The 72,089-nt window shown below is 31.1% G+C and overlaps 1 protein-coding gene across 2 annotated transcripts; it reads right to left on the reverse strand.

Moving 5' to 3' along the window:
* Window positions 1-2,858: 2,858 nt before the first annotated feature.
* LOC124365030 (xanthine dehydrogenase-like) lies at window positions 2,859-37,409 on the reverse strand. Of its 2 annotated transcripts, XM_046820918.1 has the most exons (27): window positions 37,275-37,409; window positions 36,245-36,294; window positions 35,954-36,120; window positions 34,817-34,977; window positions 34,570-34,729; window positions 34,159-34,438; window positions 33,255-33,493; window positions 30,945-31,047; window positions 28,965-29,092; window positions 27,590-27,718; window positions 27,295-27,462; window positions 26,915-27,080; window positions 26,003-26,118; window positions 24,577-24,675; window positions 24,184-24,394; window positions 23,443-23,626; window positions 22,801-22,984; window positions 20,747-20,945; window positions 19,914-20,101; window positions 18,855-19,013; window positions 13,604-13,732; window positions 13,130-13,263; window positions 10,908-10,992; window positions 9,643-9,804; window positions 5,776-5,875; window positions 4,217-4,327; window positions 2,859-2,936 (listed from the first exon to the last, which is right to left on the reverse strand). In XM_046820918.1, exons 1-27 carry the CDS (start codon window positions 37,307-37,309, stop codon window positions 2,869-2,871), a joined length of 3,915 nt encoding a protein of 1,304 aa, XP_046676874.1. In that variant the 5' UTR covers window positions 37,310-37,409; the 3' UTR covers window positions 2,859-2,868. The 2 variants fall into 2 exon arrangements, 1 of the variants encoding a protein (XP_046676874.1); XR_006922691.1 differs by lacking the exons at window positions 2,859-2,936; window positions 4,217-4,327; window positions 5,776-5,875; window positions 9,643-9,804; window positions 10,908-10,992 and having other exon boundaries at window positions 13,132-13,263; window positions 13,604-13,748.
* Window positions 37,410-72,089: the final 34,680 nt, after the last annotated feature.

The raw sequence follows: 72,089 nt of genomic DNA on the forward strand, positions 1-72,089 counted from the left end.
TAACGGAGATTTATTGATTCTATGATAATTTCTGTTGGAACAAATGCTGCTACTTGATTTGAATTCTTTAAATACTAATTAGGTGAAACCATAAAAATAAAATTTCTGAAAAAATGTGTATAAAATAAAATATGTTTTAGTAAAATATTGTGGAAGGGAAATTAACTCATATTCATGCAGATAAGAGTTTAAAATTTACTATTGCAAATGTTTTGTGGTTATGAGGTTTTTTCTAACTTTTAAATTTATTGTTTCTAGCCTAGTTCTAAACTAGTTAATAGTACGAGTTCTATTTTGAAAATTTTCACGAGTAACACCAAATCATTCTATGTATTAATACTACACAGGTTAATTCAACCCATTATATACGCAATTAATCTAATAGTTTTATATTAATTGATGTACATTTTCTCAATACTATTATAGTTACGTAAAACCTACTAGAAATATTGTACTGAAACGGGCTTCTGGAGATCCCTGTTTAACGTATAGATCTATTCCTATTTAGAAAATTCCCTGCGAGCTCCGCCTCACTGGTCTCTACATTTGTGAAAAATCTTATGAATAGAATAGAAAAGAAAGAGTATGAAAAGTGTATTGCAGTTCTAACTGTTCTGAAATTGTACAAATATTTTTAAGTTTGTAAATAAACAAACACTTTAATTGTGTCATCGGAAGTGTACATTTAATTGTACATCTTAAGCAAATATTAGTTATTGGATATAAAATACAAACTTACTATCTACTGTAACTTCTACTATAAATTTGTCATAATACCCATATTACTTTTCTTTTGACAAAAGTAGTCTTCTTTGGTCTGTGACATGTATTTTATTGATCGGAAACAAGGAAAAATCAACTAAGGAACAAAGAATACTGAGAACTAATTAAATTGTAATGGACACAAATATACACTTTGTGATACACTTTCTTGATCGTGTCAATTAGGCAAGCTAAATATTGGACGTTTAAGTAATTCTAAGCAAAAGTGTTTAGAATGTCATTCAAGAAGATCATGCCCTTGGTGTTCCTGTTTCTCAAACGGGCAACTTGTTTGTAAACTTGTTTACGTTATAAATATTTTATAGAGAACCATGTTAAGAAATTGGTTTATTATAAATGAAGAATAGGAAATCCAATTTAAAAAAAAAACATCGATATTCATTATTTATTCATGCATACTAAAAAACATAAAAGCAATATTTGGGATTAAGAAGACACACAACCTACGATGAGTTTACATACGTGAACGCTGTAGTAATCCTAAGTGTAATTTACGAACAGCTAGGTATAAATGTAATAAATTTGCATTATTTTTGATTTGTGGGTGAGTGCCTGCACAGATGTTCACAAGCACCCCATTATATCATGCCAGATTATTGGCCTCAGTAGTTTCAAACGTGTGTTTTATTGGTAGCAAAATGTATACAAGTGATTCTAGTTCTTCCATAAATACTTGAACTAAGTTTAAGAATCGAAAACAATGGAGCAAACAGCGGCTTAATCCTCCTCTTGGAAGTAAGCGATATTAACTCATCTTTATTAAAAAATGTAATCGATTATTTCAACTTATTAGTTTTAGAAAAAAAATTGAATATTTACCCAAAATAAAGCGAAGTTTAAATCTAGCTGATTATTTCTCAAAGAGAACAACATCATTTATGTATTTCCGTGGTTTGTACACGTAATGAAATCCGGGCATTTCCGTAATTGATACAAAACAAAAGAGCGATACAAAGAACAAAAAGTTAAAGGACCTGTTGTATCACAATTTCCTTCTTTCAGTAAAGATGAAATTGAGGTGGTATAGTCTCATAGGGATACACTAATTACACTAAAATTTACGTTATGAATAAAAATGTATTGTAATGTATTGTAAGTGATGCTAAGCACTAATCGAGAAACCAGCAGAACCTATTAGGACAATTCTTTAAAAAAAAAACTTCATTTAAATACGAAGAAGGTTTATATAGTATGAAAAGAAGATTAGAAAAGTAACCTGAAATATATTGGAATTAAAAAAAAAAACTAAGTATTTATGTTTTCGTGATTATGACACTAAACAGTTGTTAATATTTCCAGCTAAAGTTTGAGAAATTAGTCGAAAAATGTGTTATTTAATTTTTACAAAATATTAAGCTCACAGTGCTTAATCAGTATTGACTCAGACAGCCAATGAAAAATAATGCCAAAATTTTACTCTATTTTGTTATAAAAAAGTAAAACTTAAAAACATGTAGTGTATTGTAAACTATTTAAACATTGCTACAAAAACCAACTCCAATTAACGAAGCTGTGGATATTTTCACATAAAGTACTCCAATCTTTGAGGTCTTCTTTTAAGTTTTCATATAGGATTTTATCAGTGACTTACGGAAAAGCAGAGAAATTAACACGTATATGCTTCAATTGTATGTTTCCGTTTTATACTGATAAGAAATACATTTATTTTCATTAGTTTTAGTTGTATTGAGGAATCATCCAGACAAAAATTGTTATGGAGACTGTTTTACTATTGCTCTTCTCCAAATAAGCAATAGATGATAATTAATTAATATTAAATTATAGCTAAATTTTAGTTAAAAACCTGGACATTATGGAGTGAAATCTCCACCTCGCGCAACCATTTTTGTTTTTATTTATTTTTTGGTACAAAAGCTGTGCGGTAATATTCCATTTTAGCTTGTTCACAGGCATACATAATTTATAAAGTGTCGATGTTTTGATATTTTATAGTCAAAAGCGATGATGTTACATAATAGTAACTGTTTAAAATTAATAATAATTTATACTTTAATTCAAATTGTGAAAATAAAAAAAATTACCAATACAGGATCATTTTAAATAACTTAGGCATCTTATATTGAATCATAAAGTATAATTTTCAATTTTTGACCCACATCTCAGGAAGATATTCTCAGTCGTACAAGGAGGATCTGAAATCAAACATTTTCTATAAGAACGCTAAGATATCTAAACACATCTTACTCCAACAAGTCGTACATGTAAAATAACATTTTAAATAAAAAATCTAACACTGTTTTTAACGATCTTTCCTAATTTTTGAAGGTTAAATATAAGCAAAGTTAATTATTTATAACTTGCATAATGATCTGACCAGTTAACTTTCAATACGAGCATTATGTTGATGAGGATGTTGCAGAAGCACAAAATGATTCTCATAGTTGTGCACAAAATATTGGTCTGATATTAGTTTAATATACATAAAGCCTAGTGAGCTCTTCACGTATCTACAGTCAGTTTCATATTTAAAAACGGGTTGTATTTCAAAATTGAGATAAAGAAGAAAGTAATTTATAAATTTTAGAATATCATTATATACATATTAAGAACATATACACTACTGCAGAGTGTTGTGAGTGTTTAAATAAAAATTGAACTATGAAAAAGAAGGAAAACGTTAAAAATATAGCGAAAGAGATATTCGTATTATCTATTTAAAACTAGTAAATCATTATTCTCATATTATGCAGTGTGGTCGTTAAAAATACGTATTTCCTATGAGAAGTGTGCGTGGCAGCTATGGAAAATATTACACTTGGCACTTATATTTAAACAAGTTTTATTAACACGTTGTTAGTTATTTGTACTTGATCAGAAATTATATAAGGTATCACTCTTAATCGTACATAGGCGGTAAAAAGTTTTAATGCTGATTGCTGCATAATGCAAAATCATGTCTCGTTGTCTCCAAATTCTGATGGTACGCATTACATGAAGTGAAATGGGGGTTTGCTAAACGTCATCGCGATCATGGAATCGGTAAGATGTTGGCGAGTCTACTTAAACCGGATAAAACGGAACGAGATGGGACTTTACATGAGTTGACGTTCCACCACCTTCTAGTCTGGACTTTACATTGATGGGGTATTTAACAGTAGAAGGTTTAATTTTAGAACTAAATAGAAAAATTATGCGTTTACCTTCCATTTTTTCTATCGCGCAGCGTATAAATACAAAATTATAGTAATCCCAAAAGTGGAAAGGTATATCTTAAAATAAGGATTATATGACTAGAGTTTATATTTATATTTGAACTTAGTTTACATGTATAATGTAAAAATTGTGCACTCACAATAGTGAGTCTTATTTTCAAGAAATGTTTGAAACTATCCAGTCTCTGAGTATGGCAATAGATTAAATCATAAATAAACATACAATTGTTTAAACTACGAATTACAATAAATTATTTTACCGTTATTAAAGAAGGTATCCGGCAGCCCTAAGTCTCGGTGGAGGGACTCGATGGCCCGTCGGATCGCGAACACTACAGATACCGACATCACTAGAGGAGCTTCACCTTGAGCTATAACAACAGATATACATTTCTGAATGTACAACTTTACCAGAAGATATCTTCTGTAATCTTTAAGGTGGTAAATTTTATTTTAGATGTGGATTTACAACCTATAGCCATGTAGTAGTTGTAAACCAATGCTTTGTAGTTGAGAAGAAATGTGGCGAGTTAGTATAATGTGTACACCAAATGGTAAGGTATTTCCATTATGTGTACCAAAAGATAAAGAAATTTCAGTGGGTTAAGATTGTGAGATTAATGTTTTGTTGATTATTTTTAACTTTATACGTTTCAGCTAATATGGGTTACCTAAGTATTTACACTATTTGTACAAAAATTTACTGCGGCCTGATCTCTTTTAATTTGAAACAAAGGAGGCATATATTGACACAGCACATGCAGTTAATAGCACAGTTGAGATGGGAAATAGTAAGTACCATCAAAGACCTACAATAACCAGAATTAATATTAAATTTCATCATCCAGGCATGGATAGTACACGGCCTGTGATGGAAAGAGTTACGAAAGATAGTAAAATGGGAGGGTATTCAAAGAAGTTATTCTAAGACACATCAGAAAACATCAATAACATCAAATAGATTTGGTTTTCTAACTTTAATTTTCATGTATAATACTCAAAATGTGAAAAGATCTTAAATTTTGAACTGCTTTAAACAAAAGATGCCTTCCTTGAAAAGAAGCAAATTAAACAAAAATTTATTTGTAATAGATATAGACACTGCCCTGATTACAGAAAAATTAAAAAAAAACATTTGGTTTGATTATACCACGTGAAGTTGTAGGCATTTATATTAGAAATTTCTGAAATTTTCCAATCAGGCTCAAATATTTACTGAAGATAATCAGACTACAGATAATAATTTGAAAGCATTACGGTATTTACATGTCCTGTAGCTTCAGAGATTTTGACGTTTTTATATGTATAAAAAATATTTCGTTAGGATAAAAATATTAAAAATTGTGTAATTTTCTTATATTATATTTAATACAAAATTTGATTTGTTTTTATTTTAAAGGAATGAAAAGACAACTTATTACTACAGCAGTTTAGTTTGGGGCTGATTATAATATTGAGAAATTCGTACTTTAATGTAATTGTGACATGGATTGATAAAAATTATTGTATTCCACTTTTTATGAACTAGGAAAAGTTATCTTAAAAAATATGAATTTAATAAACAAAATTTCCCATCCCTGAAATAGATTGGATCATCAGAAATCGATTTATAACTTATTAGTAAATAGAAGAAATTATGAATCTTATTTAGTAAAACTTTAGTAATTGAATAACTTTTGAATTCAACATTATAGCTAACCTAGTTTAACTTAAATTAATTAAATGCTTATTTTTAAATATAAATGTGTTATAAACAAAGCAAATTGTATTTTCAAACAGAAACTTAACACGTTCCATATATTGGAACATAAACACTCACATTTAGACCCATAAACTCCAACTGGTGGACCGTTTGGATCTTTACAGAAATGTATTCTCCAATCCTCTGGAATATCTTTTGCACCGGGCACCTTGTATTCCTAAAGAAAAGTAATATTATAAACACAGAGCACATTTTAATAGGTCTTAGGTTTTCCATTGTGTGAAAAATAGTAATTCTATGACATTATGGTTATAATTAGTGACATTAGTAGTTTTGCAAGCATTCAAACTCTGAGATAATATGTTTTATAGTTTAGTTTGCACAATTGGAAATCTTTATTGAATCATTCCATTTTCAAAATATGTTTGTTTGCTGTTATTGACATGTTTTGAGCTATGAATATTTTTAAATGAATTATTCTATACAATGTAATAATAAAATATCATCAAAACAAATTTTCTCCTCAAACTTAGCAATAAATTTAATTATAGAAAATAAAACAAATACCGAAGTTTCAGACATCACCGATCCTAACAACGTATAATACTGTTACATACATTACTGTTATTTTAATATTGCTCAATGTGAGACGGTTTTGTTTCTGTCTTCAAATTTCTGGTTCAGTGGGAAAGATGTAGATTTTACATATGGTGTAATTTGGACATGGAAAATTGAATATGTATTATTAGTTAATATTTTTAACTTTTACAGAAATTTTAATTCAATAACGTTAAAGTTTGTAAAATTTAATATAATAATTCAGACGTTTCACAATCTTGAAACCTTACAAGACAAAAATTAACAAATTTTTCACTAAATTATCACTCAAGCGTATACATTTCTTTGTAAAACAAGGATTTTATTTACCTAAGTTATTTAGCCAACTAAATCAATATGTGTGTGACTGGTAAAATGATATGTGATATGTGCAGACATTTTTATACATCTCACTCTTCAGGTATTCTATGGTCACTAGCTTCTGGATCTAGGCAGTGGACAATTCTTCTTGGTACATGGTATCTTACCACTAGACATCTTAGGTAGTTTAGTGGGGTTCCGAAATCTCAATAAAAACTATCTTGGAATCTGGAAAAACTAGTAGCCGTAATAGTAATGTATACTGGGTTGTTGCTCAAATATTTTTAGTTGCAACTAGTATCAGTTGGTATAATCTGAAAATTCGTTATTCCTTTACCACATTTTAAAGTTTTTGCAAGTTTTTTTCTATCCACATAAAAGCGGCCAAAAGCAAAGTTGTAGCACTAATATTGATTTATTTCACCTCCAACTGTAAACCTAACGTACTATAATAGTAAAACAGATTTATTAATATAAACGCAATAATTTTTTGTTAAATTAGATTAGTAGACAGGTGGAAACAGTACAAAATAATCTTAGCGTAAAACATACATATACAGTAATGAATTAATAAAAAATATATGATAATTAATAATAACACAGTAATAAGTTATAATAGCAAGTAAGTTATAACGTAAAATATAGGTTTAAAGTGTGAAATTAAAATGTAATTTTTGTATAATAAATACTCTAAATCAATATAAATAATAAATAAATTCAAATATATATATACATATCTGGGCTTGTAGTTTACTTACTGTTTTCTTATTAAACCTATTTTGTATATACAGTAACCAAACAAGAAATAATACATTTAAACTTATTGAAAACAAAGTGAACCAAAATGATGACAAACAGGAATTATACAAACAATCTGGAGTATACAAAATTAACTGTAGTGACTGTGAAAAGCTATTATATTGGGCAAACTGGAAGAAATTTTAATAAAAGGTTTAAAAAACACATACATGCTTTGAAAGCAAATAACGTGTCTACAATAAAATCAAATTTTGCTGAACACTTATTGGAGACTTACCATAACTACACAAATATTGAAAAGAACATGGAAATTTTAGATATCGAAAGGAAAGGAGAGAAATTAAACACAAAAGAAGAATTACATATTTATCTAAATTATAATAAAGATCCTCATAACATTTTAAATAGTAATCTGAAAAATAAGACAAATCCAATTTTTGAAAAAATTAAAATATTAAATACAGATTACTAATAAGAAAATTACAACAGTGTCATTTAAATTTAACATATGTTTAAAAGGTCCACATGTGTATATCTAATTGTTTATTATTTATTTGTTTATTTAGAGGTTAATGTACACTGATGATGGTTAAAAACCGAAACACGTGTATGTAATAAAAAGTTTATTTAAAAGGGTTTTAGTTACTTTCATTACATTAATATACATAGAAACCCTATAAGAGGAGTTAATAACATAAAAATACAGGAAATATAGGATATATATATATATATACATATAAAATAGGTTTAAGAAGAAAACAGTAAATAAACTAAAAGCCCAGATAACAGCAGACAACATAACAAGATTTAAAATATTTCAGGATCATATGAGGTCATAAATAAGAATATAATAATCGTTTTAAAGTAAAATCTTTTTCGTTGATTAAAGTACTCAGATTCGTGCATTGGAATTACTTAAAAATTAACGATCTGTGGTCAATAAAAGTGTAATAAACCTCAATACGGACAGATGATATTACCATACCCAGTGTAAGAGCCTGTCTTGCAAATAAATTAGGCTGTCTGCAGTTCCTTGCCTCACTAATACTAATTAGGGACTATTTATAACATTGAAACTGCATATGGAGAATGACTTGAATAGTGAGGGTAACAACAAAGCCTGACGTAAATTTTGAGACTTGGCTTGCAAGCCTTTATTCATTACTCGCCTTTAATGAGCACTACTGGTTTAATTTAGAAAATAATTAAAGTTGACATTCTATGTAACTCGTTCCCTCATTCAATGCATCGTCCCGAACGTCATCCTTATCTGAAAAGGCTCGTCCTCTCCCACGTCTTGATGAATTTGAAGATTTAGATTGCCTAAAAAGATTGCTAACGCCTGTTTGAGTGCTGATTAATGAAAATCACATCGAGAAGAGAAGAGCGCAGGGATTCGTGCTGGAGAATTTGTTTTCAGATTCTAAATCAACATATTATTAATATGGTTCCTTGTCATTCTCTTTATCTAGTAGGGCATTTTGAATTAGCATCTTAGAATAAAAATCTTCCCTTCTTCGTAGGACGGTGACTTTCAAAGTTTTTCTTAAAGAGCCCACCAACGCAACCACCTAAGACGAATGCCCAGGGACAACCGATTAGAACATTATAAAAAAGGATTATCATGTTTTTGTTTTAATTTTAATGGATATTTGAAGACATGGTTACACAGATTTGTTTTGCCAACTAATTTTAAATAAATTCTTGACGATTAGGACCGCAGATTGAGGTCAATGTGTGCTGAACGCTTTAATGTCCAGACTCTGCTTTGTAGATTGAGGGCATATTATTCTCTTATTATCCAAGTAACAGGGTTTTGAAGCGATGGAGGTATGCATAGGCAAGTTATATATAATAAAATATAGTTTTATCTACAAGAGACGCGTATACTGATATGCTCTGTGTAAAGGAAATTCTCCTGTATCTGTAACGGTTCAGCGAAGCATTCGGGTAGTTTATTAATGAACCGCCGCATACTATTTCGGCAAGTTTACGGGTTTCTCTCAAGCGTGGTTTTCTGTTTTATCTAGAATCAAGTTGCAGGTGATGTGAATCTAAAATTATATCCTAATCTCATTTGTATCTTGGATTTTATAACACTTATGGAATCCTACGTGGAAGGTAACAAGAGTTCTGTAAGATTCTCTGAGGTAAATTTTTAAGAACTAATAAGAAAACTTATTATTAAGTATCCTGTTTGATATAGTTAGTCATGAAATACACAAATTGCTGTGAAAACAAATTTTTCTGAACCTTTTGTTTTAATTATCTACCGCAAAAAGAAGTTTTTGGTCATAAACCACTCACCCAAGTTCGGTCTGTGGTCAGAAGACCTGTTGTAGGGTTGAATATGAGCTCTTCACTTGTAAAGTGTCCTAGGCCCATGAGGAAAGCTCCTTCAACCTGCCCTATGTCTATGTATGGATTTAAACTTGTACCAGTATTTTGTAAAAGATCAACTCTTACAACCTGAAAGCAAAATTTTCTTGATGGTTACAAATTACTTGCCCTTAATATAACAGGTCAGTACTAAAGTAATAATATATCTAAACGTAGTGTGCCCGACTATGATTGGCCTATTTTGATTATTATGAATATGGTTACGAAATCACACAAAAATCAAGTTTCGATAGCCATAATACAAGAATTGTGAAATGTTATATGAGATGTAATGTGTGATTTATAGCATATGATGCATAAAATAGATCCATACAAACATTTGTACATATTTTTAGGAACTTTTCAGTCAAGGTTTATATTGTTGAAAGCAGATATGTGCTTACATGAGTGTTACGTACGTATTATTCACGTTTATATATATATATATATATATATATATATATATATATATATTATTATAAATATATGAATGAATACTACTATTATATTAAATAGCAATTAACCGCAGCTTTTCACGTGATTTCCTATTTAATGATAGGTACATCGTAGGCATGTCCTTTTTAAATATTATTATAAAACAACTATACAAATAAGTGATAACCACTAAAATATCAGATAACAGATATTCCATTCTCCTGATCCATTTTAGACTAGTTACAAGTTTAAAGAGTAATGTTTGAATTTCCAAAGTATTATTCATTACAATTTTCACTGAGCTATATGTTGATCGCATATCAGGATATTTATAATATATAAATAATAAATCAAGTCTAGTTTAATAGATATTCACGCAAATTACAATTGCATTTTTTATTAAGGTGGTTAAATTTATCCATCCACCACTTATTGAGGTTAGTTAGACCTTTTAGTCAGTATCAGGGTTTTAGGAGCAATTATTTGTTCTGATAATAATATATTAGTAGACAATACGCTTGACTCATGTGTATGTGTTTATATAAACTTTAAAAAAATTCTTGTTTAGTATGTTTAAAAATAAAAAAATCCTCAACAAAGCAGAATACAGTTTTAATCAACATCTGTGAAGTATTCTAGTATTCTTAACGGATGATCAACTGAAATATTATCATCGCTATATAGTTTTTTCGAAGTAAAATCTATATCTTAAGTATAGTCAGTAAACCAATAAATAAGCTATAGATTAGTTTGGTTACCCTGTGTTCTCCAGTCAAGCAATCAATTTCGACCTCAAGAGCGCAAAGACCATACAAGTTATATTCGTCATCTTCCGGCCGAAACCTGCAATAGAAATTGACTTAGTATTACAAACAAGTAAAAAAGGTGATTACAGATTGTCCCAGAAGATATATAAAATATAGCAGTTTTAGCATAAACTGTCATCGGCATTGTTTGCAATGAAATGTCGGATTCCAACTCCTCTAATTTTAAATATTTACTATAAAATCATTTTCCTTATGATATGGAAGATTTTGAATAGCACACACGCACACGAACACACACACAGACGTATGTGTGTAAGTATGTATGTATGTATATGTGTGTGTTTTACCCAACATTTGCTTTTAAAAATTTACCCAAATATCATCTACAATAAGCGTGTAGCTTAATTTCAAATATATACTTATATGAAATTTTTTACTGCAAATGAGTTTTTTACTGTTTACACTGTAGAGTTTTATTAAGTATTATCACATACCAACAAAACCATTAAATTTGTTTTTTTTAATTATTAGCCATTTTATATAATAGTTTACACAAATAAGCCATAGGGTTTTATAAATGTTTTATTTATACGAGAATTCTTTTTTCTACTTGTACCGATTGTATTAAATTGTAATTCTGGGGTAACTGGATTACCGGTGGAAGGAGTAGGCCCAGAAGAATGATAAGGACTGGACAGTACAAAAGAGGCTGCTGTCAGCGAGGCGCGCATCGCAGATGGCAGTGTTTGATAACGAAATTGAGAGGTGGGGTGAGGTAGACGTGCCGTACCTCCCGTCTCAGTTGATCGGAAGTAGTAGTAACGAGTAGTCTTTGAAAGTGCTTAGAGTTTTTATTTGCTAATCGTCATAGAACCTGCGGGTAAGTGTACTTTTAAACTGGAGTCTAATCAATATTCATTCTTAGTATTTTGAATAATTTTAGGGAAAGAAATATTGTAAAAATTAAATTTAATGGCAATTTAGGAACTTGTCCTTTTGATCTGTGCAATATAAAACTTGTTGGTGCAGTGAGCACATGTATATAAAATTTTATGTAAAAATACTAAAAGAGTTTTGTGGTTGTTCCAGATGCTTTCAGCATTATTTATGTAATGAAAATTCTAACACTGAAAAGAAGCAATAGTTAAAGTAATGTAAAGAAAATTAGTAATAAAATTAAAATTGAATTTTGAAGATAAATTAAAGTGAAGAATTGCCAGATCAGATTAGAGTATGAAAGTTTTGATTTTTTAAAATTGAATAGAAGACAAGCTGTAAGAACTTTGTACATTTTTGGAGTGACGAATATATTACAAGTTTGAATTTAAAAGTCATCAAGAAGTTTTTATTTTTAATTTTAAATCCAGTAATTATTTTCAAGAAGAAGTTTTATTTTAGTTTGAACTTTATTTACTTCAGAAGATTTTCTTTTCCTTTTTGAACCTTCACAAAAATTTAAATTTCAAAGCTAACCCCTCATGTGACAGTAAAACGGTACATACTCATACTACATTTACCTAAATTAAGTAAAAAGAAAAAGTTAAGCTATATTACTTTGTCACTATAGAAGGAGAAGTATCAATAACATAAAATACTTTATTTTTGGTATCAGCAATTCATGAGCTTTAAGTAAAATCTCTGGATGAAAGTTTTATTCAAAATTAAATGTTCCAACACACACGGTGGATTACAACTATGATCTCAACATAATTCATAACTTTATATAAATGTATAATTATGTTTTTTAAACAACTCTAAATTCCATGATTCATATCTGTGACTGCATTAGATTTCAGATACTGTACTAAGAGGAAGGTGAATTGGAGCTAAATTCAACATTCACTGAAATCGCCCCTGTCTATTATACTGAGTTACGTGTATGGACTTATACAGTGTGATATATGTTAAACTATGTTTATGAAATATTTAGTGCCCATCTAAGTAACATTACTGTATTGGTGAAACATGGTCACATTTTTTTCTTTAATATGGCACATTGAAGATAAAATCATGTTTTCATCAACCTAAATAACTTTTACCTTTGGTTATTATCTATAAATTAATTTACTAAGTAATAATGCAGTGATTCCGAAAATAAGAGCTCTTAAAATAACAGTATGAGTTAAATTGTTCCTAATCAATGTTTATACATTGAAAAGTACAGAGTAAATTATTCATTCAATTTAATATGAATTAGGACATAGGGTACTTACATGTACGTCGTATTTAGATCGATTCTTTGCTGATAAGCTTTTTCAATCAACTCAGTCCAAGGCGTGTCAGGTCCTACAGAACGTCTCAGGGGTTCTAGTCGAGAGTTTATCTTCTGACAGCATTTTCTAACAGCCTGGAAACTAACAACGTTTATCGTCTCTTCAACGCAGAATGACTAATTTTAATGGTCTAAGTTAGAGCAATATTAAACAATAAAGCCATGTTAAACAATATCAAATATGTAAAACATCACGGAAGGCTATGCAGTATGGTACAGATTTTACAATAGTACTCAGATCCTTGTTTCGTGTACAATTATCTCTATGTTTAATATATCTAGCTAAAGATGTAGTCTTAACTGGATATTGATATTTAAGGAATTATAGTTTTGATGACGTTCCAATGACAGTATTGTGAAAATTTCGTTAATTATAAATTAAAATAAGTGCTGTAGACAACTGGCTGTTACTTACAAAACAAACTCCATCCGAGGACGTGCTTGCTCCTGTGAAGATATCGTTAGGGGCTGTAAGATTAGAACTGGCCTTGACTTGTATGTAGACTAGAGGGATGCCAAGCTCGTGGGCAGCAATCTGGGCTACCTGGCAATACCACAGGCTACAAATAGATTATTTATTTGGATATCATATAGAGTATGTTATAACCTTATACGTCTGTAAGACATACGTAATTATTAGCATAAAAATATTCATAGAATCAATGTACAGATAGTTGCTGGAAAGGAAGTCTTGTATTACAATTTGAGACAAACATCCTCCGGATGGAAGTGGATACGCACATCCGCCCAGACACCGATGATGAACAAACAGGAAATACTTGTTTAAGCAGCGGAAATGCTTATTTCTAAAACTCATGCGACGATGTAAGGGACAGACATGCTGATATGAAAAATTATACTCACCAATTATGATGGAGAGATTTGGCAGAGGCGTGGTCATGAGCTGGCGGGAGAACAACATGAAAATGAGCAACAACGAGGGAGGGAAAGGAAGTCGAGGACGGGATTCGAAAAGCGACGTTCGTGAGTGCCAGTGCTTGTGTTCGTGTGCGGGGAAATATCTTTTAGGCGTAATAAGTGTCAAGTGCAAACAAATGTAAGTTAGGAAAATGTTGTATTTAATTTTAGGAACGTAGTGTTACATTTCAGGGTCCATTAATCATTTTAATACGTCTCATTTACAATTCCAAACCTGTACCTAAAGTAATAAAAAGAAAAGATATAATGTGTAGAAATCAAATGAATAGTTTATTATTGAAATTCATATTTTCTTATTTAATATATTTTATTTAAATGTCGAAAAGTCACTCATTTGTTTTAATCATGTAAATTTATGTAAATGTTTAGATATTTTAAAAGAAAGTTTTCTCACGTTAGTCCATGAACACATATTTATTGCAACACTACAAACATTACTAGTAAATGTTACAGTTAATTAAATTAAACCTAAATTGTAATGAATAATTTTATATTAAACATGTGTTCAAACTATTAAAATTTTTGCTCAATATGTCGGTTACCGTTATCCATTGTTAATTAAAATTTTAATCAATATAAGGAAATGCTATTAAGAATAAAATATTGTGTTGGTTCATTGGAGGGTGTTGTATTGCCAATCGAATCTGTTATTTAAATCCTCTCACAACAGCCCTTGCTTATAATATATTATAATATTTCACGACCTTAATCTAAACCAACCTTACAAAAACGTATATTTTCAAATTTTTTCCAATTGTAACTTAATTGAAGTTAATATAAACAATAATGTATTCTGTATCAGTGTGGAAAACCCCGATTTCTTATACTAAAAATTACGCTTTGAAATATATTATAGGAAAAAAATCAACTAATATTCTGGAATATTTATTTAGACTTATTATAAATATTTATAAAACCTAATTTCCATATAAAAATAATTTATTTTTGGGTATACTGTGCCTGTAGTACGCTAAATCAGAATCAAATCCATTTATTTCGGTAATAATGAAATTTTGTATGAAATAAGGAACATACTTTAATCAATCATAAAAAATAAATAAAGGTATCTTAATATAATTTAAATATAGGTAAGATGTGACAGGAATTATCTTACAGTATGTGGAAATATCTCCAGCAAATTGAGTTTATTTTTTTTTGAAAAGGTTTTGAGCTGGATAGGTTTTTCACGTGCCGAAGCAGCGAGGTAAGAGCCGCAGAGCTGAATGATGTATGCCCTTTTCAACAATCGGGTGAGCCATGTTACCCTTATAACGGGTTTCGTACTGATGGTTAAAGGTAGGCCTATTTTCTGCGAAAAGGGTGTTATTTTTCAAGAAGGTTAAAACTTAAGGTATGTTGATACTTTGAACAATGATGAGACTCAACTGCTGAAAAAGAGGCTTACAGTTTGCACGATGACCAGATCCTGACCATAGTACAAACAATCCTCTTTCGGATTCTAGATACTCTTGAAATTTCACTAGATGATCCCCAAAATCCAATAGCATATTTGAACCTACTGTACACGTTAAAAGGTAGTATATGTGATGGATAGTGTTTTTTGTGAAATACAGGCATTAACACTCGAAAAGAGAAACTAATTGAAGACAAGTTTGTGCATAGGGTATAATTTGTTTAGACCATTTGGGTTTACCATCCAAAATAACACCAAGATGAAGAGCAGACTATGTTGTGCTGATACCATTTACGCTGAGTCTCTCTAAATCACAGCAATGTGTTGAGAAAATGATTATCTTAGTTTTCTCTTCATTTAACTGAAAACCACCTTACTTACATTATTTATTCAAGTCACAATATGACTGATTAGTGATAAAATCTAGGTTGAGATCATCTTGACAAGAAGACAGACAGAACAGTTTTGTCATCTGCATAGCAAAATATATTTGAATTAATTTGGAAGGAAGGACATTTGTATATATAGACAATAGTAAAAGGACCAAGTATGGGGCCTTGGGGTACTCTTAAACAGACTTTCATCCAAACCCCTTGAAATTGACCTTTATTTCTTAGTGAAACTGCCTGATTCCTTTCAGAGAGGTACGAGGAAAGAAGTGAGAGAGCTGCACAGTTTAAGCCATTTTCTGCATTCTTGCAATTTGCCCAAAAGGACGGAGTGGTTGACACAATCGAAAGCCTTGGTTAAATCACAGTATATAGCACCGACACACAGCGACTCATCCAAAGCACCCTAAAGGATCTCTATGAAGTTATTGACAGCACTAGAATTTGAATATACCTTTTTAGAACCAAACAGAGATGCAGTCAAAAGTGCATTAGAGTCGAAGTATCGTTAAAGTCTTGCCAAAATGGTCATTTCGAACACAAGCAAAAAAACAAAAACAAAAAATTAAAATTAAAATAACAAATTACTCTGTTGTTTGAAATCGCAGTTATTTGCCTTTCTTATGGGTGCCCTACGTCCGCGACAGATAACTTAACATTTCCCGGGAAAAAGCACAGGTTTTATTAGATGAGCCAGATTAAAAGCCATGAAATTTGCACACTTAAAAAAATATCCGATGTAACTCCATCCCATCCACTTGACTTTGACTTTTTGAATATTAAATCCACTTTACAACCTCAGTTATAGTATTCGGCTCAAACAAATAAAGAAAAAGGTTATTTAGTTGTTGGAGTTTGGAGAGCTGGTATATTATCAACATACTCGAGAACTGCATCGAAAGAAGTCAGGTGTGATAGTTCAGTTTACAATTGAAACAAAATATTACTTAATTTCTTTTTCTCATTAGCTGGGGTTCGAATACCTTCATTGCCATCAGTAAGGACAATAGTGTTGTTAGAAGATCTTGAATTACCGAGCTCTCATAACTTACCACTTTCCAAGTTGCCCTACCCACTACCCAGATTACGGCTCTGTTTATGTAATCAACGTTGAAATTATTTTACGCATGCAAAATTACCTTACGTGAATTGAGTCATACTTTATAAAATAAGACATGCAAACTGGTGAAGAATTAGTCTTACTTAAAACATAAAGTTACCGCTTGCGTGCACAAGACGTTCTCATTCTTTTCGAAATACAAGGCTTTTTCCCATGGCCTTTTACTTTTTTGAGCATTTAGGACAGGCATGATTAAACAAACAAAGAAATGAATTTGAAAACGGCTTTAATGCCGCATTACAGTCAAGAGATTCGATGACATCAACACTATTCTTATGTTAGAGGTAGGAATTCATAGTAATAATATTTTTTATCATTTATCTCTCAACTTCATTATAACTGTTGTAGACTGGCGCGTTGAAAGGGGAGGCGTTGCTTTATCGGTTTACGATAGACTGATAAGATCGACAAAATCTACTATTTTTAGAGGAAATGGCATGTGCAGGACAGAAATATCAATGCTATCAGTATCTACGTGTATAGATTAAATAATGTCATGAATTGTTTTGAGATAGGTCCATTTGTGTATGGCAGACAACTTGGACTAATCAGTTTTTTTACCAGTTTCAGACAAAGTGGGCCACCTCCAAACTTGACTATACAGGTGGTTTTGGTGCATAGAATAGTTGGTATGTTCTTTCTATAGTCGCTACTCTTGTGATTGAAGCAAGGTAAGAGATAAAATTGTGCTTACGTTCTTCAGGAAGAATGGCGAAGACACAGAAGAAGAAATCGCTACGCACAGATTTATTATTTATTGTAGTGGCTAAGGCTATTTTTATTGAGCCAGATGTTGCTCAAGACAAACCATAGGAATTATAAAACCCCCTTCTACCAAGAAAGAAATAGAAAAACCAGAGGGTTTTTTATTGTAATAAAATTTGTTGCTTTTATACTTTTGATATTTTTTCACCAAACATAACTGTAACATATTTTTAGATGATGATTGATCTTTGGGGTCTCATGTTGACTTATCAAATAATATTTCTAAATTGTCTTTTAAGTGAAACGTATTATGAAAGAAAACCAAATATCTTAAACAAATTTAATATTAAGGTTGTAAATGTCTTTTTGAATTCAGTGGAGCATAACAGATAGAGATTACCCGTTTTTAAGTTTTTAAGTCAAGACAATAGACATGTTAGTTTATAATAACTTATAATACTGTAAATAATTTAAGTTATAGAAACTTACTTGTAGAAGACTATTCTTTTTTTAATAGTCATAATCACCCACATGTATCCCTTATAAGTATTAGAAATAAAAACAATGATATACCTTATTCATTTGCTAAAAGTTGCCTTTTTTATAACAGGTTTCCAATAAAATTGTAAAATACGATTAGGCAAGTACGGTTAGTTCCTACATGAGAATCATATGACTAATGCCTGTAAGTGCAGAGCTTACGGTTTTGGTCGAACTTCTATAAAAGTTTATAGATGAAGCTTAGCAAACATTGCCAACTAAAAAAAAAACTACATATAAGATATTACGACATTTACGAGTATTTACAGATTATTACGAATATAAACAAAATATATAAAACAATAATTGCTAACTAATTATAAAAAATATAATATAAAATTTATAGTGAAATTATTTAACTTTTAAACTGGAGTTAGGTAAATAAATAACAAATAAATATACCAATAAACACGTAAAGTTTATGTAATTTCCATCTGATTAGTTTATTATTGATACATTTTTTATTCATTATTATATTTCCACTTATAACACTCGGCGTATCTTTTATTCCATACCCTAATCGTAGAGAACTAATTAAAAATTGTTGTTTGAAACTTACCTTGGTATTTATACCATGGCCCATCTCACAGACACCGAGGGTGATGGCGACAGTTGCGTCATTCCGAAAAATAGACAACAAAGCATGATAAACCCCTCTGTAGTGTGGCTTGAACCTCATAGGGACCAAAGATATTCCTCTCTTCTTCCACTGATTTAACTGCAAATGCAATTTCAGAGATTTTTAAAACATACATAGGCATGACTTATGAAATCTCAATAACATAGATAGATTTTTAAGTATTTCGTTAGTGAAAAATGTTTTGAAAAGCGGAAAAGTTTCTTTACGAGGCTTAGGTATTTAAAATATGTATTAAAAATGATCCGTAATAAAATAATGTTTAAAGTGTAACAACATTGACCTGACAGCTTTGACAACTAGTTGAAAGCCGTGTATGCCCTACTTGGAGTGACGGCCTATTTGATATCAAGTACGCCCTATTTCAAATGATGATCGCAGTCTGGCCATCGGAATTTAGTTGGTATTAACGCCCCAGTTTAGTCCGATACCACAACTCTTACACCCACACTAATTTCACACTAAAAATACCTTCTATTTAAATTTATTTAAAATAACCTTTATATAAATAACCTTAACAAATGTTACATAGTTTAACCTTTGGTAACTAAAACGCTACACATAGACATTCCTAACAACCTAATGTAATCTAATTGTGAAACAACATCAATGAAGGTTACAATAATTAAACTAAGAAGCTATTAACTATGCCAAACCTCTCTGGGCAAAGATGTGTAGTCCTAATTCAACCTGGAATTGTCTACTTGCATGTTCTTAAATATAATTAAGTAGTTTTATCCGTATTTATATATTTTTTATTTCCATTTTCTCTGTTAATTTTGTTAAATTGATTTATTTTGTGACATAAGGTATTTTATATTAATTTTAAATTATTTTTAGTACGAAATTTATTTTGAACATACTCTAGTATTAACTGTAATACATATAATCCTGTCTGTTTTAATTGCAATTTGAACAATTATAATAATTTCCGCGATTTGTACGTAAAAAATAAATGAAATTTTATTTGATTTGACTCACCCTGTTAAATTCTCTGCAGTGCTGAACTCTGACGTCATAATCTGCATTGCCCTTGAGATCTGAAATGTAACTGGGTATGGGGCTATCTACCATCATATTGTTGAGTCTGACCGACAAAGGGTCTTTCTTCACAGTCCAAGCTATATGCTCCATGATATGTTCTATTGCTCCAATTCCCGATAATGATCCTGATAACAGATAGTTCTAGTAATATAGACTCAGGTCTACCACGTGCGTCGATGTTTATTATTAACAATGTATGTACCCACTGTATGCTAGTTCCTCATTAAGTTTTGTTTAGAAATTATAAAAGGCTTGGCATCATATCATTAGTTAAACCTATATGAACTAGTTTCTGGCATAGATAAAGACAGTTTACCCAAAAGAAATATAGGTAATTTTTGATATAATAAAAAGTTATAATCCGTTTTCTAAATAAGTTTATGTTATATCTAAAATTAGACACAATTACGTGTTTCATAAAAATCCCAAAGAGATGAGTAGTAAAAATATCCTAGTTACAATTTATTGGGTAGAAGTGTATACATAACACTAGTAAATAAGGTTATTTAGAAATATCTTAAATTTCCCCTGACAATTAAAAATATTGAAATTGTTCAAAATTTTAAATGTTCTGTTGAATATTTTGTCTTGCAACATTAAAATATTTAATAATAAATAATTAAATACTTTGAATATCATGTTTTCATCTTAAGATCGCAATGAAAACTAATGTAATACGTCATTTGTCATACATCACATTTTGTAAGTATTACATCTATCATTTTATTATAGGTGAAATTGTTGGTTTTAATGAAATAGTCTGTCATAACCTGGAGCCCTAAGGTAGGTCGTAGTCGCCTTGTCGGTCCTTACGTCGTAGAAATCAACACTCCAGGTGCTGCTGTCGTACACGTTAGGGAAGACGGGTAGAGAGATCCTAGCCGACCCAGAGTCGTTCAGAGCCACCCCTTTATCGCTGTAGAATTGTCCCTTAAGGTATTGGATCACTCCCTCGTTATCCACACCTGCCTGAAAACAAAACGAATCATTAGCTCTAAATTTAGAGAACTGAATAGAAATGTATTATTGTACTGACTTTATTAAATGGATGACTTTAAAATAGTATTATCAAGTATTAAAACAACGATAAAAGAAAAAAAAATTCAAGGTCAAACATTTTAACGGAGGCGTTACATTTTACAAACGTTTTATTTACTTAATAACATAGGTTGTATAATAAAAGAAGAATAAAGTAATTGATTTTTTTTATAATAAACATGTTTTAAAGGTAAAACTTTTCAAAACAGGCTTTAATGGTTGAGTAAGTGTGAAACAAACATGAATTTCATACTGGTGGAATAAAATATATTGTTGTAGTAATAAATTGACAAACGTAAGTTTCCCATCACAAAAGTAAACTATTTTTCATGTAGATGATACATCAAATAGCATACTCAAATTTTCATTCTTTCTCCTTTGGACTGAGCAAGAACAGACATAAAGTAGTGAGTGCAAAGTCTAAATTTTGAGTTTTAATTTAATAGCCTTCTGTCTTTAGTACCATAAATCATTCATATCTCATTGTTTACATAATATTAATCACTTACAAATATAATAATACGATAAAAAACTTTTGTATAATCTTTTGTTAGTTTTAAAATAATTTTATTGTTAACTTTGCTTATGTTAATTTAATTTTGTTTTTATCCACCTCGTCATCTCTTTCTTAGTTTTAATCATTGTAATTTGTTTGTAAATATATTGTTAATTTACAATACAATAATTATTAAATAAATTTCATTCCCTCTCCCGCAATTCTGAAATTTGTTAATATAAAATTTTTAAATTATTTTCAAAACCTTAATATCAAAATTATTTTCAACCAATATAGTGATGAATGTTAAAAATACGAGTAGACTACAAGCAAGAGGCAAATCGAAAATCTACCATTTATACTGCTTACCATCTCATCCTTCTCCTATATTTGACTGTGCTAGTGAATAGATTTAAATTTGGGTTCTGACTCGTAAAAGTTTTTATTCGCCTTAAAAAGTACTTGAACGCCAACAAATAATATTAATTAGTATTAAAAAGTCACATAGACAGTATTATAAACTATTTATAACGGTTTTAATAGTCTCTGAGATGAACCGTCTAGATTTTGGTGAGACCCAACCTTTATTATTTAATCAAAATTTCATAACCATTGTCTTCGAACTTTTCCAATTAAAATTTTAAAAGAAGACTACCAGCGTTCAATTCATATTTGAATAGATACATTCCTTACTAATTATTGTTTAATGTATTGAGTTATTTGAACATTTTCCATTTTATGAACTTCAATCATTGTATTTAATATTCAAAACTATCCGACACAATCAAACACTCTCTGAGTGAAGAGCTTGCTTTTGTACATGCGTCGTCTTGCTCGCACATTATTATTAAAATAAGAAAATAATTATATATTTATAACCTAACTTAAATCTTATATTATTAATTCCCACATTTGAATATTTTAACATAACCCCAATTGACGTGAATTTGTATGTATTAACTAAACGTATTACAACCATCGGAAATAAAATTGAAAGACATTATTTATTAACATTTGCAAAGAAAACAAAACCAGAGTATTTATTTATTTTTAAGTCTGTTATTATACTTTGAAAGCATGTGAAAAACATGCATTAGTAATTCATGAAATTTTGTGTTGTGAAACGGAAAAAAATACATCCTTAGCCCGCTAAAAGAAGTAGTAACTTCCAAAAACTGACACTTCTGAAAACATCGCTGCATAGTCGTGAACAACTTTTGAAGTACCTACTAAAATTCCTAATAAAGTCGTAAAAAGTGTATTTGTTATATTACAGACAGGTTGATTTACCTCATAGTTTATGAGGAAGAGATATCTGCCTCCAACAGCTCTCATGTTGGATTCCAGATCCATTACAATTCTGACAGGTCTCTGGAGCAGATAGGCCGCTAGCGCACACGCACAGGCAGGTAGGGTAGCTCTTGAAATCTTACCTCCAAAACCTCCACCACACCGCTTCACTGTCACGTTGATCCTATATTGCCATAATACACGGAAAACACTTATTATAAAGAATAATATAATTTTCTTTTCAAATATAAACAAAATAAAAATGTAACGTTTTAAATGTTGTAGTCTTCACATTTTTCACTTTCAATGGGATCCACTATCCATCTATATATTTTATTATGGTTTAACAAGTATTTTATAAAACATAATTATAACTCAATTAAGCAATTATTTGTAAATTACATGATTTTAATCAACGGAATGCAACATAGGGATACGCTACACCACGTGTTGCCATCATGGTTACCTATAAAATCAATGTAAAATGTTCAGCTGCGCTCAGTAAAATTCCATGGAGTCATATCGTATGTACCATCATCAAACTCAATCCTGTATATCTAGCATTAAACTTCATTATAATGTTGGAGATCTTCTAATAATACAACACTAACTCATTTAAATTTCTGTCACTCATGTTTTTACCTGTTAGATGATATATTAAGCAGTTTGGATATAGCTTCTTGTACATGTTGCATCCATTGAGTAGGCAGGACAACATCTAAGGTGTTATTATCCCGTGGGTATACTATACAGGTCAGTGTTTCGTAGAAATAGAAATACTGGCCCTTGTAAGAAAAGCTTCCTTTTATCGTATGTTCTACATCATCTGAAAATATATACTCACTATATTATAAATTAGCTTTAAAAATTGCTCACCTGTAGCAATAAAAGTTAATCACCTGTAGCATTATTGATAAACGTTGAGAAGAGATTATAGATCTTGTGAGAAAAAGCTTATAAATACTAGTAATCATAGTTCGAAAAAAATCAAGAATGCCAATCAATTTCTACACTCCTTTAATTTATTCACATACACAAATGAAATTATAGACACCTCTGTAATGTTTAAGATCAATCTCATTGTTAATGGGGATAAGGATATTATCAAATTTAGTTAGACAAGGATATTAAATTTGAATGTATTAAGTTCACCTCCATATTTGAAAACAAATTTCACAAATATAAAGCTGAATATCTAATTGATAAATAAAGACAACAATATTTAAGTAAAAAAAAACCATTACAAATAATGATCTTGTAATTTATTTTGAATCCTCATTTGATAACACGAAACTTATATTTAAAAATTAGTTAATTAATTAATTACCACTAGATAACCATGACTCGAAGAACTCGAATATTTATAAAAATAGATATGATTACCTTTTGTTGAAGTTGGCTCAATCGATCCTGTTAGTATAATCCTTTCTTTATCACCTTCTTTCAGGACATCATCTACATACAATAACGGTTTCTTGACGTTGATATATTTAAGGACGACTCTTCGAGCGGCGTAGTCGGCCAGGTCTTGACTGTTGGCGAGGATCACCCCCGCGGCTTGTCCTGCATATTGTATATCCTTCTCCACAAATAGCTTTAACAGGTGCTTTTATTAATATAGTTAAATAATTGAGCGATCAGTATAACATTAAGAGATTGATCTGATAAGAATAATAAAGAGTAGCACACAAATTTCCACAAATTTAGCACTCAATCCTAATTTTAACAAACAATTCTATTGAAATAAAAATGAAGCATAGTCAAACAGTAACTTACCAGTTCATGTTCATTAACGACAGGTTTTAATATGTTTGCGAATGTATTCACACCAGGGATATCCTTTGCTGAGAGAAAGGCTACAACCCCCGGGATGCTCTGCACAAGGTAGTAAGATATATTTGTCAACTGTTATACATAATAAAATAAAGAGTATTTTTCTGAAGAATAAAACATTTCATTATGAAATAAGGATAATAATAATCTCCTAGAGTTTAAGTAAGTTATAATAAATTAAAATATGAAATTGTCTTATTCTTTAGAAAAAAGTAACCTGTTAAAATATAAATTACTCTTAATACAATTTATTCCAATAAAAGTTATTTTAAATAAGTACTTATTTTATGGCTCTAAAATGTTTAGCCCACTTGCTACAAATGTTTTTATTATATAATTTAATGATATACTTATAAATATGAAGTAAAAAGTAAGCAAGGTAACATTTAAATGTTATTTAGACTTAAAAATATATTGGGTGCATTTTTGAAATTGGCTACTGTTTTGGTCTTGAAAAATTTGAAATCTTACATCAATCTATAAATGGAGAATCTGTCCTTCTGTTTAAAGATCGTCTCAAAGTTTTATTTTAAACTCTTTTAATTTTTATTATGTACAATACTCTGTATCTTATTATGATTTATTAAATAAAAAAAGTCATTTTAAGTAGTTTTCATACTTGTTACTTTTATAGTTCCCTTAATATGAAGATAATTAGAGTTCTGAGTGTTGATTACACTTATGCAATGTAATATTGAGAAACATATTTATAAAAAGGCAGTTATTTTTATATTCAAAACTACTAATCTAACATTTTAAGTTTGGGAGTTACCCCCTGTTTGTACAATATTTATAAATATACATGTGACATGAGATATAATCCTTTTTATAGAGTTTGCATTAGCTCAAAGTGTCTATGGAGAAAATGAATCTGCTCAGTTGAAGCTTTTTATATCATGGATTTAAACTATCTAAATAATATACGATAAATTGCATTGAAAAGAAAATTACCAAATTTAATATGTTAGATTTATAGTTAAGAATATTCAAATGGGCGCCTATTGAAAAATGGATTTTGTCATTGTTTAAACAGTACTCCATAAGTATATTCAGCACAATGCGCTCTGAGGTCTCCATTGCTTAGGCGAAAATAGAGAAGTTCCAAAAATCCTAAAATTACTTTTCCTTTAACAATATTCAGAGTGTTCCGAAGAAAAGAAATTTGACATCTATATTAAATAATGGTATAATTTTTACACATATTTTAAATATCTCTAAGATAAGTGTGTTTGTCCATTAAAACTAGGCTCTCACATTTACAGTTTCTAAGATCACAATAGTGGTTTACTGAAGAAAGACACCTTGCATGGATAATAAGTACTTACAAAATATTTTGGACAAACTTTTTGTTACCAGAACCGGTAATTACCAGAGCAGGCTGAGGATTTATCTCGGCCAATGTAGCAGGTCCTCGGTCTGTCAACACCAGAGAAGCGAACAGTTCTGTCAGCGAGGGTGGTATGTCATTGGTGTATTCAATCTCACCTGCACGAATATGCATGGTATTAGTAAGTGTTTGCAGGTGCATTAGATGACATCTATGGTGGGAATTAATGCACTAATACAGCATGTAGTAATAGGCGAACATATAGATGGAGAATACCAAACAATTGATATAATCATAACCATTATAACGTTTTATCGAATCGTTTCTTCTCCTCAGTCGGATCGATTACCGCATCCCTACTGGAACTCGCTCTAGAGGCAGCTTTGGTCGCAGGCAACATAATAGAAACTATGAGTACTTTTCTCGTCTGCTTGGAAATACAATTTTTGAATCACACGTGAATAAGGACCTTCGTTTTGACGCTTTGGGGCCGAAGTTAGGGCCTTGTTGCGGACTCTGTGGGAGTGATTGTTGTTGGTATCTGTGGTCGCACTGGCACGTAAGCTGAGTCAATGGAGAATGAAAGCTGATGAAGATGTCATAACTCTATTTGTTGCTTATTGTATAAAGATGTTTTTGTCAGAGTTAAAAATATATACTACATTTCTAATTTTAAAACCCCAGTTTTTATGTTGTAGGTATCGTAATTAATTATTAAACTTAATTGAGTTTTGCATGCCACTTAAAATATTGTAACAGGAATTAATTTTTCTTTTCTTTTCTTTATTTGTCTTCAGAGGTTAAGTGGAAGAGAAGACGTTTTAGTCCTAAATTCGCCTCTATAAACACAGATACTGTTTATTTCATATTATTTTCTAAATGTTCTTACATTATATAAATATATATCCACTGATAAAAAAAATTAGGATCAGCTTAAACTAAGAATATTTGCACCTGAACATTGTATAAGAGATTCCACTTTTGGCATGGGTTGAGTCAGAGGATACTGTTGAGGGTCAGTGAAATATTCCTGCCTGCCCGAGGACAGAGGTCTCGAAATCTCCTCTCCCCCACTTCTGAATTTCGGATTTATAGAAGATGGGCTTAAACCAAGAACAAACTGAAAACAAAATTGCGTTATTCAAATATGTGAAATAAAAAAATGTATTGACAATTTATCAGTAATAATACAGTTGGTATCTCATAAGAAATAACTTCTTATAGAAACAATCCTTCTCATCACTAATATTATTACTATACACGTAAATATGTGCTAGTGCTAGTCCTACTAAGTATTCCTTTAATATTATTTGGTTAACTCCATAAATACTAACTCTATAGAAAAGAGACGATGCCAAACCATTCCTGTACTGTTCAGAACTTTCCGGCAACTGCCTGTCTGGCACCACCTCCGCACTGAGAATGGATAAGGTCTTTTGAAGTGTTGCTGTGTTTAGAAGACATTTTCCCTCTAGATATGATTCTGTATGGATGGCATGAATCTAAAAAAATATGCTCTTATTAAAACTGCGAGACCAGGGTTATAAACAAATTAAACACATACCATTACTTTATAATCATCAAATGGTAATGAATAGTGTTAGTACGATCCACAGCTTTTATACCTACGAAATCAGGTCTTACACCACCGTAGACAATCCTTGGTTTCTGCAGAACTTTGAAATTTTTATTTTTGTTGAAGCTAAAACAGAATCCTGCATTAACTATGGCGTGGTCGTTCTGAGCTCTTCGCATAACCTGAAATCAGAATAGGTTAATTTTTCGAGTTATCAAAGTGAGTTTTGAGTAAATTGATTAAGATTAAAATCAATCTTCAGCTTCAAAATATGTACAAACTGTGATACATTAACGCATAGATGAAATCTTTAAATATATTATTAGCAGCTTGAATATTAAAAATGTGAAACTAAATAGAAAATAACATAATTTTAATTTTAAAATGTAGTAAAGGAATTGGTTGAAAAAGTAAAACTTTTTGTTATTGATAAATATTTTTCATAATATTCACCAGTATTGATATAACTAGCTGAAATATTGAAATTTGTTACGTGAGAATGTAGATGGTGGGGTTGAGTTTGTTCGTGTTTTATGTGCGTTTTATTGAACATTAATTTCTTAAGTTCTATGTGTAAGAGGATAATATTTAGGGTAGGTTTATCCAAAATATCCAAAAATGAGTTAAAAAACAGGTAATTAGACACTTAAATGGTGATTTATTATTATTAAGGTTAAACAGGTTTAAAACCTTGTGATATGGATTGCAAAAATCAACATACTAAAAAACAAACTTTTTAAAAGCATCTTTATAACTTTTCCTTATTTGCCTCATATTAATGTACAAAATATTTATTTTAAATTAATGTTATAAAAAATAGAAATCATAGTAATGCAACATCATAATATTGTAATTTGTTCTCATTTCCCTCCGAATTAAAGATTTATACCATGGATATTTTGCTTTGTAATAAGACTTTTAACTTATTCAACCTGGAAAATCTCAATTTAGTACAAATGTAATTTAAACTCCCATCAAATTCCTTACTATATGGTATATGTTTCAAGTTATTTCTTAAAATCGCCACCTAGCCTATATTCTCCCATCCCGTCTCAAAGATTTTCCAAATATTTTCTAATGTTTGTCTCAGAACTATTTTAGAAACAAGATTTTCCAAAAGCTGGACTTTTCGAGTGTAGATGGTTAGTTATAGCACTATTAACGTGTAGGACCTTCATTATAATAACTTCTCAATTTTGTTGTTGTAATTACGTTTGAAATGTACAGAGTACATGATGATCAGATCACCTAGTGAAAAGTACAGAAATGTTCTTACCAACATGTCCTATAAAACTTAGAGATGCTCCTTTACCAAAATATAGATTTCAATATTAACTCGTAGTATGTGTTAAGATTGATCTTTACGCAAAAATTTTCTTACTCATGTAACATTATATAAAACACAATACATACTAAGAGATATCTTACCTTATAGGTTCTTACAATATAAGTTTCATCCAAAGGTTTAAACACGATATTTGTAATAACTCTTTTACACATGTTGATCTGAAGAAACTGAGGCAATGAGATCGTGGATCTTAATCCACTTCCACTGTCTGCAACACATACAATTTGTTTTAAAGAGTTAATAATGTAATTGATTACTTAACTTATGCTATTCTAATTAGACTTTAGATCCGATTTCAATTATATAAGCACGCAAAATTTTCCTAGGAATACATACAGTTATGTCCTCTAAGAAATAATAAATCGATCATCAACATCAATATTTTTGGTTGAGATTGAACTCAGAGGGTATTAAAAGGTTATAAAATATGAAATAAAAAGTTACGCCGATAATTATATTTCCTAGAACATTTCAAACCAAGTGATTTTTCAGATTTTTTGTAAGGTTATCTGAAGATAATATAACTAGTTTATATGTGTCTGATATTCGGATTTAACTGCAAAGCTGGAAGTATAAACTGAGATATATTATAGAGTTATATTCTTAACCATATCAAGATCCCCCTATTTTGATCTCTACCAAAACTAGCGTAAGTTATGATACATTTTTTGTTAAGAACAAATCATCTAACGATTCAATTACACGTGTGTGTGTATTTATAAAAAAATTGCTCTTTGATCATAGATTATTAGTACTGGTAATAATTTCAATCAGTAAGCCTGTTTTATTACAGTATGGCAGGTACATATGGCACAGGTCCGATTAAAATTTCATTTGCTTAGATAAACTAGTGCTACAAAATTACAAGTGTTATTTCGCTTGAGCATAATACGCCAATTATTGAATTAGTTTCATTATTTTCAGATCCATGGATTATGGCCTAAATGCATAATTAGGCACACAATTAGCTCTTTGCTCATAGATTATTAGTAATGGTAATAATTTCGATCAGTCAACCTATTTTATTGTTAACAGTATGGAAGGTAAATATGGTATGGATCCGATTAAACTTTCATTTGCTCAGATAAACTAGTGCTACAATATTGTAAGTTTAATCTCGCTTGTACATAAAAATAGATCCATAGGTCATGGAGTTTTTCTGCCAATAACTTCAATGCCATACTCTGGTTTAGACTCAAAGTTTTACTCTCCGAGACTCCCTAAGTCCCTAAGAGATCCCGAAAAAGAGTCCATATTTGACTTATTTGAACAGTGTCTTATTTTTACTTGGCAAGGCTAGTTCTCGGGATTCATAATTTAATAATTTCAATTATTGCATTTTAGTATTAACTATTGAAATTATTCGTTGATTATACAAACGAGTATTAGTAATGCATATCTTAATGTGTATGATCCTATTACTTTACGAAAAGCAAATTATATTTTTATATGTAATCATTTGAGTCCATTTTCGGTAGGGCGGACCATATTCCTCTTTTGAATGTTGTAATTTTCTGATCTTGTCCTGAGTCGTTTATTAACTTAAAATTTAGTATCTACTCATCATTGTAACACTGATGATGAAGAAGCTAAAGCTCTTTGGACAAATGAAAATATTAACTTGAGCAATGTAAGGTCGAAAGCTATTAAACATTGAAAGCAGTTTTATAAATATCTGGTAAAATCTAAATCTTTATAGCAATTTACTTAATATCCAACGTCTTCTAAAAAAATCAAAGACAACCGTAAAACCAAACTTCTTTGAAGGTAGGGTTTACTTGCACCTGGATTTACTAGAAGTATCCTCGGTCTTCATAGTTTAACACATTTATCTGAAATATATTCGTATAACCGCTGTATTTCTCCCAACTAGGCGAATTAAGCTGTATTGGTCCGATGCTACAAGCTTATTGTATTAATACTAATTTTATAGTTTATGTTGCAATTAATTTAATTTCATCTAGTAATTTACTTACTTTATAATTTTTATTTTAAAGTACAATAAAAATAAGCACAAATTCACAACACGATGAGGTTATTTTATATAGTATGTGTCTTACCGATGATCAGTTGGGCCCCGACCGTCTCAAATATGGTGAACAAATCTGATGGAAATCTTGGGTAAACATGCTTAGCTGAAAGGTTGCCAGCTAAAGTTCCCACCTAAACATACATGGCAGGATGGCTTAAAATTTTTAAAATAAATCAAAGGTACATAAACTAAGAGGTTATTCTTAATAAACTTCACGTATCGCTTTTAGATGTGAGTGGTATGTTTACATGGTATGTTTAGAACATTTTCCATTATTACATAATATTTTGTATCCCGTATTGTATTACAAATAAATGTGAATATTAATAAAATACCGCTCTACTGCTTACAAACACATTATTATAATTCAGTAAATAAATTAAAGATTAGTCTGTTTCAAAGATTACGTTACGCACCACAAGGTGGTTTTATTTGCTGAATTGAAAAGGGTTTGAATTAGTTGATAACCAAGATATGTAATTATCAATTGATAAATGTTTTGTAAAACTACATACAAAAGAAAACTCTTCAAGTTGCGAAAGATGATTCCAGTGATTTATATTTCAACGTCAATTCGTACAAGTGTTTGATGATTCTGCGTGACATAAATAAAAAAATCATGTGACACGCATATTCAAAATTACAACTATTTTTTGCGTATGATACTTCGAAAATACTCTCTTTAGAAACTAATAACCTGGAAGATTCAAAGTTCAACAATTTCCTAGTGAATAAATAGCTATACTGTTGTATATAATTATGATACAACAATCTAACTGTGGGGTGGATACTAATTAAAGCTACGTGATTCTAATTATTTCATGAACAAATAATTAGGCTATGGATGGCTAAAATGACTATAAGTTATACATCAGGCAATGGACAAACTTAGTCATAGATAGGTGCATAGGCGATATATAGCAAGTTACATTTTCCAATGTTTCACACCGCGTACTACGGGACTACGAGAACAAACAGCAATAGATCAGCGACATAATTCCAATATAGACAATTTCACAGGATAAATACACCTAGAAGTTGACAAAAAAATTCCTCAAAATTGTTATATTGTTATAGACTGTGTTTACAATGTTATACCTTGTAATTGGAAATACTTAGGCGAGACAAAAACCAATACATTTGTGAATTAAAGAGTGGAACGCAAACACAAAAAATGTGCAGTGGAAACATTGAATATTAGTCAATACTACGTGTCTGAACATCATCGCATGGAGTGGGATGAAGCCACAATTACAACCGAGAAGAAAGTTTTTTCAAACGCACACTTATTGACTTACATAATATTAGCAAATCAACACTCGGTTGAGGTTAGGGTGTTTTGGCTAACGACGTTAAAGATATTTGACTAGAAAGCCTAAAACTATTTAAACAACGCACGCGCGCGCGCGCACACACACACACACACACACACACACACACACACACACACACACCTCAATGCGAAAGTCAAAACCGGCCGGAGGTAAAAGTCAGAAGTCGGACCTTCAGAAGTCAGAAGTCAGGAAGCTGACCTTTACTACCCACCCGCCGTGACCCAAGCTGTCCTTTTCTCTTTATTTTAGATGACACAAGATACCACAAAAATTGCCGATACTGATTTTCCATTCACTGTTCCAACTTTATTAGTTTGAGTGTTACATGTTTGTTTGTGTTTATAACCTGTGCAGTGACATCGCTACGGTCCACTCTTTCCAGTGTCACATAGTTCATCTACCAGGGATCATTTATAACCGTGAGTAGCAGTCAATTACAACAATATTGTAGTTTTTATGGATAAGCCTTCTTCCTTCTTGCACCTGAAGAAGAGGAAGATATGTTTCAGTTAGTAGACGAACCATAAATTTGTACTCTTAAGTAACATATACTGATGTAAAATGTCTGAACTCCTATTATACTTTCAAATCAACCATCTTAAATAGCACAATTAACAAAATAAAACATAAGATACAAATATTTCCAAGATTTTACTCTCAATCTGGATGTAAAAATATCCCCTTCAACAGTCCAATTACTTAATTACACAAAAACTTATTCAGCTGCTTATTTTAAAGAAACAGTTTCGTAAAGCATCTGTTACATTCATACGGTAAGTTTTAAAGTTGAACTTTAATTATAAACTATTATTATTATTGAATTAAAAAGTATAAAACTTTTTTTACCCATGTAGCTTTTTGTTATTGCAAAATTTATTGGTGTTTATTTTCAAACAAATTTATAAGGAAAATAATATAATATTTTACTGAAAGCTATGCCATATGGATAGAGAAACATCACGCCTATAGAAAAAATTACATTGAGTTATTGATTGATCACTCACGTTTCTGACAGGTATATGAGCAACCTTCGTCATGTGCTTGGCCAAAATCTTGAGGTAACTAAAGGATTCCGGTTTCTCGACAGCTACAGCCCGGAACAGAGTGATGGTGTCTGTTAGAGATTTGTTGGCTCCCAACACCAGGTCCCCGACAGAGTTGAAGGAATGAGATTTGAGTTCAAGCACACCATTGATGTCGATGTATACGTCTGGAGGTGTTGGGTATTTCTCTTCAAACACTCCTGAAAATATAAATTCTTTACTCGTTTGTACATATTTCTCGGGATATTTAAGTTTGTTCAAAAAATTAAATATTTTACGTGTATAACATATAAAATAATATTGTTTTTAAATAATGAACCATGCATATAGACTTTCCATACATTGCATTATAAATTTTTCGGACTACCGTATTATTTAATAAATCTCAATATTAAGTCACGTCATATACACTATAGCATAGTTCTTTGTTTACTGTCTTCTATGTTGTTTTTAAAAAAGTTACATGTAATAAAATATAACATTAAAATTTTGTAATAATTTTTAATAATTAAAATCTGTAACAAATAATTCAGAAAATAAAATTTCAGGTTTTAAAATGGCCACCATACAATATATTATAACCATGTAATAATAAAATACGGGGTATATTTAAGTAGATATGATAATTTAAAGTTTATTTTGCTGTGGAAAGTAAAAAAAGGTTAAATAATTTTGCCCGGATGTAGTAATCATATCAAAATTTAAATAGCCTAATTGTTTGCATATTTTTGAAACAACATTCGTTTGGATTACTTCAAAAAGATAGAATATAACAATATTCTTCTTCTTGTCTAAAATGTGGTAATTTATTTTATTATGTGATCTTCATAATCATTCATCATCATCATCTAATAATTAAAATTACCTTGGGCAGTATTGCCTCCAACCAACATATACGATCCATTAATCATAGTAAATATCTCAAATATTTCCTGGACCTTAGTGACTTTGTACCAATGGCTAGATCCCTTGGTATCAACACAAAGGGTTGTCGGTGACAGAGCAAGTTCAACAAAAAAAGGCTCAAAATATTGACAGTTGAATATGTTTTCAACGTCTACGATTTCCTTGGACGGATTACCAGCGCAACTTTGGAGATTTGACTTGATGTGGTCTCCTCGGATGCTACAACCTTTCGAAAGATCCTGAAATGCATTAAAACTTTTTTTTAATGAATTTACGAGATAAAAATAAACTGGTATAAAACAAACTTAGTGGTTGCTTTCGGAAAAAAATTAAACTTTTAGTGATCTTAACATTTTTACGGAAAACTTACTTCAATATCGCCCACGTTTTTATGCAATTCCACTGTACTATTTTCTGCAAAAGTTTTGAAGGCCTCCAAAATGGGTCGGTAGCCTGTGCACCGGCAGTTGTTGCTTCCAAAAGAGTCTTCTATCTGTTTCATACTCATATCTTTGTCTGTCTTGAGTAAGCTAGAAAAGGTAGCAAGTTAAGGTAACACCAATAGTTTTATATGATTAAGTATGGCAATTAGATATAATTTAACTGAAACGGTATACCTATACATAGCCATGACCCAGCCCGGAGAGCAGAAGCCACACTGAGATCCGCAGAAGTTAGCCAGGCGTGTCTGGACAGGGCTGTAGCCTTTCTGTTTGCTGCCAATTCCTTCAATGGTTGTCACTGACATTCCTTGACACGAGTATAAAGCGTACAAGCACTAGAATTCAACAATAATGTGTGTAATATTTGATTCCTTGCTGAATGGACGTTATTATAAATCAATACACAATTTAAATGTAAAACCTTGTGATCTCCAAAGGAATTCTATCAAACCTTACAAAATTTTAATGATTAAAATGCAATAATAGTAATAGTTAAGTGTCTTTGTAACAAACCTTTAAAGATATATGATTTATGTGACAAGAAGAAGCTTTAAGCGCGTATAATTGTATGTGTTTCTTTTATGTACAAATAGGAACTTTTTATTTTGTGTTGAAATAACGCTGAATGATGGGATGTATTGAATATATTGTTGCCGAAAAGCAAAAGACTAAACGAGAATAGCGTTAGAACTGTAGTAAAATACTCCTGGTAAACCACAGTAAGATTTATATGTTTATATATGTGTGTACACACACACACACACACACACACACACGCGCACACACACACACACACACACACACACACACACACACACACACACACACACCACACACACACACACACACACACACACACACATATATATATATATATATATATATATATATATATATATGTACTATTTCCATTCTCTGCATTCCTCCTTATATGGAAAAATCAGTTTTTCCGACTGAGAACTCTTTCGGTCTTTTACACTGATCCTTCACATCCTGTTAGTCACAGTGTTTTTGAATTTTCATCCTGATACTGAATTTATTCGACATCTCCATATCTTTTAAATTTTCTCGGCACCACTTTAAGGTAATCTGCGCTTTAATTAAATTCTAAAACTTAATAAAAATGTTAGTAATTAAGTGTAAAATAGTTGAAATAAAAATAGAAGAAATCTTTTCATTGTAGTAAATTTGTTGTTTTTAAGGTTTTATAGTCTAGCGTCTGAATAAATCCAGAAAGTACCTGATTTAAAAATTAGGCTCGTAATAAACTAATTAAATTTCTAATACACTATTCGTTTTCTGATTACTTACTGAGTTTATACCGAAGGATCTATCAATTCCTGTGACAGGATCAGTGAATGTGAGGTTCACTATGCAGGATCCACATCCACCCTCGCGGCACATGTATTTGGTGCCCTTCAGATGAGCGTGTTCACGGATATACTGCAAGAGGGTGGTTCCCGCCGGAAGTCCCCATACTGAACAAGTAAATAAACTGTATTGTATTTTTTCACCAATTTAATAATGACTGAAAAGTTTTACTATTTCAAAATTAATATTTTTTATCAATAATCTATTACGTAGTTAGCTCTATCAACTTACCCTTATGGATCTTCCCGTTAAGTGAGAATGTGACATAATTATCAGCATCTCTGAAAACAAAAAGGAATTGCATATACCATTATGACATCTAATAAAAATCCTTTAGTGAAAGTTCTTGTGTTGCCGAGAGGTAAGAGAATACAAGGATTATGAAGTTCTGCCATCATTAGGTGTTTCAACACTTTTCACTAGTTTAAATTGTTAAATACTAAGGTTAAACAAGCAGTCACCAGTGCAGCTGTTTACTGTATCGCATGTTTGAGTATGAACGTTTATTCTATACCAGCATGTCTCCAAAGTATTTTAGATACAAAAAATAGCTGTTTGAATTATTAGAAGGCTTCGTCCTTTAAATTCGTGAATAGGGATTCTTCACTGTCATAAAATCTTTAAATTTACACACATTTTATATTTAGGGTAATAATGTGGATTATAAGTAGCTTGAAAGACCTTCTATGAATAGGTCAATATCACATGTATATAACGACCTATGCAATCATATAATGTCATATTCACATTTCATGAACCCTTTATTTTTTTAGAATCTATAAATATAATAATTAATTTTGAAAAAACTAAAAATACTATTTTTAACCGTTTTGAAAGTATAGTTTTTCAAAATTGCACCATTTTGTTGTAGCAACTGCTAGATAGCTGAAACTTTCACAGGATAAACCTATTTAATGAATTGGACAGAATTTGAAAATGTTCGGTGCATAAATGGACCAGTTGTATAAAATCAAACGTGTAAACCTCTTCGTGGTACATCAAAGTATATATATATATATATATATATATATATATATATATATATATATAATATTTTGTAAAATTTAAATAATAGTTATTTAAGAAACTAAAACTTATGACAAGAGAAAAACAAATTTCGGTACCAATTGAGTTAAATACTTAATACTAAGAAAGACTGAATAACCACAAAACTAGCATATACGTCTTCTAGTTACAATACTAAAACTTCTCTATTAGAAAAAATATTAAATATTTAGAGATAAATCTTTTAAAGACTCACCTTAGTCTATCAGAATACGTTAAATTTGCCGCCATTATAGATCAATTGATTTGTATTCAAGTAAAAAATATTTAACACGACTCTGCATGTAAAACATACTGTAACGTAACTACACGACACGAACCTCCGTTCCAGAACCACTTGATAACAATTTTATTAACCTGGGGAATACAGCTGTTATCACGTAAATAATTGAAATGATAAGAGGAACTTGCTACCTTCGTTGCTTACTTTGCACTGTAGATATCGCGAAGTAACGTATGAAACCGCAATACACTACTGAGCTGATCAAAATAAATATGAAATGAAAAGTAAACAATTGACTTATAAATTTTTAAATTTTGGTTTTTTTGGCAGATACTTAATATTTTTTACTGCATTTTGCTGCTCGATAACGCTCAATCACAGTTCCAAACGCCAACATATTGTAGAATTGGATGATTTACTTTATCATAGACTGTTACATAATCTTCAGGCTAGATGCAGTTGGTTTTAATAGTGTGCGAAAATGACGTAAACAAACGATATTTTAATCTTACCGTTAAACTGAAATACTAATATTTAGCTACCAGGCATGCCATATGTTTTATACCAGACAAATACAGTAAGACTGATAAGGAAATGTATTTTTTTTTTTTCCTTTGGGATATTGGGGTGGATTCCTAGATCCTCACACGTCAACCTGAGCTTATTGTGTGCCCCTTTGATGTTAGAGGGGTAAGCCTATCTTCGTGCCCTTAATTAGGCTAAGAAGCTTTTCCCCGATACTAGCATCTGGTTCGTCGCCTGGTTGTTTATCACCGAAAAGAGCCCTTCTCCTTGCTCCCAGTCTCTCACAGTCCAGTATTATGTGTTTTGCAGTCTCTTCAGACTTATTGCAGAGTCTACACTCCGAGTCCTCATTTCGTAAACCTAGAGTGTTTAGGTGTTTCCTGAAGTGGCCGTGTCCAGTGATCAAGGCAATCACTTGCTTAACCCGATCCCTCCCCAGCCCCATCAGCCATCTGGTGAATCCGGAGCTAGAGTCGGCAAGCAGTCTTTTGCCGAGTGCTTGTCCTTGGTGACTCTGCCACCGCAAGCGGTGTGTCTTCCTGGACCATTTGTTTATACTTTGATAAGCGGCTGACTTGCTTATACCACAACTCGGTTCTGGACCGGTGTATGGCATGCTTGCTCCGCTTTTGGCAAGCCTGTCGGCGCATTCGTTGCCACCTATGCCTGTGTGGCCCGGTACCCAACCAAGACGCACACAGTTGCGTGATCCAAGCTTGCAGAGAGTGTTAAAGCACTCCCACACAAGCTTGGATGAAATGCTGTTGGAGTCAAGAGCTTTAAGAGCTGCCTGACTGTCTGACATTATACGGATGTTCATTTCCTGGTACCTTCTGGTGAGGCCTAGGTTGGCACAGGCTAGGATACCATAGATTTCGGCTTGAAATATGGAGCAGTTCCGACCCAAACTGCCGCTAAGGGCAGTTCTAGGGGATTGACTAAACACTCCATATCCAGTTCTACCCTTAATAAGCGAGCCATCCGTGTACCAGACAAAGCTCTTTCTTATTGTTGGGATGTTATCTTGCGATTTCCACTCATCTCTGGAGTAGAAGTCAACAGAGAATGGCTTATTGAATACGAACTCCGTTCTCATTGTGTCGGAGACCATTTCGAGAATAGCGCTTGGGAAATGTATGCTGTGAAAGAGAAATTTACCAGGAATCTATACAAATAAATAAATCTGTGTTTTTGCATTCCACTCTACAAGGTTTTTTATACTTTATACGTAATATTTTTTATATTAATAAATTCTATTATTTTTAAATATTTAACTGCAGCAGTGTTAGTTTTAGGACATATTAAATACAAAAATGGAAACAATTGTGAAGTAAGTAAAGGGCTTAAATAACAGGATATTAGCTTTAGTTTCTCCAGATAGAGAAGTTCTGGTTAGACAACATCAAAGCATTGAATCCTTCTCAGGGAAAACAGTAATCTCCGGCAGGGTGTGGCGGAGCTCAGCAACAAACCCGAGTGTCAAGTAGAAATTCGGTTCCAAACTCAATCTATCTGGAATTAACATCCCTCAAAACAAAACTTTGTACTTGAAGTTCAAAATAAATTTTAAAGGATCTCCATCGTTCAATTTCAGCTCACATGAAACAAGGAAATACGTTCAAAACTGTGGAAATGCCTATAAATTAAAATGTTGATAAAATTAGTCTTTGTACTTCATTACTAATAAATACATTTCATTTAATACTGATGCCATTAAGGCCTTGTTCTTACTATTGGAAAATATTTAACCTATTAATTTATGGAAGGTAGTTTCCTTTATTCACAAAATAAGCTATAAATATATTGAAGATTATATGTAATTAAAAAAAAAATGTTGAATGTTGAGATTGAATGTTAAATTGTATTTTATTTACAATTTTTTTACTTACGGCACCTCCGAGACACACAGTATGTAACGGGAACCTAAAAAATTATAGCAAAAAGTCTATAATAAAACAGTGTTTGTCATAATATTGTCTAAGTAAGTTGTTACTAGTGTTTAAGTAACTTAAATCAATAGCTAAACGGTTTAAAAACCACCACGAGGGTTCACTAATAGCTGATTTTTAGCAGTCACCAGAACTTGCAGAGAGCAACTCAATGGACATCTAAATTTATAATGAAATAGAAAGGAATCTTTAACAGAATGTGGGCAGAAAGACATGGTGATTTGGCACGAAATTTATTTGTACATCAAGTTTACATACATTAGGTCTGCATCATGTTTCTTGTTTTGCTGTCTAATTACATGACGCTGTGTCAGTCGATTAACAATTAAATCTATAAGGTTGAAAAGTTGCATTAGAGGTTGGGTTTGTTCCTCAAATTAGTATTCAAATTATAAAGCAAATATTATTTTAGTGATTTGCTTTTTTATGAAATATATTCTGAATTACACTTTAGATATGCTACTCTACTCAATGTACATGGAATTCATATAATAAATCATACGTATAGGAAAGGTAGTTTATTAATTTAACGCCAAACAATCCTCACAAAAAACTGCCATGTATGTCCACTTACATTAAGTCGATTTCATGACTCTGAAATACTGTAGCAGTGAACGATCATGCAATCGACTCCGGCTAATGTAAATATGTCATGATAAGTGTTACTTACCGTCATATATTTTATCAATAAGGAGTGGTAGTGTGGAAATCCTCAACCATTTATTTAGTTAAATGTTTTTAAATGTGGAAGAGTAAAGTAATTGATATTTGCAAAGTTAAATTATAGAAATAAATTAATGACTTTTTCGTTTAAATTATTATAACCTGTTTCAGAATATCTAACGTTGATTTTGTATGCTAATTTATATACTTAAAATGTTACGTAAACCATTCTTGCGTTGTATATATATATATTTATATATAATTTCAATAAACATTGAATCACAAAAAATACTTGCTCCGCCGGGACTCGAACCCGGATCTCTCACTTGCCGGGTAAATGTGCTACCATTACACCACAGAGCCATTACTTTTTACGTTTCAATTAAATTGTAAGTCATTTGACAGTTATTTGGTCTTCCGATTATATGTTAGTATGGTTATTTAAACTCATATTTGACAGATACGGCCAAATACAATATAATTGAATCGTCAAAAGTAAGCGCTCTGTGGTGTAATGGTAGCACATTCACCCGGAAAGTGAGAGATCCAGGATCGAGTCCCGGCGGTGCAAGTAATTTTTGTGATTCATTGTTTATTGAAATTAAATTAGGCTATTGCCGCTATATATATATATATATATATATATATATATATATATATACACACACACATTCTTTTTTGATAATGGAGACAAGGTAAAATGTACTATTATTAAACAGTAATAATCCAGGAGTTAATTACAACTGGAATAAATATACATTTATTGAAATATTTAAATTGTAGCAACAAGGAAATTTCAAAATTGGCTTCGGATATAATTGACAGGTTGCTGCTAGGCATTCTAAAACACACTCAATACTCCAGACAATTGGAAGTTAGGTTTAAGTTTGTTGTTAATACAGCAAATTAGTACTCCAGTTGGTACTTCAGACTACCTGAGGTCCTTCTGAGGCTTATTGTGAAAGTTGGAACGTCATCGGGGTAAAATCCGTCTAAAACCAGCATCTGTAATTTACCTCTGGTCTAAGATATTTGAACTGCCATAGTTTACCCTTTTCTCCCAATGAGAAAAATATATCGTACGACTAAATAGTTACTGAAGTCAAAAAGTGTCAGTTTCAACCGTTTCTGTTTACATCCGGTCTACCTTATTTACGATCCTCAGGTAAGTTTTCCTTGTTGCCCTGATCAAGGAAATATACATATTTTTGGTTTCGAGACATACCTGTAGATCGGTCAAAAACATGTACCGTAATTCCTTGTAGTCTATTTTTGGCCTAAAATATTTTAAATCCCATGATTGGAGTTTGGTTTTTGTCTTCATTATTAAATATATACTTGTGTACGACTAAAAAGTTACTGTGGTAAAATGTTTGAGTTCCGGCTGTTTTAGTTCTCTCTCTGTCTAATTATGGTTCCAAGGTTAGTTTTTTGTTGCAGAATTGACCATTAAAATAAACACGTATGCGAGTTTAGCATCCAAGAATCTCTTTCGGGTCAACGATGTTTTTGGTGCCATAATTCTTTTATTAACCCGATCAAGAAAATACTGATGTGTGCATACGTAAGCTTACGCAGTCTAATTTGCCAAAAAACAACAATTTCCTTGGCTCATGTTTTCTACTAATAAAAGGGGAAGAATGTGTCATCCCTTTAACCACAGTACAAACATTAGTATCAGTTTAAAATACATTGTATCAAACATTCTCCAACATATTAACATGGGTTTTATAACAGCCATATAACCATATAATTTTTCAAAATTATATGGTTTACTTGTCACTGGTCCAAGCAAATGTCAAATGAGTAACTTGTGCTGATATATACTGTTCAAGCAGTATATAATAGAATTAAATAATAAATAGAAAGAGAGAGAGAGCAACAAAGGTATCCATCCCTTTAACCACAGTACAAACATTAGTATCAGTTTAAAATACATTGTATCAAACATTCTCCAACATATTAACATGGGTTTTATAACAGCCATATAACCATATAATTTTTCAAAATTATATATGTTTACTTGTCACTGGTCCAAGCAAATGTCAAATGAGTAACTTGTGCTGATATATACTGTTCAAGCAGTATATAATAGAATTAAATAATAAATAGAAAGAGAGAGAGAGCAACAAAGGTATCCATCCCTTTAACCACAGTACAAACATTAGTATCAGTTTAAAATACATTGTATCAAACATTCTCCAACATATTAACATGGGTTTTATAACAGCCATATAACCATATAATTTTTCAAAATTATATGTTTACTTGTCACTGGTCCAAGCAAATGTCAAATGAGTAACTTGTGCTGATATATACTGTTCAAGCAGTATATAATAGAATTAAATAATAAATAGAAAGAGAGAGAGAGCAACAAAGGTATCCATCCCTTTAACCACAGTACAAACATTAGTATCAGTTTAAAATACATTGTATCAAACATTTCTCCAACATATTAACATGGGTTTTATAACAGCCATATAACCATATAATTTTTCAAAGTTATATGGTTTACTTGTCAATGGTCCAAACAAATGTCAAATGAGTAACTTGTGCTGATATTATTTACTGTTCAAGCAATATATAATAGAATTAAATAATAAACAGAAAGAGAGAGAGAGAGAGCAACAAAAGTATCCATCCCTTTAACCACAGTACAAACATTAGTATCAGTTTAAAATACATTGTATCAAACATTCTCCAACATATTAACATGGGTTTTATAACAGCAATATAACCATATAATTTTTCAAAATTATATGGTTTACTTGTCAATGGTCCAAGCAAATGTCAAATGAGTAACAACTGTTCTGTGCTGATCAGTACATTGTAACATGCAGCAAAGTTATAATCAATATCAAATGAGTAATATAAAGCAGTATATAATAGAATTAAATAATAAACAGAAAGAGAGAGAGAGAGAGCAACAAAGGTATCCATCCCTTTAACCACAGTACAAACATTAGTATCAGTTTAAAATACATTGTATCAAACATTCTCCAACATATTAACATGGGTTTTATAACAGCAATATAACCATATAATTTTTCAAAATTATATGGTTTACTTGTCAATGGTCCAAGCAAATGTCAAATGAGTAACAATGTAAATGTGAATGATAACTGTTCAAGCAGAGTATAAATAGAGTATATAAAGATAAATAATAAATAGAAAGAGAGAGAGAGAGAGCAACAAAGGTATCCATCCCTTTAACCACAGTGCAAACATTAGTATCAGTTTAAAATACATTGTATCAAACATTCTCCAACATATTAACATGGGTTTTATAACAGCCATATAACCGTATAATTTTAAAAAATGATATGATTAACTTGTCACTGGTCCAAACAAATGTCAAATGAGTAACTTGCGCTGATATTTACTGTTCATTAGTATATAATAGAATTAAATAATAAACAGAAAGAGAGAGAGAGAGAGCAACAAAGGTATCCATCCCTTTAACCACAGTACAAACATTAGTATCAGTTTAAAATACATTGTATCAAACATTCTCCAACATATTAACATGGGTTTTATAACAGCAATATAACCATATAATTTTTCAAAATTATATGGTTTACTTGTCAATGGTCCAAGCAAATGTCAAATGAGTAACTTGTGCTGATATTTACTGTTCAAGCAGTATATAATAGTATTAAATAATAAATAGAAAGAGAGAGAGAGAGAGCAACAAAGGTATCCATCCCTTTAACCACAGTGCAAACATTAGTATCAGTTTAAAATACATTGTATCAAACATTCTCCGACATATTAACATGGGTTTTATAACAGCCATATAACTGTATAATTTTAAAAAATGATATGATTAACTTGTCACTGGTCCAAACAAATGTCAAATGAGTAACTTGCGCTGATATTTACTGTTCAAGCAGTATATAATAGAATTAAATAATAAATAGAAAGAGAGAGAGAGAGAGAGAGCAACAAAGGTATCCATCCCTTTAACCACAGTACAAACATTAGTATCAGTTTAAAATACATTGTATCAAACATTCTCCAACATATTAACATGGGTTTTATAACAGCAATATAACCATATAATTTTTCAAAATTATATGGTTTACTTGTCAATGGTCCAAGCAAATGTCAAATGAGTAACTTGTGCTGATATATACTGTTTAAGCAGTATATAATAGAATTAAATAATAAATATAGGGGGAGAGAGAGAGAGAGAGAGGAGAGAGAGAGAGAGAGAGAGAGAGAGAGAGAGAAATCTTACTTGGATATACATGAACACTATCACCTGGGAATGAATATCGTCAATATCCCCTTGGAACCTATTTAGTATATCCCTTTACATGCAGATAAAAGCCATCAATCTATTTGTATGCTGAATGAGCAGGCGTCACGTGACACATCACTCATTATGGATCATGTTAGCCCGTTTATTTAAACATAATTGTTTTATTTATAAATATTATGCAGAATTATCGATATAAAAAAGCCATTCAAGATTTACTTTAAATTTTACCGGATCTATAGTATAGTGTTTTTATATTACTATTTTAATGAGATAATATCATTGTGTTTAAGCTAATACGTCAATTTACAGTCACCTTTAGTAACAATTAACTGCATTTTTTATTATATTATGAAATTATATCTTAATAGGCTATAACTTGAATTAATGTAATGATCAACTATTAAATATTTCACGTTTATCAAGTATATTATCTAAAGGTTGTTGCCATATTTAGTAGGTATCCAAAATTCTCAACACCACTCTCTCCTTTACTTGTGATCAGAGTACCATCTACCGATATCCAAGGGGTATCTGTATGACTGTAAATCATTGATTTAGGCATATGGGAGTGAAAAATTCTAACCCTAACCGTTAATGGGGAAGAAGTTATAATTTTTAAACGGAAGGCACCTGATACTAACATTTTAAGAAAATTAACCACTACATGAGAAAAATGAATCTTTAAAAACGAATTATTTACGTATTCAAGATTATGGAATAAACATTATAATCTTATTTTTGTAGGAAACAGAGGGATCTTGTCAGTAAAGTGACATTTCCTAAAAATATAATTCTTATTGGTACCAGAATACCACATATTCACCAATAATTGTTGATAGCAACATCGGCATTGGTTGTAGTCAACACTGATATTCTATCTCGAGTTTCCATTGGATAACTGTAAATATCACATATTTGCATTTTTGCTGGAGTTTTGTGGAAAAACGTTTTCTTATAACGTAAAGTAAAGTTGTAATAATACCCTATAAACACTATTTATACCCTATAAAACGGTAGTTTTGTTTGAAAACTAGACTGTAGCATATGTCCATACTAGCTTTGGTGTGGTTGTACGGTTGTTATTTTTCTATTCCAATGAACACATTAGAGAGATGAATGTGCAAGTCTGATGGAATTGTGACAACTTGATCCATATTGTAATTTGTTTTAACAAAATACCACTGAATTTTAGTAAATGTTTTGTGAAATAAAATCTATAAAATAAATAACAAGAACAAATTGACTGTAATCTGTAATAATTAGCAAGACTATGACACTATATACTGTAAATTATCTGCTACTTTGAAACCATATGTATTCAGATTTCTTAATTAAGCTTATTGTAAATCTTTGATGAAAAAGATTAATCTGGCTGACTAGTATAAAACTGGAGTACAACATATTCAGCAAGTAGTTTTTCACAATTTAATTTTGCAGTGTAGACCTTTAATCTATGAAATTTTGTTACAGTGAATTTGGAAATTTAGAATTTAGAACTCATTTAATTCGTTATTACTTATTAGATAATCATTTGTTTCACTCTATGTTTATTATTTAACCGTGTGCTAGTAGCTAGTAGCTGTCTTGATATGAGATGCCCCTCTTCTCACTGCTATTGTAATATTGAATATGTGTCAGCGAATTGTCAGCCAGTATCACCTTCTTGAATTGAAATATTATTTTCCGGTATTTTATGCTTAAGTAAATAATAAATAAAAATGTCTTTATTTAAAAGTGTTTTTAATTAAATTTAGTGTTTTCTTATAAAGTCTTAAGTTATAAGTTGCCTTAAATTTATCTTAAATAACAACTAAAATATAATTAACTACATTCTAGGCTAAATAAATAAGAATCTACTTGCTAATTAAAAATTCTTAAAGCTAAAAGTGTGAATGTAATAATTTATCTATATTTATATTAGGCAAATAACAATCCTTTAATTTTTAATTTCTGTTAGGTACCACTGTATTTTTTGAGACTAGCGGGGAAGTTTTTGAACAGCCAGAGGTCAGAGAATGAGAAACGATCTCTCCCAACTACGAAAGCCTGACTTTACGAAAATTAAAATATACTTACGGCAGGTGCTAAGTTACGAGACCTCTACCGGAACAACAATCGCTCTCTCAGAGATTCCAGTTTCTTGTGGGACAGGATCAGCCAAAATGTATTAACCCTGTAATTGGATGATATAATCGATCATCCAGAATGTATTAACCCTGTAATTGGATGATATAATCGATCATCCAGAATGTATTAACCCTGTAATTGGATGATATAATCGATCATCCAGAATGTATTAACCCTGTAATTGGATGATATAATCGATCATCCAGAATGTATTAACCCTGTAATTGGATGATATAATCGATCATCCAGAATGTATTAACCCTGTAATTGGATGATATAATCGATCATCCAGAATGTATTAACCCTGTAATTGGATGATATAATCGATCATCCAGAATGTATTAACCCTGTAATTGGATGATATAATCGATCATCCAGAATGTATTAACCCTGTAATTGGATGATATATTCGATCATCCAGAATATATTAACCCTGTAATTGGATGATATAATCGATCATCCAGAATGTATTAACCCTGTAATTGGATGATATAATCGATCATCCAGAATGTATTAACCCTGTAATTGGATGATATAATCGATCATCCAGAATGTATTAACCCTGTAATTGGATGATATAATCGATTATCCAGAACGTATTAACCCTGTAATTGGATGATAGACTCTCGATAGAAGGGGAAGTGGTCGCATCAACGGAAATGAAAAATAAAACGTACATCAGACTTTTGAAGTTTCTGAATGCGATCCATAACATCCCTTGAGATGCTATTACTGAAAGTAGGGTCTAGTAAATAACAAAAATGACAATCGATGGGATTCCGGCAACCGAAAATAGAACTGAAAAATCTTCTTAGTCTACTAACACCGCGCTGATTGGTATGAATGAAGTGATTCTGCCAAAGTCTCTTGACCTCCGCACCTCTGTCCTTCAATGCCTGTACCAGATAATATGGGATGACGTGAAGGATTGTGCATTTACATAAATAGAGCTCTAGACGATTTACTGCTGTTTTCAAGGTCAGGATTAATATGGGCGATGGCCTCACAAAACTGAGCTAAAATCTTCAGTACAACTGGAAATTGTCAGCATACAGATGTGACGCAATGTCTTATAAACGTAGGGAAGTCAGAATTGTACAGATTGAATAGTACATGACTAAGAAAACTTACCTGAGCTGCACATTGCCTTCTAGCTAGATAGATAGATGTCTCACTCTAAACTGTCGTATTTATAGTATTATTACTGATAATATCAGAAATGTTATGTTATTTGTTATTACTAAGTCTGCTATACAATTAAATCTATTCTGATTTTTATCTGGTTACATAAACTGTAACTATAAAAAATAACTGAATGAAACAATATGTAAAACGTTAATACCCATTATTGCTTATAAGGAAATCTCAGGCCAAACTATGCCGAGCGGAATATTTCACCAACATGTTTTTGTTATGTATAGCTCTGAAGTAATGTATTCTCAGGTTGGAATTTGTACAGTTTTAGATAAAAAAGCAGTACCTAGATTTTGACACATTTTGTTCGTTGAATTTTATTTAAATATTTTAATTATACTAACCATAGGTAGGTTTGAATTTTGTTTCACTTTTATATCTCACGCCGTTCATTTAATATAGGTTTATGAAACTTTATCTGACTCACTCCGTATACGATTTTCCTTTTATTAGTAAATATTTTATATTCTTTTGAAATGGACAAGTGGAATTACATTTTGTACCATTTTCTTCTTATGTTGCTGGGTTAAGTAATTACGTGTACGCATTTAGACAATGAACTTGTACAGTCGCTTATTATTGTTACCAATAATACACACTAACATCATGTATGGAGTTTTAAACTCAATCGACGCCCTAGACATTTTAAGCACCTAAATATATACTAGAAGAAAGTATTTTTAATAAGCCGCAAAAATTGGTTAACCACATTTTATGCCTATGGAAGAATAAAGGATGGTAAAATTGGCAGTTATCAGTGTTGAACATCACGTAATTAATTCAGGATCAAATATTTTGGCCGCACTACTGTACGTAGAGGAAAGTTCCAGTGCAACACTAGTGATGTGACACGTAAAGTACAGTAATACAGAAGTAAGATTAATGCGTAAAAAGTTTCTTTGCGCAGTAAATAGGCATAAAGTTTTAATGGTTTTTTTCATCCACCGGTGCTTAGACTTGTAACTCAGTTATTATTGAGACAAACGGCTCTTGCTTTCGTTGTTGGAGATTTACTTCATTCTTAGTTTGCGTGTAGAACTTTTGATGGCAATTTTCATATTTTCTTACAGACAAAATTTAGCACTTGATTTTGTCGAAAGTAGTCACTCTCAATAATATACGTAAATATAAATTTAAACCGGTGTTTCATGTTAACTATAGCAATGAAAAATTTAAATAATGTGCCATTTGTAGTTTCATACAATAACAATAATACCAATATAATAACAGTTTAAAATTAGAAATAAAACATAAATCGAAACTGAAGGCGTTTACCAATTTACTGATTAACCAACCATTTTATGGCAGACATGTAATATTTTGATTTCTCATATTTTCAATACCCTCTGTCAATATTGTAAATATTGATCAAACCATTATGAGACACCCTTCTTAGTGGTAAGTTGTAAAAAATTATCATTAATTAGAATATCTTACAATTCTATAATGCGTCTATAATTTCCTTATAATAGAAAGAAATAACACACTATAACATGGTTTTCTTAGATAATGTTACAAAAAAGTATAAATAAACAGAGATTTAATTGGAAACTATTTATTTAATATTTAAATGTAAAATTCCTAACCGAACATTATATAACCTTATCTAACTGATCCAACCATAAACGAGGCAATAACGCGGTAATCTTAAATTTATGATATCGCTATGCCGAGTCAGAGCAAATAACGCTTAAGTGAAATATGAAATAACCATTCAGGAATATCGTACCTTTCTGTTTTGTTCAGTGGATATAATTTGAAGATATTCTACAGAGTGCTTATTTTTTGCATCATTTACAACTAAATCAATGCTTTACTGAACTGAAGAAAGCTAAGTACATCAATATACAACACATAATACTTATTAATATTGCCTCAAGGAAATTCGTTATTTTGGTAGTTCGGTAGTATTTATGGGAACAGTAGTCATAACAAATCTTAACTTTTAGTAAATTTATAGCTTGTTTAGAATTAGTTTTTTACCCCTGAAGGATCAACATGTACGATTATTAGTTAACCAGTAATAATATGTTATGTTCTTACCCATGTAAGCTGTCTCAGTGTAGGCATGGTATTTCATTAAAATTGTAACGTATGAAGTATAAAGTCACAATTCAATACATTTATTATATTTGTGAACAATATTTCAGCAATTTATCAGTATGTTAAAGTTAGGCAAATTATAATATATATATATATATATATATATATATATATATATATATATATATATTTATACTCTGTTTTGCCATGATATTACAGGATTTCTAGTGGTGAAAGTACCTCCAAACAGGCACTGCCTTGGAGTACTCTAGTTCCAAATAAATAATAATGAATATCCAATATATATTGTACAATACATGACCCAACATTCTGATTTAATTTCGTTATATTTAAATGTGTCAATCCATGAATTTTACAGTAATATTGTACTTTATATTTGTTGTGCATGTATGAATGTGAAGAGTGTATGTACTTTTATTCATGTTGGAATGAATGCGTTAAGTTTTAAGGATGTAAAGTTAGGCTTGGCACGTAGTTTAAGATACTTTTAGATTTCAATTATTGTGGTAATGGCAAATATATTTTGTTACCTAAGTATATTATTATGGTTTTTATTATCCTGTATTTGTACAAAGAACTATGTAATGTATGTATTTATTTGGAAATAAATTATTATTATTATTATTTATTTTGTATAAGGGCCCTTACATTTTAATGTATGAGTGTCATTAGATATGAAATATGCCTTCATATTTCCAAGCCTCTCTAAAGAATGTTAATAATTATAATTAAAAATGAGATCATAGCTCTCGTTCCCCATTTTTTCGTTTGGAAAATTCAATCTTGATATTCCTACACAGACTTATGTACCTAGATAGAAACATGTTACTATACATCGCTATACTACTATACTATACCATTGCACTATACCACTATACTATACCATTGCACTATACCACTATACTATACCATTGCACTATACCACTATACTATATTACTACAATTAAATTGGATTCAATGGATGATAGGCTTATATTCCCCCAAAACAGCATTGTACATGTTATCCAGCATAATTATGACCTTTGTCTATACATACATCGCTAATATCGGTGGAATCAAGGGGTGATAGCTTTATATTCAACCAAAACTGCTCTGCTAATGTCCTACAGGCTAAATATGATCTTTGTCTAGCAAGAAGTGAAATATTACTAATTAATTAGAGTTCAACAATTGGGAACATCGCGTAATAACTTACAAGGGGCGAGAGTTCTGGTTCGTCTATAGGAACGCCTTCAGAAACCAGTGTCATCATATCAAAATACGACGCAAATATCCAAGAGAGAAGAAACATTATTTGGAAACATCCTACCTAGGAACCACTTCTAAATAGGTTTTGAAACTCATAAACTTAACAGCGACGTCGTGGCAAACCCATATATGATTACAAAATTATTTTCAAGCTTCTATGAATTTGATAATATAAAATACTCCTCAGCATTAAATTCTACTTCGCTATACCAGCCTCGAAAAGTTATGAAACCAGAAAATGGATTCTAGCGTAATTTAACAATTTGGAGTGAGAAAAATTACAGTTAAAGTGTCAAAGTTTTTAAAAACTGCTATGCATAAAATCTTGTCTTTGAATCGGTAAACCCTAGTCTTTTTCTTGGGGGGCTTGTAGAGAAATAATTGAAAAAGTCCTCACATTACTGACTCTATTCAAGTATGTAACTCTTCCAGAATTATCATGTTTTGCTTGTCTCTTCCATAACCATTCTTCGGTTTCAATCAGTCAGCGTTATTAATAGTTTTATAGGTCTCGTGACAGAGCTTGCTCGTTTTACCTAAGAGTGAGATTCTTCATGAGTTTCAAGGTGTTATTCAGCCATCCTGTAGTTCCTATTTTAGTCCAGTGTTTATTGTCATGAAACCTAATTTGGGTGACATTATCGGATGGTCTGTCACTATTCCAATCTAAACGTCAAAATAGAAATTTACTCGATACCTCTACCTTTAGTAGAGTTCCTATGGGGTTTAGCTGTGTAAGCCCAAACGTTAACCCGCATTTTGGACTTCATAATATGCTATTATTTGAGTCCTTTTTACGTTACCTGGAGCCGGTTTACCGTCAATCCAGAGACACTCTCATGCCTGCGTTAAGTCTGAAATTTCCTTCATGGGTTATCTGGTGTCTTCTAGAGGTGTCTGAATTGATCCTGCTAGATCCCAAATCATTAGGGATTTTCCTCACCCAGATATGTTGAAAGAGTGGAGAGGGTCCTGATAAGGGAGAGGTCCTAAAATTGTGCTATAAAGTCATCTAATACCGAGGGGTTTCTCTTATTTATGATCATCTCATAATATTATTTCCATTTTTAAATTCATAAAATAATCGAAAAGGTACGTAAAGCTTGGTTTTAATTTATACCACTTCTCGTTATATTATATGAATAAAAAAAATTACTAATACACGCAATAGAGCTGGTTGAGAGATGATGTACTAAATTAAATACTGACTAGTTGAAAATGTGCCCTAGCAAACCTTATTGTACCTTTTCCCACCTTTCATAAACATGCATAAAACCTACAAGAACCACACCCAAATTGTCAAAGATTAAATGGAATGAGCATTAAATGAATGACAAGTGCAAACCAATAACTGTCTAAACTCTGTGAGAAATCGAAACAGAAAAGTTAAAACATCGCGAGCAATCACAGTTGACGGGGGAAGAATCCTTCAAGCCTGGATTGTCAATGATTGATGACATTCCAATACTCTCAGTTCCACTTAAAACGGCGAGAACATTTCTCACCTTCACCTTCTCCCACATCCTGTTTTATTTCCATTTCATTGTATCTGTCCACAGAGTATTCTTTTATATTAGTGGTTAATATGAGTGATACATTTATTGATATCCTTAAGGTGTATTCAACAACGTTAAAATGTGTAGTACATAGGATTTTTTAAATTATACTTTATCTAGTATTAATTAAAAATAATTAAATATTATTGGCTGAGCATTTGCTAAGCCTGTCGCTTGAGGGGCTGGAAAAATGTTATGTATGTATGTCTAAGTGTCTGTCAACACGATATCTCGAAAACCAACTCACTAAATATTACATAAAACTTCATTTCTATTACACAGCACTGGTTCAGTCATGGTGTAAGTCATTCCATAGAATATGGCTGTGAGTTATTGAACGTAACATATATTAATTAGTACGTATTGAGAGAAATAGATGAATAAAAAAAGTGGAAAGGCAATATTGAAAGTCAGTCAAATAATGTTATTTCAGCGCACTCATAAGTAGTATTAGTGCCTTCCTTTGCTCACAGAAACTTATATTATTTCAAGATTGCTACGAAACCTAACTTATTGAACAAAAATGTAAGTGTATATGTGGGAACATTACTTAAACCCACTGTCACATTTTGCACGAGACTTCATTTCTAGATAGACAGAATGGGTTCTATGAATGTAAATGTATACCCAAAACATTTGGCTCACTCAGTAGATTTACGAAATATCTAATTTGGAAAGTAACATTTCTTTCGTACTTGACTGTCGGTTTGTCTATCTATCCTCAGTACATCTTGAGAATACCTACTTAAACCATTACTAAGATGCCGTAAACAAAAGATTGAAATTAAATTAAATTAATTAATTGAGGGAAATGGAAACTAAATTGACATGCAGTCATAAATTCCCTCCTATGTTAGTAAACTGTACTAGCGGAGCTTCCAACATAGATGACGTTAAAATGTTAGAGAAAGGGTTCAAACACAATTTAAATTCAACACCTAATGAACTCGATGGCACTTAATGGGACAACGAAAGTGAAATCCAAGTGATACCTTTAAATATGCAAAATTAAATCAGATATGAAAAAAAATTGACCAAATAAAACATAATAATCACACACTTCACCCAAAAGTAACCAGAACTGCTTAAAATATACAAAATAAAATAAAAAGGAAGTTAATGCAATCACACCAAAGGCCGATAAGGGTAACACTGTAAAAATCATGGACTAAACAGATTAAAAATTACAGAATTTCTCAACATTTTGTTTCAGATATCAAACTATTATTTAACGACCCTATCCTTTTATAAAAATAATAACAAAGACATTACTTTTTTTCAAGATGAATTTAAAAGATAACGGCGAATTAATCTTTATTCCCAGCCTATTATCAAGATTTAAATGTTTCCGCGAAATCAGGGACTGGAAAGGTAAAACTGAGGTGGAAAAGTGTTAGTAATTGTAAGGTGCAGTAATTGAAAGTGCTGTTCAGTATGACTCAGAGTGTATAATTGGTCTGTATTGTGATACCCCCTCTCGCATTCTTCCCTTGTGTTCTGTATTACAATGAGAGGCTCTTTAGACAAAAGGTTAATTGGTCAATGATTTTATTAATACTACAAAGAACAGACTTTATGTTGCAAGAACTTACATATCAATGGAGTAGCTGAAACGCTCAAAAAGGAAATATATAACTCAAAAAAGTAATTGCACCTAACCAAAAGTTATACGTATAAATGAATTTTAGAATCCTTTATGGACAATATTTGTATATATTTTACAGGAAGATACCTTAACAGTATTTAGGAATAATGCTTATAAGTATAGTCCATATCAATATAGTTTATTCCATAGATTGTTTAACAAACCCGGACAATACAAATTTTGTACTAAAACAGGCTTTATAAATTATTTTCAAAAAACAACAACAAACAACCAAACTATTCTAACAGTGAATTTAAAACAAGTCCACTTCGGGCAAAAAGAAAACTTATTTACAATAAAATAAATGTTATGGATTATCTAATTAGTCTTAATATTTGTCATAGCATTATACTCCAACTTACAAGCTGTCATACTAACCGTTATGTACGCTGGAATATGGTGTTGGTTGTAACAACAAATAAATACAGGACAATGTAATATAATTTTGAAAGTAATAATTATCTTAGAAAAATGAGTTTTTATGAAAATTTAATGGCTGTTTGAACATGCACAAATAAATGATTTATTTAGTAATGTCTATTTATGTATGATAATATTACAAGGTATAAGAACGTATTGCGTAATGCACTAATAAGGTTGCATGCATTTTAAATACTTATAACCCATCTTATTCTCTAAATTCCTGCAGACAGATATAGAAATATACAATCACACACAAAAATAAATATTTACATCCTCCCGGCAGACAAACAAATATTGGTACCTCTTAAGTGATAACGAGTAGCCTATAATGTTTTATGCAATGAATATACGTTAACCATTTTTGACTCATTATTGTCCATATGGAAATGAAATACCATGAAACATTCAAAATATATGGATGTAATCTTTCTAGAGATAATGTCAACATGATACCTTCCCATCCTTGTTTAATAAAATATGTTTTATAAAAGTCTTAAAATAAAATTTCCGCCAAAATAATACAACGTAAAAGTGTTTGTATAATATAAGACTCGTATTTATAGGTTTACTATAAACAAACCTATAAAACCTGCCTTTATGTTTAATAAAGGGCAGTCTTTAACAATGTGCTCTATAGTTTGAGTAGAGCTACAAGTTGCATCCGCCCGTTGCTGTATGGCATCATTCAGTCCAGGTTCATCCAATCTACTGTGTTTTTTTTTTGGTCTGAAACTAAGTAAATATTACGAACTTTAAAGCATTTTATTTAGGATGCCTTCCAGTAGTGTTTGTACACAATCTTATTTTAAATTAACTAAGAAACTGAAGGCAAAGGATTTTTTTAAATTGTTGACTTTTTTGAGAAAGGAAATCTTGACGAATGTGGAGATGGGAGACAGATAAGATTTTAATACACTCCCTAAGTAGTAAGTATACATCTCAGGTGGAGGTATAATACACAGAACTAGGTGCAACGGGAGCTACTTATTGTCCTCACGACTCTATTAAGCTGTACGTCAACCTCTCGTACATTAAAACCGTTCAGCCACACATGCGCACTATATTCAGTAGTGGGACATACCAGAGCCAAGGCAGAAGTACGCAAAATGTCTGTTTTGGTTCTCTAAAACGATCCGGCAGTGAGTTGTATGATATTAATCTGGTTATCACCTTTGCTGTTTCATTTGAAGGTGGCCTTTAAATGTGAGAGATCTGTCTAATATGACTTTCATGTCATGGATCATGCGGAAGGTCATTTGATATAAGTTAAACTCCGCTGAAGATAATATTAAGCTCTTAAATAGTAAGTTTATCTTTTTTGTGAAACCAGGCTATCTCTGTTCTTAAAAGAATCGGCATTACCTTCCAGGTTCTAATAAGTTTTTAAGAATGGTAAAGTCGTTTTTAGTTTTTAATTTTTATTTTGTTACTGTATTGGAAAGAAAATTTTAATATCATCAGCGTAAATTATCATTTTGAATAAGACGTTTAGCATATCGACTGTATACGTTAAAGAAGAATGTACAGGAACCTGATCCTTGGAGAAGGCCGTACTTTAAGCTGTCTGAGCGAATGTTCTTTACAACCTAATATGATTTTGATTAACCTATTACCGAGCGTTGAATTTATAAGACTTACAAAAAAGACTGAATCAAATCGTAAAATGTAAGCAAAATTCATTTATCCAAATCATCATAACCCATAAATAAATTAACGGAATCTGCCGATGTGTTCGTTTTCTTACAAACCCACTCTTAATAAACGATTTTAGTGGCAGAATCTAGTCACAACATAGCCAGGTTTTTCAAGCGAATTCATTGAAAATAGGAAATATTCCGTTATACAAAAACCTTTCAAGTAGCTTATAACATACACTCAGAAGGGTTATATGCGTGTTAATTTATATATGTTTTTCCCCTTGCCTACCATCAAAATTTGACTTCCAATTCGAAAGAAACACTTAAACCAACTTTCACATGCTACTTGGAAGTAATAAACGGAACAGATATACTTGATCGTTGCGATAACACAGGTTTAGTTTTTATTTACCACAACAAATGTTCGGTAGTGACAGATATGCCAGTGGAGAAATGTTCACTTAAAATATTAGTTGATTGATATGATACGGCCAACTTTTAAACAACTGATACCTAAGTATGTTATACAACAACTAACTTTCTTGTTTACTTTGTTTGTTTGGAATCAGTCAAAGTAACATGTGATAGGGATACAAGACTGGTAATACAATGTTTTAGTTTTAAGTTTGATTTATCTTCTAGTTCTTGCAGATAAAGTACAACTTAATAATTATTCTTAAGTCGAGTGACTATTAAGTTGTTTAAATACTTAAGTTGTATGTAAAGTACAAACATTTCTTTGAAAATTACTAAGTTTAGTCCACAAATTTTATTAAATTTCTTTCAAAACATTAATGAGTCTCTCTGAATACCTAGTACATATAATAAGTAATAAGTAGTGTAATAGTTGAATATAATTTAAGGACTTTACATTATATTTTGTAAATCAAAACCAAATACAAAAATAATATTAGAAAAATTAAAAATACTTGTAAACAAATAATAATTTCCATTTCAAACTATAAAAATACTACGTATTGTGTATTGCTTATTTGGTTTAAAGTCTAACTCATGTAAAATATTTAATTGAATTAGAACATCGCAAGTTTAATTTGCTTTAAAAGACTTTTAAAGTTTAATCTAAACTCCTGGAAAATTGCGGACGATATTGTTACTGATAAATGTTGCAGAGCTAAATATAAATCGCTGGTTACTGTATAGGATTAACGAAATGTAAATAATAAGATAATGGTGATATACCCTCCTTTTGGATAGTAAAAAACTATGTTTACATACTGTGATAGCCAATATTTCAACCATCTAAAGCTGAGTTCATTAGTTAAAAAAAGTTTATTTCACATAACAAGGTATTGTTATATAAATTTATGGGGAAAAGAAGATGTTGATACACACCGAAGCCATAGCTGAACCCTAAGGTAAAGCGAGGAGAGATTGCGCACAATTCAAAATATCTAAATAAAACGAAAATTTTTAGTTGAATATACAATTTTTTTTAGTGTTATATTTACATTGTATGGTTGTCTATTCTCTGTAATTTTTCCAGAATTTATATTATGTTAATAACGAAATAATAAAAAAAATCGTAAAATGTGTTTTTGCGCAAATCTCTCCTCGTAGGGTAGGTGAGTTTGCGCACATGGGTAGGAGAGATTGTTTATGGGAATAACTACTGCAATTCACACTTTAAACATATTTAATTAATGTAAACTAATGAAACCTTCAAACTTGATGTAAGAAATTGAAAAATTAAACATTTTAACTTGGGCACATTTTAAAAAACATTATTACATAATAGAGCATTAAAAATCATTTTTTTTGACGTTTTTCACGGCGTCCACAGTCAATGCACTTTCCTTCAAAAATTGTACAGCTCTCGTGCATCCATCTTCCACAGACCATGCACTTGATCCAGTCAGATGTCGAAGTAGTCTCCCTGATATAGTTCAAGACACTCTGTACACTCATCATCTTCATTATCGCTGACATGATCGGAAAGAAGTTCAATGTCTGCGTCATCTTCCTCAGATGTAGAAGATTGCTCAAACATCAACCGTTTCTTTGTTTTAAGTCCTTTTTTTTTGTATCTTGCAAGATTTTGGTTGTTCTTTCCATGCAGGTTTCTTATTTTCATCTGGTCGCTTTTTCTTGTTTGATGCTAACTCTTTTTTTATCTTGATTTTGGTTATGTTATTTGGATCTGTAACATTCATGGCACTTTGCTTCCTTTTTGATTTTGAAGGCTCCAAACTTTTAGGAATCGGTGAAAGTTTTTGTAAAACTTTTGTTGGAGTTTCTACAGATGCGGCTGAACATGTCTTGAGGTTGATGGTTGACAGATTGGAGGGATTAAATGATTTGATTGAGATGATTGGATTGAAATAGGTGGTTCAGTGTTTTTCAGATACTGGATTATTAACTGATGTCAAGGTTGGTTGGAGTGTTGTGGGATCAGAACAATCTGGTTTACATCTTGGTCACAATGTAAAAGATATGCATAGTCTGGTATCACATCAATATTTAGGAGGATGGATTCCTGTGGCACGAAACGCAGCAACTCCAAGTTGAACAGTGGCAGCACGAGGCCAAGATAAATTCAATAGATGGCCAAAATCGTCCCTTTGAAATTTTGCCAGTAGTACCACAACGAGATGTGACTAATTTGTTACAAGCATCTTTAAAATAAGTTTTCAAAGGCTTGAATACTACACGATCTAGGGGTTGTAGGTAGTGTGTAGTATGACTAGGCAGACATAAGATAATGATGTCCATTATCATAAGCCTTTTGCAACATATTGGGACAGTTCATGTGTGAGAGGCATGGCCATCTAAAATTAGCAAATGCTTTCCAGGAGACTTTCTTGGGATGAAGTGTTCAGAAATCCATTCCATGAACAGTTCACTATTTATGTACGCACTTTCTCTTCTCATTTTTAAAAACAGTTCCAGGGGGAGCATCTTTGATATATTGTGGTTTAGCGTAAACTCCCTTAAAAATACAAAAAAGGTGGTAGGAACTGTCCCTCTGCATTGCAGCAGGCCATAATAGTTACAGTTTCTCCCTTTTCAGCACTTGTAACGACGTGAAACGTCTTTGCTTCCTTTTTGGGCAATAACTTTTCCAGGCTCATTATTAAGCTGCACTCCTATTCGTCGCAGTTCCAAAATACAGTTGGGCTTATCTAAAAGGTTGTTTTTCTTTTAAGGTGGAAGTGGAGAAGATTGAAATAACTTTTTACTTCTTCCCTATTCATTCCTTCTGTTCTTGCTCTACTAATGCCTTGAGCTTTTCTCACACTTAAATTAGGATGTCGCCGCATGAATGACGAAAACCAAACTTTTCCAGCGGTTTTATGGTCTTTGTTGAAGGTGTGTTTAATACCCAATGTTTCTGCTAAATTGTAAGCTAACATTCTAACATTCTTTTGTGTAGGTGCAAACCCTACAGATTGAAGTTTTATTATGTGCAAAGCCAATTTTTTTCTCGGCTTCCAATCCTAGTTGGCCATCTGGACCCAAATTCCGTTTTGCAAAATCATTCTTCTTCAATTCGATGTCTTAATGTAGACTCTGGTATTTTAAACCTCTTGCTTGCTGCTCTTATTGATAATGATCCATTCTTTTATTGCTGATACAGCTGATGATAGATCATCTTCTGTCCAGGATCCTTTGTTTGTTTTCCTCTTGTACACGTTAGGCATGTTAGCCTGTAAAAAATAAAATAAATAATAGTCATCTTGGTAAATAATATGTTTTAATTTTTTTTTTAAGTTGTTTTATTAATGGTAATATGCAATTCATATTAATAAAATAAATAAAGATTCATAATATACATTTAATGAATTTCTAACGAATATGTAGATTCACAAATAGTTAATATTAATTATGAAATCCATGCGCAATGTCTCCTACCATTACATTAAATGGAATAAATGCGCAATCTCTCCTCAACATGAAATGCGCGTACTGTCCTAAATCGGTAGGAGAGATTGCGCAGGGCTTAAACTAAGATGGCCGAAGCGAGATTTGACCAACCACTATCTGTACAGTTTGCCTATGTCATTACCTCTCTAGAAAAAATGGTAAATACCGAATAATGTATCGTAGCATCGTACTGATTAAATTTCATGCATCCTGCAGACAAAATTCAGCCACTTACCTTTGAAATGAAAGTTGTAGGTTTAATATATATCACTAATAAACAGACTTAGCGTCTTGAACTTTTGACAGAACACTCAACTAATGAAGCGGATCGAGGCACTGAGGGACGCTGCGCGCGCACCCAACTCCAACCAGCTGGAACAAAGAGGGCGCAATCTCTCCTACCGCGCAATCTCTCCTCGCTTTACCTTATACATCGTCGAAGATCATATAGTTGTTAAATAAATGTATTACACTTAATGCTGTATTGTTATATAACAGTATGGAAGCAGCAGATAACATTGTCATAAATTAATATCCCATAGCCGAACCCTTCATATAAGAGGTAACAAAGTATACTTCGTAAAATAAGGAATTCTTATAAAACACTTTGGAGAACAACTGACAATGTTTAAACAAACTGAGAAGCTATAGCCGAGCCCTACACAAGGTGTAACAACTTGTTCTTATAATAAATAATTTGTTATACTATAACCCAAAGGAGAGCAGAAAACTATGTTTACTTATAATGATATCCTATAACATAGCCCTCTTTGTCATCAGATATCATAAAAAGGTTAACAGAGAGTATTTTAAATAATGAATATTATGTTATAATATAACCATATTGGAAACACTAAACAATTTTGAAATACACTGATAATTTGTAGCCGAGCCCTCTTTATCGCCACAGATCATATATGGGGAATAAAAGGTACTTTATATAATGAATAATGTGTGATATCACCCAATATGGAACACCAACAAATTTTGCACATAGGGTAGCTACATTCTTATATATATATATATATATATAATATATACATCTTTAAGATAATACCATTAGTGTCCTCGAGTTATCAGCGTTATTCATTAAAAGTTTAGAGCGGGGTCTTTATCGTTATTAGGCTAGATCTTAAGTTATTTGAAACAAGAGCATTAACATTTTGCACTATTCTGGGCGTATTTTTGTGTTTATAGTCTACATCAACATGTCGAACATTGCTTCAGCTGTTTTAATGCCAGTTATATAAGCATAGTCCAAGTAACGGTGTTTTTTTAGTCTATGGTTCTTATACCCTTAAGGTGGTTGTTATGATTCACTTTTACAACCTTATTTTTAGATATGTCTAAAAAATATTCTAACACACATCTAAAAGCTCTAAAAGTTTTTATATATATTTTAAGGATTATTCAAGAAAAAAACTTTATCATTGAACTATAAAAATATACTCAATTTCCAATACAGTACAAAGATTTTAAATACTTAGTAATTATATCTTTAAAAGGAGACTGCCATAACGGTATGATAACAATAAACACTTAAAAGTGCATGATTTAACCACTAGGAAAAACTTCAAGGTCATTTCAGTACAGCTGGGTTAACGGGTACTTCATACACGTCGTATAATGTACACGGGTACTTCATACAAAGTAACGTTGTTATATAACCCTCTGGAGAATATGTTGTTGACATACACTGAGAGCCTTTAGCTAAACCTTCAATATCATTGGTGCTCTTAAGAAACTAAATTGTTTAGGTTATAAAAAGAATCAGAATCTCTGTAATGTATGTAGTTCAATGTCCTAAACAACGAAATATTACAAAAGTGTAGACAAACTTTAATCAACTAATGGTAGTATATTTTATTTTCTCTGTGTATGTTTAAAAATGAAGATCTTTAATATTTTAAATAGTTAAAAACATAAAATAAGGTACCACAATTTTTTTTATTTTGTTTTTAACTTGACCTTTATTTATTTTAAAAGAGTAATAGATCGAAGTTTTTATGGCATTGTAACTGAACCTAGCTGTTGTATTTAGAGATCACAAGGAACCAAAATTCATGAAAAAGTTACAAAATCTATGCAACTAGGACAAATAATCAGGACCCAAAGTCAGGACATTGTACCCAAAAAACTGCAAACTAAAAGATTTCCGTTAGGTCCATTGAAAGCTGTTAAAAATTATTAGTAATTGCAATATTTTGATTTATTTGTGGAAGAACATTTATAAATGAAACTACTCATTAGTTGCTCTATATTATTGAAGCAATTTTTTATTTAGAAGTGATTAATTACCATAACTTTATTTTAGTTACTTTAATGTACCAAGACCTCTTTACGAATTCCCTCATGGTGTAATAATGGCAGTTATTACATGTTAATGTAATACAACTGTAATACATTTTTGAAAGAATTATGAAAATTGTAATACATTTATTTTAAAGTTGGATAAGGAAAGAATAATACCAAATTATTATATTACAAAGGTATTGAAACCATGGCACATAGAGCTATTTTTGTATAAACTATATTTCTATAATGTATTTTTACACTATGGATATAAAAACTGTTAAAAGGAGGAAAGCGTCACTCTTCAGGATTTAAGAATGCAGAAGAAGTGCAATTTCAGTTATATAAATTACACGAGAATAAAGAAACAAGAAACTACTTGACAGAGACACAGACGGATGTCTGGTACTTCTACTGGAACTACACCATTGACACAGTTTATGTATTTAATCTTGTGTTAACTGTTCTTGGAATGTGTAAAATAGCAAACGTCTCTCAATCTGGTTTTATCTAGTTTTATTGGTGGTTGTGTGTCTACTTTGGTATGTATTTTATATCAATGTTTTACAATCAAAGTCGAAAGACGATTATGTAACATCTCTAAATCTTTACAGTTGAAAGCGCGGTCTTACTGATACATTATTGAAAAAATTGACCTTGAAAACCCAAAGACTTCTGTGAATATATTGGCATGGAAAAGTTTAGAATTTGTATAATATCTCAGTTAAAAAATAAAATTTTATAGTCAATGCAAATTATAAGAGACCATTAAAAATCGTGTTTTAGTCTTTTGGAATATAATTGGCAAAGAGTGATTGTTTAAAGCATACCAGTGGTCTCAAGTAATCTGATTTCCTGTTAATATCTATAATAAATAAATTAATAAAAATAAAAATACATTTAGTATAGATGAAAAATTAGTAAGGAATTCTTTCACACTAAACAATAATCTTTCCTGTTCACTAACACTCCCTTATGTACTTTTAAGGTTATACATTGGGTTATTTAATAAAACACTCACAATTATGTAATGCAAAGTTAATTTGGATATTTTATGTACTTTAAGTGTGGAGGGTTTAGAAACTATGAATAATTTAAATTTCCATATTAGGTAATGACCTAGTTATTATCAGTCTGCCGAGCTGGAGGGTTAAGTAAAGATAAGAGTTCCGTACATGTAATATATGTGTGTACGTGCCTTCCTGCCTTACTTGTTATATTGTGTAGTCCGCCTAGTTTTGCACGTTTCTAAAAATATATTTAACGTTTACTTTGATAAATATTTCGGTTCAAGCTGTAGACATTCCTTTGTTTCATATATGGAAGTGGCCAAATGTACAGATCGTTCCAACCTGCTTGCTGACATATCAGAACTGTTGGAACAACTCATAGCTAGAGGATGTGTGTGGAAGTACGACTCCTGCAGCAGTAAGTGTGATAACATCAAATCCTTGAACTACTGAAGAGTATTCAAAGCCAGATGACAGTTGACAGCACAGAGTTCAGTATAAGCTTCGCCACTCTAAAAAAGTAAATTATATCAATCCAGGAGTCAATGGCGAGTATAACAAGATTGTCTGACGTTGCACACGACAACATAGACCACACTTCCAACTGTCTATGAGTGCTGTGACTGAAATAAGAGAGCAACCAGCAACTGAACTGAGACTGTGGTCTACAACTTCCTGGAAATGGATCAGTACACGAGAATGAATAACTTTGAGGTGAGAAATATTTCAGTAACAAGAGATGGAGATGTCTACGCTATTCTAAATACAGTGTCTAAAGCACTTGAAATACCCTTCAACAACCAAGTTATATCTAAAGCTCATAGTCTTTAAGCACTTAAGAACCGTAACTTCCGTGATAGGCTGAATTACTGCTGTTTACGGCTGAACCGTAACTTCCATAACAGCTATGAAATTTGCTACGCTGTCAGTGAGAGCTTCTTATTTGGATGTAGCAAAGAAAAAGAAACTGCAGACAACTGATCTTCATTCATCTCTGAGGTCAGCTCCGGGTTTTTCGTCATGGATACAACAAAGAACTTCTACCCAAGACTATGGTCAGACAAAACAAGATAGCGTTCACCTGATGTAACAACGGCCAGATCTTCGTCCGGAAAAAAGAGAAAACTCTTGTCCGTTGAGGATTTTCCGCAGCCTAAACGAGCTAGAAGATAGGTCTAGAGATCAATTTTATTTGTGCATAAGGTCCATTACGTAAGCATGTCTATTATTTATAAACTTAGTTTATTGATGTTTTAGTTAACCACGATTGTTTTTGTTATGTTTTAAGCTATGAAATAGTTGTATAAATCTTTCATACGTTAACACAGTTAATGCTCATTAAGTAAGTTAAAAAAAAACGTCAAGCTTTTTTAACGTAATAATTATTTTTGAAAATAATGAAAATTATTTTTAAAATTCTTTCTTAGCTTTATACAATCTATTTCTCTAACTTTTACTGGAATAAAATATGGAATTTAATTGAGTTTAGTCAGCTAAATAAATAATTCTTACATAGAAATCTTTTTACTTTTATTTAAATTCTATGAATCCACTTTGTTTGTTTAAAATGCATGTTTTTAACTAGGGCTAATCTTGTGAGGAGGCTTTATGAGAATTGCAAAAATTTTTTATCAAAATAACGAATCAAATTTTATTTTGTCGGCTTTCGTATAAACATAATATTTGAATGAGTAGGTATTCCAAAAATAAAATTCTTTCTATTGTGTATCTATTTATAGGATGCTTCCTATGTTATTTAATTATTTATGGGAATATTTATAATTAATTTTAATTAAGAGAATTGTGAATTAATATAATAAGTGAATTGTAAGATTGTGATCCTTCCAGCAGTGCTGAATTTCTTGTCGATTCGGGTTCGAGGAATGCTAGAAGCTTCCTTTTGTATCTAGGTATTGAGCATAGGTTACAGGTCTGGGTTGGATAGGTACCATCCAATTCAGATATTGTGTTTGCTCAATTTTGATTGGCCAATGTTAGGTTGATTAGATGGTGGGAGGGACTTTTAGATCCTTCCGGTGGCTTCAACCACGTTTTCGGGGGATTCGTAGCTGTGTGCTCAGAGAGAGTAGTTCGTGTAAAGTGATAGCCTACTCTTGCCTTATTGATTTTTCGGCAGGAAGAAAAATTTCTTTTCAAAATTTAAAGTCTCAAGTTTAAATTAATTAATCTATAATAGTCATTTTGGTTACTTGGTGGTCTTCAGGAGAAGTGTGAGGTACTGTGAAAATCGGAATTTAATATTTAAATAGAAAATTACTTGATGATATTTTCCTGTTCAATTTGGTTAAATCAGGAATAGCCTACTGAAAAAGAAAATTTGTTTTATGTTCTGAGATTCTATATATATTTTAACAAGTTCCTAAATTTATCATTCAAAGCCAAGCGGATAATTCTGGATAATTCAATAATTTGTAAATTGGAAATTTACAGAAAATTAGTACTTTGTAATTGATACTACTTGAGCTTAACTGGTTGGACATTGTATTTGTTCATATATTATTAATATTACCTTAATTTGTTTGATTTTTATTTTGAGAAGAAGTCTTATTTTATTATTTGTTTCATTTTATATTTGAAGAAGATTATTTTATTTTAAGTTTAATGAAGATTTTTATTTTGAGTTTGTGTTGAAGACATTAGCACTGAGAACTTGAAGGACACAATTATTGAATGACTGATTGATTGTTAATTTTAAGACTGGACTTGTGAACTTTTGATGGGTTAAAAATAAGAAATAATTGAGAATAAATTAAGAGTAAAAAAGATAGCTTGGCGTTGCTGTATTATTGATTTTAAATTTTTATTAAAATTACTATTATTTTATACTGAGTTTAATTATTGAATTCCATTGGAATTTGTGCATTCTAAAAAAAGGGGGTTATTAATTCAGAACAAAATTGATCGCTCTTATAGTAAAACAAAAATAGTTGTAATTGGTTTATAGAAGATAACCTTACTGTAGACACGTTACACTATTTTAGAAATTTATTTAGTTGGCGTAAATTAGTAATAAAAAAGTTAGAGTATGGTTTATTCCTATAAAAAAATTAGTTCTTAATAATGTTTCAGCGCAAATCATTTAATTTTGATTGCAATTTCTGCAAGCCAGAACCATTGTTTGTACTACCCGATTAACGTATCTTGGCAACCCTAATATTTGAAATAATTTATACCATTTTAATTTGTATTTTATTTAATAAAATTTTATTTTATTTAGTTATAACCTGTAGTAGATAGATATTGTAAAGAAACGTTTAGTGTAAAATAGGCCTTGACTTTAAATTCTTAGTTCTGTATTTCTAGCGGTACTTACAAAATAAAAAAAAATATACAATAGAAATGTGAAGCTTTATTTTAAAGTCATACTAGTTAGTAAAACTTACATAAAGATAATAACACATAGCGGAATACTTTAGTAGTTTCTCTCGCTTGTGGTGGGATAGCCAGATCTTTCACTATAAAAGTTTTTAACTACCGTATTTTGAGTAGTATTAGTTAGAAATTTGAGATTATAGTGTTGACTAAAACTTGGTTAGATAAAAGTGGTGTGATTGTTGTTGTGGAAAAATATGAATTCATAGTTATTAAAGTAAGTAGATAATTATTAACATGATGGTGTGATTGTCTATGTACGAGAGAGTTTCATTGTTACACATGAGGAAGCCAGATTACATGGAGTCACTAGTAAGCTAAACTTATCCATAGGTAATGAGCAAATTTGTTTACTCACAGTGTGTCGCAGTCCTTCCTCTTACCTTTAACTTCATTTATTTATTAAAGGATGGAGGTATATTGTAATAATAGTCCCAGGGACCGCATGCAATGCAATTTTGGTAATATTAACTACTACTTATTACATGAAGCACAAATCCGCTTTTACAACAATATCTAGATGATTGATATGGGTCCGGTTTAATAGGCAATATTTCCGTTCCCATAAGACTTATGAGCGCATCTAAAAGATATATTTATTATATTTTTACGGGCTATAGAGAAATAAGTAAGTTAAAGAGCAGAGTAATTCAATCAGAAATGACGGATCGTTATTTTGTTTCACATAAATAACAATCTGAAAGGAAAAGACAACAAAATAAAATAAAACTCGATAATGTTTGTTGACGAAGTAGTAGTGGGTCGGCTCATACCAGAGTTCAATTGGTTTCCCGTTGTACGAACGGAGGATGGCAAAGTTTGTGAGAGTTTACTTTTTAAAAACTTACAAAACATCATAAAACAGTGTAAAAAAAGAAAAAGAATTATTATTCTAAATTACTAAATATTATTAAAAAACTAGCCTTGGATTACAAACAATTGTATTAAAGAAATTAGGAATAGGGACAAATTCAGTACACTACTATAAAATACCTTTCAATCTATTAGTAATAGAGTAAATAAAAAATTGTTTTAAAAAGGTCAATACATCTTTTTAAGTGCTAAGGAAACATACTGTGTTTTCCGCTGTATCTACTATCTATGTTTGTATTTGTAAATTGGCTGCTGCCGTTGGAAAATAAATAAATAAATAAATACTATAGGAATGAAAACTAAGGAAACTTAGGAAGGATTTTGGAGAATTTATGGGAATCGCAAACACCAAAGAGATTTTTCCTATTGAACATTTTTATGTGGAAACAATAGTAGGTAAACTAATAAAGTATTGAAATTTGCTGATCAGTTTAATGAGTGTTACGCCAACGACCTATCCCAACTGTCTCAGAGGTTATTTTTAATAATGAGGAGTATCAGATGGACTCAGTATTCAAACTTTATCCAATTACTGAGAAACATTTTGAGAAACGCGTTTTAAGAATTAAGGGGGATTCAGCTCTAGGTATCCATACAAAAATTATTAAAATAATTTTAAGGTCCCTGTCATTCTTGTTATTGAAAGTCGTTTGTCTGTTGGAGTTTATCCCGACATTTTTAAAGTCGGCAAAGTAATTCAAAAGTGGCGAAAATGTCTACTATAAATTTTAGGCCGATTACTCTTGTTTGTGTTTGATCAAAACCCATTGATAAGTGCGTTAAATTACAGATTTTCGATCACTTAACACGTAATAGTTTCTTGTTCTCAAATCAATTTGGTTTTAGGAGGGATAAAATACGATGATCGATTCATGGTTACGAATGAAATTCAGTAAGTAATTGGTCTTATTCATAATAAATCTATGAACGTGTTTATTGAATTCGTGAAAGAATTTGACTCAGTTGACCGCAGTATTTTACTAAAAACATGGCTTATGCCGGTATTAGGGGTATTAAATTGTTATTAAAGCTGCTTAAGTAGCAGACGTCAACTTTTCAATAATTGGTCGTTGCAGCAGACAAAAAATAGATTACGAGGTTATACAGTGGGGTACGCTTTGTCCAATACTCTTTTTGATGTACATTCACAAATTAGGTAATATTAGGCTAAATAGTGATAGGATATTTCTTAATGCTAATAAAACTGCTTTTATATTGTAAGGGTCGACCTGGGAGGAAGTATATGGTGTTACTGAACAGGGTTCCAAACAGTTAAAGGGTGGTTTTACCAAAATAAATTCACTGTCACAATTAGCTATACACAAGATTGTAAATACGTGAATTCTTAAACACATTTATTGCGGTGTTCACAACCACGTATTACTCCGGCTGGCCTCAGGACGTGACGTGATTCGTGCTGTAGTGAATTTGTTTATTAAGAAATTTATAAATCAATTATGTAAGTACGTATATGTACTAATATTCCATTATGAAGGTGGTAACGCCAAATAATATAGTTAAAATATATAGTGAGAGTAAAAAATCAATACGAGATATCAAAAGATGATACTCAAAACGTTCACTATAACTGTAATAATATAAAAAATATCTTTAATACAAGTATCTTAGACAATAGATTGTCAAAGACACTTCAAAATAATTTCTAACAAGCATGAACTTGGTTTTTTGTTTTTAAATATCTTTTCAACAGGTACTTCAAATCATTTAAAGTAGAGTTTAAGTATAGTTTTTATAGAGACTAAAGTAAAACATATACTAAAAGTAAATGTTATCCGGATAGTACGTTATTTAATTTATTTATGCCGGACTAACATTATCAGCCATATTAAAGGAAGTGGATTCAGGGATGAAGGAGAGATTCTTTTGTAACAGTAATGATATTGCACGTAAAGTGCAGAGGTACAAAAATTAGTTTATGCGTAAAAGATTTCTTTGCGCAGTAAGTAGGCATAAAGTTTTAATGGTTTGTGCATTTGCCGGTCCTTAGACTTGTAAGTCAGTTATTATTGAGACAAATAGCTTCTACCGTCCATTGTTGGAGATGTACTTCACTTTTAGTGGCAGAAGTTTTATATTTGTCATTGTACAAGATGTCACGTACAAGGACAAGGTATACCACGTTATTGCTCGGGTCAAGGCAAATATATTTCACCATATGAACATTGGTCTCCGATGCTTAGTTTCCCATCTCTCTGTCTATAATCTTTTACACGTTTAAAAAACTATGTAAGAGCCAGGTTAAACTCTGATAATCTTAAGTATAAACACTGAAACAATATGTACATGGTGTATGCCTACTTACGTTTGAAGAAATTCGTAGGACTCCATCATATTACATTATAATTGCTTTAACTAATGTCTTTATAGGGATTTAGATTTTGGAAATTGCAAGTGTAGCCAAGGGTAACAGATAATGTTTAAATATAAGTTACTTGTTCATCAATTTTAATTGAATAGTGTTTTAAAAAAAATGTTTTTTTTTAATATTCTCGTGAATCTTTATCCGTTTGCAATACCAGATTTCATTGGGCAAGTAAGAAATCTTCTATCGAGAAATAGTTTTCCATTAGAACCACAGGACAGAAAAATTTATAATATTGTATAATTTAATGTACGTTAATGTTACCATACAAGTATTGACTTCGTTTATGTTTTAAATCTATGTTTGTTTGTGTGCTGAGTGATTTCCTTTTTTTATAAATTTAATAAATTCTTAGTTTTGTTAACATAAAGCTGATTCTGTGGATAAAGTGTGATAAAGGTTCAAAATTGTATTAGTGTGATGTTAATAGCTTCAAAATATTTAAGATTTTTAAAATATTTTTATAAATACTTAAATAATACGTACAATAAATAACATAATCATACTTTTAATTACATTTTGATAATAATAGACATTTTGGTAAGTTTTAACCTGCAGTTTAATCCAGTACCTATGTAAAAACCAACAGTATGATTTCGGTTGACATTGAGTATAACCTAGGAACAATTTCAAAACTTTTAGTCGCCTGCAAAGCTGCAAAATCTTTACAAACATGCCTTACATACTCAGTGATAAATGGTATGAGTTAAAATGATAAGTGGAAACCAATAACTGCCTAAACTCAGTTAGAACGAGAGACAGAAAAGTTAAAACATCGCGAGCAATCACAGTTGACGGGGGAAGAATCCTTCAAGCCTGGATTGTCAATGATTGATGACATTCCAATACTCTCAGTTCCACTTGAAACGGCGAGAACATTTCTCACTTTCACCTTCTCTCCCACGTCCTGTTTTATTTTTACGCTTTCGTCGAACATATTTGATGGTTTTATTCAAATGAATGTCATTTAACAGTTTTTGACAGCGTTTACACAACATTTACTTAATACAAGGTAGGAGTACGCACTCCACTTGACGCGTAATAGGCTCCGCTTAAATTCAATGCACAATTTTTCTATAGTCAATAGCTCATTTCATTATAGACATATAGAACGAAATACGGATTCGAAAATATATTTTTTACAAAACCCAGGAAAACGCAAGAGATATTATGGCAGCCTACTAACTGATAGGCTTCAACAACAGCTGAATTCCTTAGTTTGACATGCAACACATAACATTAACATGCAACAAAGGTCCTTCTTGTCTGTGTAGAAATGAATTATATATATAATAAATAATTCTGGAGATTTCTTGTAAAGTCATATATTTACATTTTTGTTTATTAAATTTGGTTTCATCTAAGTGTTTAAATATAAAACGTCTATATTCCAAGACACCATAAAACGATATTCGATGTGTTGAGATAATTTGATTTACGCATGATAACGTCACATGATACAATGTCTTCTATGTAAGCTGAGCTTATTTTACAAATAATGTATTCTAGTATATTCTTGTTGTCATCTTAGGTAGTCATAATATCAATGTAAAAATATTCGCTAACGCTCAGCCAAATCCTATGTCATGACATGCAACATAATTGAACTTAGAGTTTCTTATATAAAAATGAAGCCTCATTAACAATTGAAAGCGTATAG

Source organism: Homalodisca vitripennis, chromosome 6, assembly GCF_021130785.1.
Source record: "Homalodisca vitripennis isolate AUS2020 chromosome 6, UT_GWSS_2.1, whole genome shotgun sequence".
Taxonomy (NCBI): Eukaryota; Metazoa; Arthropoda; class Insecta; order Hemiptera; family Cicadellidae; genus Homalodisca; species Homalodisca vitripennis.

Coding starts and splice junctions, on each gene's coding strand:
- LOC124365030 (XM_046820918.1), bottom strand. CDS start 37,309: ATGGCGGCAAATTTAACGTATTCTGATAGACTAAG. Junction 29,093..30,944: donor CGGGGCCCAACTGATCATCG/GTAAGACACATA, acceptor TATGTGTTGCAG/ACAGTGGAAGTGGATTAAGA. Junction 20,102..20,746: donor GACCTACCTTAGGGCTCCAG/GTTATGACAGAC, acceptor ATCTGTTATCAG/GATCATTATCGGGAATTGGA.